This window comes from Tuber melanosporum (assembly GCF_000151645.1).
Source record: "Tuber melanosporum whole genome shotgun sequence assembly, scaffold_39, strain Mel28".
Lineage (NCBI taxonomy): Eukaryota > Fungi > Ascomycota > Pezizomycetes > Pezizales > Tuberaceae > Tuber > Tuber melanosporum.
Genome location: NW_003299074.1, coordinates 445322 through 516001, shown reverse-complemented (window position 1 = coordinate 516001; position 70680 = coordinate 445322). Strand labels below are relative to the sequence as shown.

The 70680-nt window shown below is 44.2% G+C and overlaps 6 protein-coding genes; 4 read left to right on the top strand and 2 right to left on the bottom strand.

Moving 5' to 3' along the window:
• Positions 1-48682: 48682 nt before the first annotated feature.
• GSTUM_00007746001 (uncharacterized protein) lies at positions 48683-54091 on the top strand. XM_002839639.2 has 7 exons: positions 48683-49840; positions 49869-49893; positions 50017-50039; positions 50069-50382; positions 50509-52727; positions 52780-52996; positions 53053-54091. Exons 1-7 carry the CDS (start codon positions 49740-49742, stop codon positions 53343-53345), a joined length of 3192 nt encoding a protein of 1063 aa, XP_002839685.1. The 5' UTR covers positions 48683-49739; the 3' UTR covers positions 53346-54091.
• A 22-nt stretch (positions 54092-54113) lies between these two features.
• Positions 54114-54362, bottom strand: GSTUM_00007745001 (uncharacterized protein; the record flags this gene model as incomplete). Its single annotated transcript, XM_002839638.1, has 1 exon — positions 54114-54362. The coding sequence occupies one exon, from the start codon at positions 54360-54362 to the stop codon at positions 54114-54116; it is 249 nt and encodes an 82-aa protein (XP_002839684.1).
• A 3-nt stretch (positions 54363-54365) lies between these two features.
• GSTUM_00007744001 (uncharacterized protein) lies at positions 54366-56010 on the top strand. XM_002839637.2 has 4 exons: positions 54366-54645; positions 54709-54911; positions 54966-55707; positions 55795-56010. Exons 1-4 carry the CDS (start codon positions 54616-54618, stop codon positions 55864-55866), a joined length of 1047 nt encoding a protein of 348 aa, XP_002839683.1. The 5' UTR covers positions 54366-54615; the 3' UTR covers positions 55867-56010.
• Positions 56011-56836: 826 nt separating this feature from the next.
• GSTUM_00007743001 (uncharacterized protein) lies at positions 56837-57590 on the top strand (the record flags this gene model as incomplete). XM_002839636.2 has 4 exons in its annotated part: positions 56837-57229; positions 57322-57366; positions 57392-57404; positions 57493-57590. Exons 1-4 carry the CDS (start codon positions 57008-57010, stop codon positions 57588-57590), a joined length of 378 nt encoding a protein of 125 aa, XP_002839682.1. The 5' UTR covers positions 56837-57007.
• Positions 57591-57592: 2 nt separating this feature from the next.
• GSTUM_00007742001 (uncharacterized protein) lies at positions 57593-59141 on the top strand (the record flags this gene model as incomplete). XM_002839635.2 has 3 exons in its annotated part: positions 57593-58436; positions 58487-58809; positions 58880-59141. The coding sequence occupies 3 exons, from the start codon at positions 57593-57595 to the stop codon at positions 58922-58924; spliced, it is 1212 nt and encodes a 403-aa protein (XP_002839681.1). The 3' UTR covers positions 58925-59141.
• A 1120-nt stretch (positions 59142-60261) lies between these two features.
• GSTUM_00007740001 (uncharacterized protein) lies at positions 60262-61179 on the bottom strand. XM_002839634.2 has 3 exons: positions 60883-61179; positions 60765-60830; positions 60262-60676 (listed from the first exon to the last, which is right to left on the bottom strand). Exons 1-3 carry the CDS (start codon positions 61042-61044, stop codon positions 60353-60355), a joined length of 552 nt encoding a protein of 183 aa, XP_002839680.1. The 5' UTR covers positions 61045-61179; the 3' UTR covers positions 60262-60352.
• Between the last annotated feature and the right edge of the window lie 9501 nt (positions 61180-70680).

The following is a 70680-nucleotide window of genomic DNA, read 5'->3' as shown; positions in this document are numbered from 1 at the left end:
AAGGCAAACTAAGGGGACAAAACAATTCAGGCAATAAGAGAGGCGTTGAAGGAAGGAAAAAAGGAGATGAAAGGAATTGCAGGGAGTTTATGCCACTGGGAGGATGGAAACATGTAGTACAATAGAAAATAATAGATTCCGGAAGAAAAAAGGATAAGAACAAACATCATACGACAACACCACGATATCTGAATGGCAGAACATGGAGGAATAGGAAAAACCACAGAATTCATTACGAGGTCATTCTATTGGCCAGGACTACGTGAAGATGTCCAAAGATATGTCAAGAATTGCAACAGATGCCAAAGGACAACAACGGCTAAACATGCACCATACAGATTACTGAAATCGAACGAAGTTCCCGAATGACCATGGGAAACAATTACGATGGATTTCATGGACATACCGCTATCTGAGAAATGCGATAGCATCCTGGTCATGGTGGATCATCTGATCAAAATAAGTCCTTTCATTGCGGTCAGAAAAGATATGGAAATGATGGAGTTTATGCAAACCTTCTTCCAAGAAGTCTTCCGACTTCATGGCCTCCCAAAGAATATCATTACCGACCGTAGAACAGTGTTCATATCAGGACTGTGGAAAAAAGTAACCAGAGAAATGAGGATCCAAAACAGGCTGAGCACAGTATTTCACCCACAAATGGAGGGACAAACAGAATGGGTAAATACAAGACCTGAACAATATTTACGGGCCTACGTCGATTACCAACAAGATGATTGGTACAAACTGATATCAATGGCCGAATTCACATACAATAATGGAAAACAAGAAACAATTGGCACGTCATCCTTCTTCGCGAATTACGGACAACATCCGCAAAGTTAAGACACATATCATGTGATTAACAGTATAATACAGGATAAAACAGAAATGGGAAAACTACATGAAACATTACAATATGTAATGAGTCAAGTACAACAACGGCAAAACGAACAATATGACAAACACCGAAGACCGGATCCAAACATATAACCAGAAGATATGTGATGGCTAATATCATGCAATATCTATATGATGCGACCATCAAAGAAATTGGACTACAAGAAAATCGGACCATTCAAGATACTGGAGAGAGTGGGCAACCGAGCTTATAAACTTGACCTTCCCCCATCAATGCGAATGTACAACATAGTTCACATCTCACTCCTCGAATTACAAAATGACAATAAGTTTCCCTTACAAAAAATTATTCCTCCCCGTCCGATTGAACTCCAGGGAGAACCAGAATAAGAACTCGACGAGAGAGTTGATTCTCGCTTTGCATAGGGAAATCTACAACACCGAGCCAAGTGGACTGGTTATTTACCAGAACACAATAAAACTTGGTACTCTGTACACAATTTTGAACACGCACAAGATGCCATCTCAATCTTCCACCAGCGATACCCAGGCAAGCCAGGCCCAGGTAACGATTACATTCAACTAAGGCAAAGGCGAGGGAAGGACTCCTGCACCATTGCAACCAGATGAAGGCTTGGGTGATAGCCTCCGCCAAACCACACCAACCAGCCCCAAATACTCATTTATGGGGCTGACTGACAAAGAACTCAGGGAAAGGAAAAAACAAGCACAGCATAACGCCATGTCATGGACGGTATGCTACGATGATGGATGTCCCACACACTATGGGGACAAGGAAGGCTTAGGGTGGTTCCTGAGAGAATACAAAAAGTTTGTTCCTTACTCGGACTATGCTGTAAAGCACTGAAAACAGTGCTTCAACAACATGTGCAAAATGTACAGGATGAAGAAAATCACTGCAGGATACTACCTGCAGAAGAATGGAAGAAAGAAAGAGTGGAATGGAAAGGATGCCACGATATGACAGAGTGCTAGGGCCTTGAAGATCAGGCCCAGGGAGGGGGGAGCCCAAAATTCATCTACAGAAACGGAACCGGATACCAGAAGCCTTTATAAGCAAATCTGAGGACTCTGAGAACAACAGGGCCAAGCCGAGGCCACAATTTCGGCAAACAATAAACAATCCTGAAGCTGAGGCCACTGAACAATACTTAGTGGCACACAATTGAGATGGCAAACCTCACCTTGGAAATGGTGAGGGTAACATGGCTGGAAGCAGACAACAAGCTCAATAGGTTCTGGAGGTGCATGCATTCGGCGGGATGGGAACTTTTGAAACTTGGGAATAAAACCTGATGGGACTCAGGCTTAGGGGGAGAGGAGCTAATGTCATGAATGTGGCTTGGCACAGAAAGGGTTTTCATATGACTCATAATTATGTATCATGGGTATGTTATTGTTTCATGGATATGACTCATTTGGGTCATATGACTTATTATGTAATGATTTTTTACGTTTCACGCATGATACAATTATGAGTCATGAAACGTGTGCCTGGCGAGTATGCCTTGCGAGTATGCCATGCAGGTATGCCTTACGTATATGATTTATGTTTTGCACATGACCTTGCTATGAGGTCATGGGTTTTGAACGTGTGATAACTTTGGTCACATGACTTGTTTGTGATGATTTGGTTTCGTACATGTGATCACTTTGAGTCACATGACTACGGGTGGGAAGAACTCTATATAAGGAGACCAATGCGGCCGAGGGCATAGGTTCTTCACGCTTTGTTCTAGGTACTTTTCCTCGTCCTTGCCGTCGCTTCGCCCCGCGCGTTTCTTTCGCCATCATGATGGGCCTTGACGCCTTGGATTCTGGGGGAGATATCTGAGTTCGCGCAGTAGTTTCTGGGGTCTTTGGTGTTGAGGTCTATTAGGTGTTGCGTGGCAGATAACTTGTTTGCGTCTCTTTTCATTGGGTTGGTTATCTCATGATACTAGCACTTCGAGCACTTCATCACGGTCGCATACGAGCCCCTTTCGGTAAAATGTCTACGTCTTCCTGTCTATCATCTACTCACAGGTTTCGTGTTTGATTGGCGGGATTGAACATTGTGTTTGGGAGGATCACCTGTGTGGTTCTTTGGGCCAACTCATGTCTTTGTTTGGTTTTAATGGAGTCCTCAGTTCTTGTGATACAAAACGCCCTTGGGTTAGACTGATGACCTTCCCAAGTATCAACTCGTCGTACTGGCCGTATCATTCCTCAGGTGGCAGGGCAGTACCCCCCTAGCCCCTCTTCATTACATTTTTGTTTCTACTGTCAGAATCCTACAATGTTGTTTATCGCCGTTCCCTTGGAGTTTTTGTCCTTGCGGCATTTACGGTGATTCAGTCAGGCGTCTCCTCCTCGCATTTGTGGAGATGGCTTTGACCCTGAAAAACTCTTACCCCCTGGTGTGGTTATTGTTGCCGCCTGGGGTGGTGTGGGACGATTGGCTGCTAGGCACTCACGTTGCCTGTGCGTCTGGGTGGTTCGGTTGTGGTCTGTGGTTGGCGGCTTCACTCATTGCAAGTGGGGCCTACCTTCTGTTTGTCTGCTTCTGTTCGTTCGCCTTCCCCCTTCTTTCACCTCAGTTGGGGGTGCCTCTTGCCCATCGTTTGGCCCATGCCTATTGCCAGACCTGTGAGGCTGGCTTCGGCTGGCTCTGCTTACTCTTTCCTGACTCGGTTGGATTTTGGTTCAGCTGGGTTGGATGGTGTGGCTGGTGCCAGTGCCTTCGAGTATTGGTGCTGCCTCCTTTGTGGCTCCTAGCTGTGGCTGGTGGGCCCCCCTTGGCCATGCGGTGCTGGGAGTTGGGGCTCTGTTTGTGTGGTCAAGACCAATGGCTGCCTGGTGGGGCTGGGTATAGCTGTCCAGTGGCTGTCGGATGGTTGATTAGTCTGAGGGGCTGCGGGGGCTGGATGGGCTCTGTGGCGTCTGGTGTGTGGGGCTTGGGGGGGCTGATTGAGGGGGGAGAGGCACCTGCGAGTACTGGTCGGACCTGCGTCAGGTTGGGCGAGGTCTAATTAAGTGTTTTCAGTCCGGCTTGGGCTGTTGGGCGATGCTGCTGAGTGCTGTAAGGCTCCCCGATGGACCGGTTGGCTGATGGCCACCTGTGCGGTTAGTCGCTTGCGACCACCTGGTTGGACTTGTTTGGGTTCTGCATCCTGGGTGTTGTGGAAGTTTGTTTGGTTTCTTGGATTTGGCAATGAGCATGGCTAGCAGGGGCAAGGCACCACGGGTGGGAGATAGGCCCCACTAGCCATTTAGGTCTGTCACTGCCTCTATGTATTTCCTTTGTTTATGAGTTTTGTTTTTTGGGGAACAGGCTTTGGGTACAGGTCCTCCTCACCATTACGCTCTTCGGAGGCACTTGGCAAAGTGGGTTCATAGGGTCGACGGCCTGGCATGCGGATACGAGAGGTGGACATGTTGGTCGCCTCCTCTCTGCCATTGTGTCACCTGTAGTTTATGTTGGTGGTTTTGTTGGTTTTCAACTGTGGAGGAGGTTTTGCGGGACGGTGTTCAGACTGGGCAGGAGTGATTTTATATTTTGTTGGACGAGGAACCTGGTTGCGTTGGTCTTTTGCTCGGATTCGGCTACGCTTAGTGCTGGTTGGCTTCATACCAGAGGGGCTACGGACTTGGACTGGGGCGGGCACTGGGTTGTTTGATGGTCTTGTAATTAGTTCTCGTGCGGGCATGACTTGGGGATGGCAGGTGCGGGGCCGTAGACTTAGTTAGCTTAGGATTAGTGGTATACCGGTTAGTGGTATCCCTGTGCCGGTGGGGGCTCGTCGTATGCCAGTGTTGGTGGTACGAGTTTAAATAAAATTAGATTGACTTCTAAGTACTTTTCCTACTTCTTGCACTCCGTGTCGGAAGTGAGCATAACCAATACTTTACCTTATTTTGCTCGCGATAAATACTTCATCTACTGTTACTTGTTTGTGTTTTTCGTTTCGGGTGGTCGGTTAGAAGTAGTTGTTCTCGCTTAGAAGTCACTTCGGTGTGAGATATCCGTGGCCTGGTCCCAGTAATCACTGAGTGAAGTTTAGGTGAGGATGGCGTCTTTGACAGCCTCCTCATCCATGGACTCTCCCCCCTTCAAGGATGTCGTCCCCTGTTCGGTTCGGCTCCAACCCTTCCTCCTCGCTTGAGACAGCCCGTGCGGCCTTGTCTCTTGCACCCGCTACCGAGGCTGACCGTGGCCTCATCCCCACAACTACATGGTCATATGTTGCATCCAAAGGAAACTTTAGTTTCCTACAGTTTCATCACTGTCACAGGTGCCAGAACGCGGTTAACCCGCAGTTTGATGATTTGGTTTGGCAAACGGTTGCTGACGCGACCGTTGCCACGATGAAAGAAGTGGAGGTTTTGGTGAGAGGTTTCCTGATCAGGAGAGGCTGTTCAGTCACGTGTGGCTTGAACAAAGATACTACCACAGGGCTCTTCGTTCGGTTCAATTCAGACCGTGGCTCGGAATACTCTCCAGCCCCCGCACCTTCCACTCCTAAAGATTCTCAAGCTGTAGTCTCTGAATCTTCCATCCCTCCCCACTAAGGACAACTCGACTGCCACCACGGTTGAGGCCAGCTCTTGGTCCGCTACTCCTCCCCTCGCTAGCGCTGTCCAAAGCAAGATGCCCAGCTTCCTCTGCCAGGCCCACAATGCCGGGACCGGCTCCTCGACTCCCTCCTTTCTGGCAGGAATGTCTTCAGGAGAAAGGGCTCTTTAGGAAACCCCGAAGTTCAAACTGGATGACCCTGATGACGAGGATTACAACCCTCCTGCCTCTGGAACACGCCGCCGGATACGGTCGGCATCTCCCATTAAGCGATTTGCTACTCCTCTCCTTTGTCCCCAATTTTTGAGGGCTATCAACGTTGATGAGGGACTGAAAAAACAGAATGTCCCCGCTATTCCTGGCCTACCCCTAGGTGTTCACCAGGGGCGCCTAGCCATCCCTCCACCTGTGGTGCTCCCATTGACAATTGAGGCCACACCCCTTTCTCTATCCCCGCTGATGACTGAGAATGTCCTGCCCACCTCGGGGGTGATGGCTAGAGACACCCCTATAGGCCTAGGCGATGGGTACAACTCAGAAGCCACTAGTTTGGGTAACAGCTTACACGCCCCTTCACCAGCTATGGGTTCATCACCTCCGCCTATTACTGGACGATGGGTGTCACCTCCCGGAGGCCAACTAGAGAGTCCCTCAGAAGCCCCAAGTGGCGATACAACTCCGTTGGAAGTTCAGCTCCCAGAAACCCAACTAGAGGATGCCGACGCTGTGGTAGCTCAGGCGGACTCGATCATGGCGGGTGTCTGTGAGATGCTGGATGCTGGTAAGACTCCCTCTCCTGGACGCCACTCAGGTAGTGTAATTGGGTCCATGTTGGAAGGTCTGGAAGACATCTGGTCTGGCAATACTCAGCCTCTCCTCTCCTTGGAGTCCGGGTCGATTGAAGAAGACACAGTACAGGACCTACAAACTTGGATGAACAGTGGCCCCACCTTTGACAACAAAGGTCTGAGAAATGGGATAAACTACTGGAGTCGAGTTCATGTCTTAGAATGGGCAGTCAAGGCACTGACTGACATTGTTGGCAGGCAAGTGGAGGAAATTGAAGCCCTTTGGGTAAAGTTATCCCCCCGCCGCTGCCCCCCCACTGCTGTACCACACAGCGCCTCTGCTGTCTCTTCGGAGCCAACCCTGCCACTCCCTACCCCTGAGAGAAAGGAGGCCTCTACGGAGGCTCCTACTACTAAAGCCTCTTTTACGGAGGTAGTAAAATGAATGGCATATGTGTCCAAGCTCCCGCTGGCCCACAGGAACAGGTACGTCCTGCCCAGCCCACATCAGCGGCCTTATCCCACCAGTCCAGTAGCGGTGGCAGCTCCTCCAGTGAAGGGGGGGTAGTCTTGTGAGTAGCCCGTGGAGGCAAAGGCAAGTCTGTTCACTGGGAAGAGGAGGAGGGGGAGGAGGAAGAAAAAAGGAAAGAACAAAGGAAACGTGGCAAACGCCTGAGTGGTGCTACTAGAAGGAGGAGAAAGGCTGCCAGAGGATCTGGTAAAGAAAGGGAGACGGTGACCCCGGCTAAGACTCAGGGGAAGGCTGATAAACAGGAATCGGCTTCGAAGTTTGTGACAACTGTTACTATGGTGGCTCAGTCCGGGCCAGCAGCCCTGGCCAGCGTCAAAATAGGCGTGGCTCAGACACGACCGGAATACCGACGAGTACCAATGGGACCCCCAGACCCACTGAACTCGGTACCGCCACCACTGCGCTCGTCGCCAACCCCGGATGCTAGTGGGAGGCACATCACCATGCGCTTCACCACGTGAAAGAAGGTTGCCCTGCCAGAGGGTGTCGATATCGAGGCGATCCGAAATCGGATTAATATGACCTTTTCCAATCAGGGAAAGATTTAGGGAAATGCTCCTTATATTCGCGCAGGACATGTCCGGCCAGAAATTGGATGCGTCTTCCTGACCTTGGTGGCACACTCCGTGACTGAGCTAGGTAACAGATTGGACAAGGCCAGGCTTGATCTGCTTAGGGAATTGTCACTCCAGGAGTTTGGATTCCAGAGGAACCTGGAAAAGGTGAAGATTTTTGTTTCTGGTGTTCCGCTTGCTGACACAGACAGGGATCGATTTGGAGGGTGGAAGGATGGACTGGAAGCGTGGCTTTTGATGGCCTTCGCACTGATCTGGAGCAATGCAATACTGGTGTAGCCACTGTTTCCCGGCCCGATATTATGGGATCCATACACGCCATGAGGCAGGCCAATACTACGAGTTGCGGCATCCACTTCTTGGTGGAAAATAATGAGGCCATCAAGGAAAGACTGGCGGAGGGAAAGATTTGGTTGTGAGGAGGAGCCCACAATGTCAGAGTTTTTGAAAAGCATCACCCCCTCAACAAATGTGGTAGGTGCCTGGAAACTGGCCACATCGAAGCGAGATATGGTCGCCCCCCTCAGTGCCGAGTCTGCTTCAGAGAACATTTCTCTCGAGAGCACATGTGCAGCAAGCTGACTTGTTCCAGAGGGGTGGTTTAGGCTTGTGGACATACCAGGAGACAGTGCAGGTTGTGCTACCGGATGGACCACTTCACAGGATATGAGCGATGCCCAGGTGTCAAATCGTCGTCTCCAACTCTACCTTCCTCGCCTGCTGGACAAGAAACGGCCACACCGACAAGACCCGCAAAGGAACCTGTCAGAAAACCGGAACAGCAGGGGAAGAAGGTAGAAGGGAATAGGAGGAGAAGAAACTGCAGCTGTGGAAGGTCCCCGACACCCAGGCTGATCGAAATCAACAGTGATGAGGAAGAGGAGACTCCCCGCCGTAAGTCGGAAAAGGCCAAGGGTAAGGAACCGGAACGGCCTTCCCCCTCCCCAGCACATGGAATTTTAAAAACGAAGGCCGGCGCCACCACCAGGCCACGTGATGAAGAAACGAGTTGGGTTGCCCGAGATCCGGACACCGGCTCCGCCTATGCCTCTGGCCCTTGTGGCCCAAGTGGATTAGTCGAGGCCCCCTTTTAATGCTTATTACGATATTGGCATTAAATGTGGGGAGGAGTAGTCGGAATCGGGCGCTGGCTTTTGATTTGTTTTCCTTTGTTGATTTGTTGTTTATTATTGAACCTCCTGTTGATCGGGAGGGACAACATGTACCAGTAGATGTTGATGGATAGGATTTGTTTTCTTTTGTTAAAGGGTCAGGTGTTGAGGTATTTGTTCGGTCCCACATTTGTGGGCTGTTTGAGGTGATGGGGCATGGGGAAGGCAGTGCTCGGATTGGGTATTGGGAGAAAGGGGCAAAGAAGGTACTCGCTGGAGTTTACTTTCGACCTGACTATACCAAGGACCAGTTTATCCGATGGTTAGATGAGCTAGTAGAACCTGACATTGCATTTGGAGATTTCAACGCCAGACATCAAGACTGGGACCCCAATGCAGACCATAACAATCCAGGAGGACGGTGGCTGAAATAGTGGTTTACAGCCCCGGCTCGTGATATGAATATGGTACCGCCGACAGTGCCAACCTTTCGAGATATTTCCAGAATCGACCTTTGCCTGCACAGGGCGCCTTATGTCCGACATCGATACATGGACGCCACTGGCTGTGAGCATAGTGCTCAATCCCTTAAGCTGAAGGTGGACCTTCCTGACAACATTATGTGATGAAGGCCAGCCTGGAAAAAAGCAGTCCGGGGAAAAGTTGGGAAGCAGCTGGAAGCCCTTAAAGAGGTAGGAGACAAGATGTTATGGGAAGGGGTGAGGCGTGTGGTGGACGCGCTCCTGCGGGTCTCCATTGGCAGAGGTCAGTGCGAGTGGTGGACACCGGAGCTGGAAACGATGAGGTTAGATGTGGCTCTGTTACGACGATACTCCAAGCGCAAGGTGGAGTGGATGGAGGACTACAAACTGGTCAGGAGTGTTTACCGGGCTTGCCTATTGAGGACCAGGTTCGAACACATCAGGATCAAGCTAGTTGAAAGTCAGGACCCTGACATTTTTCGGCTAGCACGAAAGTTGGAAGCCAAGCGAACGCTTCCCTCCATGGCCCAACCAAATGGGTCCTATGCCACGACGCATTCTGACATCAGCGACCTGATTGCACAGCAGCTATCCCCTGGCGATCCTGCTCCTTGGAAAGACTCCATAATTGATATGGACAGTGCTCAGGAAGTGGAGATCGCCCTGGCTAGGTCCCCTACGAACACTGGTCCAGGTGAGGATGATATCGGGTATCCTTTCATACGGTTCTGGAAGCGGAGGGATACAACAACTTTGAGACGTCTGGTCGACTACAGGCTACGTCACGATATTCCGGATTAGCATCGGGCAGAGGTAGTCCTCATAGCGATGATTGACAAACCCAGGTACGATGTCATCAAGTCGTGGAGAATGATACACCTCCTCCCGACACCTGCAAAGGTTGCAGAACGCGTGGTCCTGCTGAGACTGGCCATGTGTCTTAACCTAGGGGAGACACAGTTTGGTTCTCGCTGGAAGAGGGGGGTTCACGACGCCATGGCAGTGGTCTTTGAATTCCTACAGCATAATGAGGGCTATAAACGACTGATCTTGTCTATGGAGGTTGAAGGAGGATTCGATAACATTGATGATGACCTCCTATTAGACTTCCTGGTTGCCCGGGTGTGTCCGGCGAACCTGTGTCAGTGGGTACGAAGATGGACTTCCTGTCGGTCGATTCGCTTCCGTTTTAATGGATGCGTCTCTAAGGCCTACTATGTCAGCAAAGGGGTGCCTCAAGGCTCGCCTCTCTCTCCTTGTCTCTTCGGGGCCTACGTAGCAGATATATTCACGCCGCGAATGCGTTACTCCCCCAGGGTCCGACAATTAGTGATCTCATATGTCGATGACAGGGTCATCATAGTGGCTGCAGATTCTTATAACGCTGCCAGATACCATGCAGGAGAAACTTTTACAGACTGCGATCGTATAGTAAGGGCTAGGGGGATGGAGTTCAGTGCCCTTAAGACCCAGTAGATTGGGTTTGGGGACAGGATGTGGGGAGGAATGGAGTTGTTGGGAGAAATGGGTTTGCCTTCTGAGGATTTACGGGTTCTTGGGTATAGGTTTAATGTATTTTTTAACTTTTCTTCTCATGTACAGTATTGGTTGGAAAGGGGGTTGGGTGTTAGGAGGAGGATTTCGGTGTTGGGGAGGAGGTTTGTGAGTGTTAGTGGGCTTGGAGCGTGGGAGACTTACCGCTTGGTGCAGGCAGCCTACCTTCCGACCGTGTATTATGGGCTTGAATTTGTAACCGACCACAGGTCGTATGGGAAACAAATTCAGGTCCACGTCAACGACTGCCTCCGATCAGTCTTCCGGACCTCTATGAAGCTGGCAAACAATATACTGCTGGCTGAGTTTGGAACACCACCTGTTGCCATCCAAGGGAGGTATCTGCAGAGGAGATGCTACAGCCGATTTATTAACTACCAGTACTGTGGTCGACACCTGTGGTTTGGTGAGATACGGCTCGGTTGGAAGCAGGAGGGGATGGTGGCACATCGGCAGAACTCGGACAAGGAACTCACCTGTCGCCCCACGATTACGATTGGGAAAGGCAAGGCGGTAATGGCTGCACGCCACCGTTCGCTATATACAAATCTGTGCAAGTCCTCAGATGTGGTCATATACATGGACGGGTCCAAATCCTCTGAAGGGGCTGGTGTGGCATGGGTGGTATTTGAGAAAGGGGCTCTGACCTGTGTTGATGGGTGCTCGGTTCCCCCATCTTGGAGCTTTGTTGAGTGCGAGCTGTTTGCGGTTGTCTGTGCACTCCGGTATGCCTAAGGGATGGCCAAGAGGCCCCTGGTCCATGTGTTTCTGGACTGCGTTCCTGCCCTCACCCTGGTAGATGGTATGTTTTCGGAAGGAGATTCGGCTGAACTGTGGGAAGTTATGGCACCACTGCTTAATGCGTTTAGCCATGTCAGCCTTAGCTGGGCTCCGGGACACATGGGCATTAATGGCAATGAGATGGTAGACCAAAAAGCTAAGGCCTGCATGGGCCATCCATTGCGCCCTCTAAGTTAGGAAGGAGTTAGCTTTGGGATCGGGCATGCAGCCTTGGCCCGCGAGTTGCGGAAAGAAGAGTGGGGTTCCTGATACGACAAGGAGGGACACGGGTATTATGCTCGTAAACCTAGATCACCTCGGCATTTTCGTAGTCTTACCCGCATGGATTCCTACGTTTTACTGAGAATTCGCAGCGGGACGGGCTTGGTCAGGCATGACAACTGTGAAGGGAGGGATGGCAGATACCACTGGACTAAGTGCCCCCGCTATGCTATAGGATGCCCCATTGACGAGGACTTATACAAGGATTCGGCAATATTGCGGTGGAGGTCCTGGTGGGTGAGTTACAGGTGGTTAGGCCTAGGGATTCCCCAGCATGTTGAAACGGTGGATGGGGAGTTGGTAGTGGCAGGTAACCCCTTTGACGGCACACTGATGGTGGAAAGAAGTAGTCGGTTGGTGACAGTGGGGGATCCCACGACCTGTACCCGCTGCGAGAAAAGACACGATGGCAGTGGATGTGTTCTACAGGGATTGGTAACCATGCTGAAGAAATGGTTTTTCTTGCCCGACCAACAACGCTGCAACTGTCCCTGTTGTAGGACCGCGATTTCAGCGACGGCCACCCAGAAGCGAGTCACCTTCACCAAACACTTTGAGAAAAAACTCCGCTGTTTACGGACGTATCATGATTAGTTTTGGCATTCTCGGCACCAACAATGGGATGAGCTGGACCTAGCGACTCGGCTGTCATTGGTTTTGCGGTGGGCTAAGACAAAGGGGTTGTTAAAAGAAGAGTGCTATTCATTTTGTGGGATGGTTCTGGCCGAGGAGTACTTGGACCTGGGGCTATATTACAAGAGGACAGAAGGATGTTGGGATAGACTGTCTGTTTTCTTTGTAGAGTACGTGGGACAGATTATGTTGGAGGCGGATAGGGGTGAGGGTATGAGATAGTGGCTGGGTAGCGAGGTGGGAAGATGCGTTAAACCGGAACAGCACTAGTTGCTGTAAGCGCCCGGGAGCCCATTTAGGTAGTGATTTTTTTTGAATTTATATTTGGGAGGAGTGATTGCGAGGCGGAATGGTCGGCGGTAGTGTATTTTAGATAGTTTGTTTTATAGGGTATGGGGGAGACTGGTCGTATGCCGGTGTCGGCGGTACTAGTATAAATAAAATTAGATTGAATTCTATGTACTTTTCCTACTTATTATGTTAACAAAAATAAAACATATTTACAATCTTTATCTTTATTGCAACGTTATTGTTATGCCAAGGAAAGTTCTTCACGAAGAAGAGTCAGAGAAAGCTTACGATAGACATTCCTGATAGAAGACAGAGATCTTGGACTATCGGTAACATAAGCAGAGGCCTAGTGCTATCATAAGACTAAGGAAAGAAACAGAAGGAGAAGAGAAGTATCGTTCCCCGTCACTAAGAACTAACGATTGAAGGAAGGATTATTACTTTGCAAAGCCTTACCTAGTACAACACCAAACTATTCAAGACGGCATCCTTCAACCCAGACAGGGAAGGAGATATCGACATCGACAATCAAAACCTTAACTTAGGGGGATTCAGTGCCGCCCTAGATTATGTTTCAGTAGTGCCCTTGAGGGCAGCAAGCCCAGTAACCCCAGAGAAAGGATCACCAGTTGATAGCTCTCTTGCAGGAACTTCACGACCTGAGAGAATGTTGGAATCAGCAGTACCTGGGCCACTGGCCCCTCCTGCACCAGGCACTAGCATACTTGAAATGACTGAGAATCAGTTTCAGACATTTCTAGCAGCAATATGAAACACAGGACAAGGAAACATCCGAGAACTAAAAGCAAAAAAACCTGACACATACGAAGGAGCCGAAGATAAGCTACGAATATTCCTGATACAATGCAAAGGGTATTTTGCCATTAAGGGATATAGAGAACACCACGATAGGATCAAGATTCTATATGTGGAATCTCTACTAAGAGGACTTACAGGGCAATAGGTCATGTACTTCCAAGATGGAAGGAAGCAGAGGGAATGGGTCACGTACGAAGAGTTCAAGGCAACACTCTTTAAAAAATTTGGAGATCCCAATACTAAAGAGACAGTAAGACGAAAGCTGGAAAAACTCCAACAAGGAAAACAAACCTTCTCGGCATACTAGAACAAATGCCGACTATTGGAATACGAGGTCAAGTTTGATGATACTACCCTCTACATGATCCTGCTGAGAAACTGTAGTGAGAGACTCCGAGAAGTGTGGGGAATCTCCGACTCGCATTGCACTACAGCAGAACGATTTGCAAGATGGACTATCAATAAGGAAAGTAAGCTAAATATGGTTCGAAATAACTCAGAGAAGACTATAGCACACAGAGTGGCCCAATCATCCAGGAATGTGGACGGAACCTTCAAACTGCAAGCAGCTCAAGGTAAAAGTCGAGCATTACCACTAGGTGAGCCAATGGAGTTGGACAAATCAAGGGCAGGACCTCCTTGAAAACTGTCCAAGGCAGAATACGCCAGATGAATGAACGAGAAACTCTGCTAAAGGTACAGAAAAGCAGGACATCAGATATGAGAATGCAGAAGCCAACCCGACAGTGGATACCATGGCACCAGAGCTACTGGAAATAAGCGCTTCCAATACAAAAGAGGAGCAACATTTGCGAAATAATCGCAGAAGATAAACTGGTGGAAAACGACGAGGGTCCCCAGTAAATGGTAGTCTGGAAGACCCAAGATGTGGACCTGAAAAACCCATGAAAGTAGTGAACTATTACATGGCACTACACACGTAAAGAGGAGACGAAGACAGAGATGATGTAATGATCAATATGAGGATATACAACGAAAAAGACGAAGAAAGAACAATATATGCAATGCTCGACTCTGGAACTACCAGAGATTTCATCGAAAAGAAATTCTGCGACAAATATGGCTGCAATACCAAAGAAGTAAAGAAAGTGAGACAAGTCCACCTAGTGGATAGAAAGCCAAGTGCAATGGGTCCTATAACCCATATGGCAACAGTACCTACGGACATTGACAGCCATAGGGAAACGGCAACCTTTCAGGTAGAAGATCTCAAGAACTATGAGAGAGTCCTCGTAATGCCATGGTTGCGAAAACATAATCCAACAATCGATGGAAACGAGAACAAGATGACCTTTACAAGCGAACTATGTGCGACACGATGTCTCAGCAGTTCGCCTGTAGTCTACTCGACACTGGTATGGGAAGATGAAGAAGAAACTTTGTATGCAAAGTTTGCCGAGATGTGGCAAGATAAGAGAGTCCGGATACAAAAACTGTACCAAGAGGCAGAAGTGTCTACAAAGGGTTCCAAAGGGGCAGCAGGACATGACCTGTATGCTAACGAAGGAATCAAGATACCTGCCAAAGGGGAGGCAATGATAGCGACAGGAATAGCCATCGGACTACCAGAAGGCACCTATGGACGGATAGCACCCCACAGTAGTCAAGCATTCAAATATTGACTCATAACCATGGCAAGGGTGATCGGGGTCAACTATACAGGTAAACTCAAAGTGGTCCTGGCCAACCTGGCTCAAGAGGACTACGAAGTCCAAAAAGGAGATCGAATTGTACAGTTAATCATCGAGAAAATCAACAAAGAGGATCTGCACGAAGGAGATCAACTAGAGGAAACCACAAGAGGAGACAAGGGATTTAGAAGCACGGACCAAAACTAGCCCGATACAACAAAAAGAATCGAGATCAAAGAGATCACAGTACAAGCCTTTGGACGGTACTATCGAAGGGGAGATACAACAGGAATTCTCAAATGGACATACAAAGATGAAAAAGCGGTCCTAGCGTAAATCAACATCAGCATGGAATTAGCAATCCAAGACAAGAAATATCAAAGCAAAAAGGGATGGAAAGAATTGATTCCAAAGAAATATTATCAATTCATGAACCAATTCCAAGAAGAGGAAGCTACGGAGCTATCACCCTAAAGACCAGGAATCGATCAAGAAATTCAGCTGGACAAAGATGAGAAAATGGCGAAAACAAAAGAGATTCCCTACAAGAGGTTATACCCACTAGGAGAAGCAGAGTGCGAAGAACTTAGAAAGTACATCAAGCAAAACCTAAAGTCAGGATGGATCAGGGACTCCTTCACGTTAGGAGGATCCCTAATACTATTCGTCAAAAAGAAAGATGGAAAAATGAGACTCTGTGTGGACTATAGAGCCCTCAATTTGGTTACCAAGAAAGATCGATATCCACTACCCTTAATTGGAGAGATACTGGATAGACTACAGTCAGCAAAATACTTCACCAAACTTGACAACAAGGATGCATACTACAATATACACATCAAGGTAGGAGACGAATGGAAGACTACATTCGCCTCAAGATACAGAATATTTGAATACTTGGTTATGCCTTTTAGGCTAATCAATGCACCAGCTTCATTCCAAAGATAGATCTACAAAGTACACAATAAGTACCTCGACATATGTTGTATTGCATATATAGGTGATGTACTCATCTACTCGGAAAACATGCAACAACACCAGAAGGATATCAGCAATATCATGGCCGCAATAAAAGTATCAGGAATGAAGATCAAACCAACAATATGCGAATTCCATAAAGAAGAAACAGAATTCCTCAGATGTATCATCAATCAAAGCGGGGTCAAGACCAACTCAATCAAAACAGCAGCAATATGGGATTGGGCCAAACCAAACAACAAAATAGATGTTCAATGCTTTATGGGATTCTGCAACTTTTATCAAAGGTTCATAGAGGGAGTTAGCAGGCTTACAAAACTACTTTATAACCTAACAAAGAAAGACAAGAAATGGGAATTGGAAGAAATGGAAAAGAAAGCATATGATGCAGTACAAATGCATCTAACATCGGTACCAATATTGGTTCATTTCGACCCAAACCGAAGGACAATGATCAAAACAGACCCCTTGAAATATGTATGCTCAGGCATACTATCGCAACAATGCGAAGACGGAAAATGGAGGCCAGTATCTTACTGATTCAAGACAATGACCCCCACAGAGTGCAACTACGACATTGCAAACAAAGAACTATTAGCGATAGTCCAAGCATTAAAGGAATGGAGAAGATACATTCTGAACAACAACTATCCAGTCTGAGTTCTAACAGACCATAAGAATCTGGTCCCATTCATGACAACGAAAGAACTGAACGACCACCAGATAAGGTGAATGGAATACCTCAGCAAATACAACTTCAAAATTGAATACCAACCAGGCAAAGAGAGCGGAAAGCCAGATGCTCTCACAAGGATTGCAAGCGACAAATTACAAACAAAAGAAGATGAAAGAATGAAACAAAAAATACGAACACTATTACCAAAAACCTACTTCGAGGTAATGGAGGTTATCCAATTCACAACAAGGTAGGAAAGGGAAATTGAGAAGGCAAACGAAAGAGACAAAACAATTCAGGCAATAGGAGAAGCATTGAAGGAAGGAAAAAAGGAGATGAAAGGAATTCGTTAGGGTTTATGCCAATGGGAGGATGGAAACCTATGGTAAGACGGAAAACAATAGATTCCAGAAAAAGAAGAGATATGGACAGACATCATACAACAATACCAGGATATCCGAATGGCTGGACATGGAGGAACGGCTAAAACTACGGAATTCATCACGAGGTCATTCTATTGGCCAGGACTGCGCAAAGATGTCAAACAATATGTCAAAAACTGCGACAAATGCTAAAGGACGAAAACGGCTATACATGCACCATATTGATTACTGAAATCCAACCAAGTTCCCGAACAACCATGGAAAACAATTACTATGGATTTCATCACGGACCTACCGGCATCGGAAAATTGCGATAGCATCCTGGTCATGGTGGATCATCTAACCAAAATGAGTCATTTCATTCCAGTCAGAAATGATATCGATACACGTGATTTTATACAAATATTCTTCTAAGAAGTCTTCCAACTTCATCATCTTCCAAAGTATATCATTACCGACCGAGAAACACTAGTCACATCAGGACTATGGAAGAAAGTAACCGGAGAAATGGGGATACAAAATAGGTTAAGCACAGCATTTCACCCACAAATGAATGGACAAACAGAACGGGTAAACGCGATACTTGAATCATATTTATGGGCTTACGTCAATTACTAACAAGATGATTGGTACAAACTGCTATCAATGGCCGAATTCGTATACAATAATGGAAAGCAAGAAACGATCGGCACGACACTCTTCGCAAATTACGGACAACATCCACAAAGTCAGACCACGTATTATACCATTCCTAGTATAATACCAGACAAAACAAATATGGGATAACTACACTAGACATTAAAATACAAAATGAGTCAAGCACAACAAAGGCAAAAAGAACAATACGATAAGCACTGAAGACCGGATCCGAACATACAACCTGGAGATATGGTATAGCTAATAACATTCAATATCAATATGACGCGACCATCCAAGAAATTGGACTACAAGAAAATTGGACCATTCAGGATACTGGAAAGGGTGGGCAGCCGAACTGATAAACTCGACCTTCCACTGTCAATGGGAATACACAATACATTCCACATCTCACTCCTCGAATTACACATAGACAACAAGTTTCTCTTACAAACAATTATTCCTCCTCCTCCGATCGAACTCAACGGAGAACCAGAATACGAGCTTGACGAAAGAGTTGATTCTCGCATCTTCCATGGTCACCTCCAATACCAAGCTAAGTGGATGGGATATTCACCCGAACACTATAAAACTTGGTACTACCCACACACAACTTCGAACATGCACAAGATGCCATCTCAACCTTCCACCAGTGATACCCAGGCAGGCCCAGCACAGGTAATGATCATGTGCAACTAAGACAAAGGCAAGGGAAAGGCTCCTGTGCCATTACAATAACACAAGGGCTGGGGTGATAGCCTCCGCCAAACCACACTGACCAGCCCCAAATACTCATTTATGGGGCCGACCGACGAAGAACTCAGGGAGAGGGAAAAACAAGCACTGCATAACGCCATGTCATGGCCAGTATGCTATGACGATAGATGTCCCACACACTATGGGAATAAGGAAGGTTCGGGATGGTTTCTGAGAGAATACAAAAAGTTCGGTCCATGCCCGGACCATGCCCTAAAGTACTGGAAACGGTGCTACAACAACACGTGCAAGATGCACAGGATGAAGAAAAGCGCTGCAGGATACTATCAACAGAAGGATAGGGCAAAGAAAGAGTTGGAAGGAAAATATGCCATGGGATGGCAGAGAGCTAGGGCCTCGAGGATGAGGCCCAGGGAGGGGGGAGCCCAAAACTCATCCACAGAAATGTAACAGGATGCCAGGAGCCTACACCGGCAAATCTGTGGACTTCGGGAACACCTTAGTCAGGCCGTAGATACAATTTCGGCAAACTACGAAACGATTACGGAGCTACAACAGCTGAATGATATTCAGAGGCACACGATCAAGATGGCAAACCTCACTTTGGAAATGGTGAGGGTAAGATGGAGGGAAGTGGACGACAAGTTCAATAAGCTTCTGAAGTCCAAGCATTCCGCAGGACAGTAATTATTGAAGCTTGGGGAAAGAGCCTGATAGGACTCAGGCTTATGGGGAGTGGAGCTAATGTCACGAATGTGGCTTGGTGAGGAAAGTTTTTTCACGTAACATATGGTTATGAGTCATAGGTATGTTATTTTTTAACACATATGACTCATTTGAGTCATATGATTGGTTATGTGTGGGATTTGTGATGCTTTCACACATGGCTCAAATATGAGTTATGGGACGTGTACCTGACTAGTATGCCTTGCGAGTGTACCTTGTGGGTATGCCTTACACATATGATTTATGTTTCACACATGACCTCGTTATGAGGTCATGGACTTCACTCAAATGACTCAGTCGAGTCATATGATTTGTTTATTGTGTTAGGATTGGTTTATGAGTTTTTGCACATGACCTCGCTATGAGGTTATAAGTTTTAAGCGTATGACCATTTTGGTCACATGACTAATTTGTTATGATTTGGTTTTACACATGTGACCACTTTGGGTCACATCACTACGGGCGGGAAGAACACTATATATACAGGCCGATGCGGCTGTAGAGGATAGGTTCTTCATGCTTTGTTCTAAGTACTTTTCCTACTCCTTACTTTAACAAATATGAAAACCTTCACAATCTTTATCTTTATTGCAACATTATCATTACGCCAAGGAACGCTCTTTACAAAGAAGAGTTAGAGAAAGCTTACGATAGGCGTTCCCGGAAGAAGACAGAAGTCTTGTACTATAGATAATGTAGGCAGAGGTCTAGTGCTATTGTAAGACTAAGAAAAGAAACAGTAGAAGAGAAGTATTGTTCCCTGTCACCAAGAACTAACTATCCAAGGAGGGATTGTTACAATATATCATAATGTGACAAGTTATATGACTCAAATAAGTCATGTGTGAAAGCCTTAAGCTACCTATGACTCATAACTGTGAGTTATGTGAAAACCTTTTCCTTACTAAACCACATTCGAGATACCGTGCTTCAATTATGGAAACTATACTGCATGCCGAATTATTAAGTAAAACTTAAGCCAGATTATATATGAGAGTATTCCAAGATCTAATATTTATTAGTCAAAAAAAAACCCTGTATCGGAAGTGTCAACTGTCTGTCTATTAGGCAGAAATGATATGTATAGACTGAGAAGTGTCTAGGGCAGTAGAGATTAATTTCATAGACAGATATTTGTCTAGGAAGACTTAAAAGGGGTTACTTATTTCGTTTATAACTATAATGAGTAAAGTGGAGTAGGATAGGATTATTTAAACAATATTACTTTGCTAAGGTCTCTTCTCTGTTCCTTGATAATGTCTAAAATATTGGGAGGTACTTTGATATTTATATTCCAGATTTGAGTATTCACTAACTACATCTATTCGGCATACAAATTTTGTACCACTCTGATTATTACCTACAATGTTTGGTAGTCTCCAGAAGTGCTAATATTAGGATATGCTAAAAAACATCATTCACTTTTTAGAAATTACTATTTTTCTAATTGGAAAACAGTATTGTTGCTAATTGTAATTATTCTGTACCATTCAATGAAATTAAACCCATATATTCGCTACCTTATCCCTAGTACTTGACAAACTTAAAGCACCAGATAGCGGACTATAATGCCAGCGGCATGCTATGTTGGGGTCAGTCCCAGAAGCATGGAAAGATGCTGCAGAAAGGGAAGAACCAGAAGTAATCCCTGCCTTAAATAAGGGGAAGGATAGAGAAGGAGAACCCCACACTGCTTTAATACCTGTTGGCAACCTTGTTGATAAGAGTGATGATAGGGATAGCAATAGAAATGGAGGAAAGCATCAAGGAGGACCATGTAGATTTAAAGAGGGATTAACCTCTGAACAACATAGAACATCCAATGTGCTTAGAAAAGCATTAGACCAAACTGTTAAGCAACAGGCAGACCCACTCCCATTTTCAAAGCAAAGATCGGTCAATATGTCTACTATTAGTTAACTCAATGTGTGGATTATTTCGAATGCAATTCCAGGATGAGGAATGATGATTCGAAAGATATTATCTATGCTGCAGAGAAAACAAAAGGGGATCAGGACAGTCTGATTACAGTATAGTATTGGTGTGCAATAGATAGCCTCTGTAGAGAGGAACAAGACGCGGAATTGTCTTTATAGATTTACTTTGAAAATGAATTGACCAGTCACTATGCCTACCTCAAAGAAGGATGTAAAGCCATGCAGGATATAGAATTAGTTGAGTATAAAAACGACATTTAGATGTTTTTTGGAAAAATGTATAATCTGAATATCCAGGCTTGACTAACAGGACCAGCTTGATGTATGGCATGCAATAGAAGGTTTTCCTCAAATATTAGATAGCAACTTTCCCTGAATAAATATGATACTAACGGAGAATGGAAAAAGGTAGTATAGGAACTAGGAAGAGAAAAGGTTGAATAGCATGAACAGGACTATCTAGATCAGGATAAGTGAAAACCTGTAAAAACATTCTTAGACAAAAAACCTGCAGACAAGAATCAACGAAAGGTAAAAAGGGAGAAACACTTATAAAGAGAGGTGGACCCTCCAAAAAGAGGAAGTAGGAACCAGAACCCAAGAAACCAGCAAAGAGATCTACCAGGACTATGAAGTTGACATATACAAACTTCAAAACGGCTCATGGAGGAATACCCCAGTCCATAATTGATGAAAGAAAGTGGAAAGGTTATTGCCCTCGTTGCAGAAAGAAAAACTACCAGTACAAAACCTGCTGGGGACAAATTCAGGTGTCTTGAACAAGGGCAGACAACCACCCATTCAAGACACCATGGCCCAGAATGGCAACCATATTCTACCGATTCAGAAAGATTTCTACTGCTGCAATTCTGAGAGTCAACAAGCTGTGAGAACTAGGCAATGATGAAGAAATGACTTAGGTCATTTCTTTGGTACCAACAACGACGGTGTTCAGGTAGTCAAGGTAGACATACTATCTATGAGTCGAAATCAACTTCAAAAGAGAATGATGAAGTGAAGGAATTAAACTTGCAATGATGAGCTGACCGTGAGTATATACGTCCTTGCCACAAAGTCAAGAGGATTAATAATGAGCAATGTATGCATTGGCGGCGCCTCTATGCTTCCCAAGAGAGTATTGTAAACTTGTCCCTAATGACCTGGTGCATGTCCGCTCAGGTTGTCAGGTACGTAATTTGGAAACAGAAAGGTCTCCATTAAGAACCAAAACCTAGACAGGAAACAGACAACATTAAAGGTAATGGAGGAAGGGATAGTAGGGCTGAGATGAAGGATCTAGAAAAAAAGTGAAGCACATCTTTGATCTATACAACAAATAGGTACAAGAGCTTTAGACATAGCCTTAAGTTACTACTTCTTAGGTGCTGCGCTAGTACCGAATTGAACCTATTAAAGTGAGAACACTGTCTAAAATTAAGGGACGGTGGAGAATAAGCCCAGGAAGGTTATTGAAGAGACAGCCAACCAGTTCTATGCACTTGGCTTTTGTTTCCATGATATCTAGAGGATGGCAGAGACCCCCTAAATTGGTTCAAGAGGTAGTAAAAGTGGAAGGTATGGAAACCCATTGGCAGGTGGTAAAGACAGCTAGTATCATGCTGCCCAATATACACAAATAAAACAAGTTTGTCTGAGGAGAAATAAGTGCTCGAAACTGCGCAGACACAGTAACAACTATTCCAGTTGTTATCAGAACCTCAGACATATTAAAATAAGAGAATGATGACTCCATACCTAACTCCAAGAAACGTGCTTTTAGCTTATCAAAACCTATAAGATATAACTGTCCTGAGGGACATGCTTATATTCACATTATAAACTCAAATTGTCAGTGCTACAAAATACCAGTCCTTTTGGTTTCTGGATCCACCATGTTTCTAATCAATAAAGAACCCGTAAAAGAACCATATATCCTATTTACAGAGATACCAAATCTCGACAATATTCAAGGCTTTGATGGAGTATCAGCTCCATTGGGGGGAAAGTTTTACATACATCCTATTTGGTTAGAAATAGGACGAAAAAAAAAAATCTCTGCAGTTGCATGTGAAATCGCAGTGGTAGGAAATTACAGGATGATAATCTCTTTTAAGTGGTAGCATTCAGAACAACTGTTATCCAATATTGGAGAACATACAAAGTTGGAATTCAAAGATCCTAATTTTAAATCTTGTATGGTAGAAGAAAATGAAGGACTCACAGATATGTATGAATACGACGAAACAGTTGCTTGGAATGAAAATACTATCCAAGTAGGAAGAATTGGAAATATAGAAGATGATAACCAGATCAACTTCAATTCTCTCCCAAAATACTAGTGGAAATTCAAAAAGCTATTTCTCCTGTAAACGGTAACAAAACTGGCACCTAGGAGAATCTTTGTTCAGGAAATTAAATTAGTCAGCAGAACAAAACCCTCTTGGGGACCCAATTATTCTCTGTCTAATAAACGACTTGAGTTGTTACAGGAATACCTTGACGATACGCTATGACAAGGAAAGATCCCGGGAAGACAATATCCTTTTGGTACTTCAATCCTCTTTATACCAAAAGCAGATAGAAGACTATGACTAGTAGTGGACTACCAAAATCTAAACAAGATAACTATCCTGAATAAGTATTCACTACCACTAATGTCGGAATTACCTAATCAGGTCGCAGGAGCTAGCATCTTTTCTAATATTAATTTAAAAAATTGTTACAATCTCATCTGAATCAAGGAAGGGGATGAATGGAAAACAGCCTTCTGATCACATTATAGAAATTATGCATTTAAAGTAATGCCTTTCAGATAAGCCAATGCTCTAGCTATATTTCATGACCTGATGATTAAGTTCCTTCAGGCATTTCTAAACCAAGGAGTTGTATGTTATTTGGATGGCATTCTCATCTATTCTAAAAGTAAGAAGTAATATATAGAGCTAGTAATAAAAGTATTGTAAAAATTGTCAGATTTTCATCTTGCGATTTCAATAAAGAAATCCTTCTTCCACGTTAAAGAGGTGGAACTCTTAAGCTACATGATAGGCATCGATAGGGTATCTATGAGTACCCAAAAGGTGGATTCTGTATTAAACTGGAAATCACCTGTATTAGTCAAGGAGGTTCAAATATTCTAAGGATTTGCAAACTTCTACCCGCGTTTTATAGAAAACTTTTCAAAAACTTACGTTCCAATTACAGAAACATTGAAGGGTGATCTCATAAAGTTCTGGTAGGGCCCAGAACAGGAAAAGGCCTCTCTGGAGCTTAAGAGAAAGTTTACTGAGGCCGCAATTTTACACCACTTCTTCCCAGGAAGAGAAATACTGGTGGAAACAGATGCTAACGACTTCACTTTAGGCTGCATTCTCTCCCAATTTGTGGAGAAAAAACTACATCCTGTAGCTTGTCACTCCCATTAACTACAATCCAGGAAGCAGAATTAGAAAATCCATGACAAAGGACTGTTACCGATATTGGAAGTATTTAAACAATGGTGCCAATACCTGGATAGAACTGAACAACCAATAACTGTATACACCGATCACCAAAACCTTCAATATTTCCTTATCATGAAGGTCTGGAGTGGTTGCCAAATCTGTTAGGTACAGATATTAGTAAATTACAACTTCAAGATTGTTTACTACCTAGTTACAAGAGGAGGCAAACCTGATACACTTGGTTAATAGCCGGAGTACTATTCTGAGGAGGAAGCTGCATATCGTGAACAAGAGATATTGAAACCTGAACATTTCAAAATCAGTTCAGTAGCAAGAACTGTAGAAGGGAAAATTCAAATATGCCCGATAACAAGCAGCACAGCAGATAATATAAGCACAGGAAATATACTAGAAACAGTAAATTTGTAACCGGTACGGGTACTTGGTTATCGGTTTTGTTTTATGTTTTTGTTTTAAGTATCGCTTTGATACTTGGTTTGTTTTAAGTATCGTTTGATACTTGGTTTTGTTTTATGTTTTGTTTTAAGTATCGCTTTGATACTTGGTTTGTTTTAAGTATCGTTTGATACTTGGTTTTATTTTAAGTATCGCTTTGATACTTGGTTTTGTTTTAAGTATCGCTTTGATACTTGGTTTTATTTTAAGTATCGCTTTGATACTTGGTTTTGTTTTAAGTATCGCTTTGATACTTGGTTTTGTTTTATGTTTTGTTTTAAGTATCGCTTTGATACTTAAAGAGTTTTACCAAAGAGTATCAATTGATACCCTTGATTAGTTTCGTTCATGCTAGACATGAACAGAATTGTGTATTTAAAGACCGCCTGTTTCTACGATAGAAAAGGCAGACTTCGACAGACAGTATTTCAATATACTTGGTTGAACGGTTACTTCTTGGTTCCTCAGTACGCCCTCGAAGCCTCCTTTAGTTCTCAGCTCTCGCCTCCTCTCTGGAAGAGCAGGCCACCTGCCAACTATCGTATCCATTACCGTTAACGTGATTAGCACCTTGCGAACACGTTACATTTTTTTAACCTCAGCAAGTGGTTAAGAACCTGTCCCCGGATTTAGGCCTGATCAACCTATCGGTATCCACCTCAGAATGCTAGCGGAGAGAAGCGGCAGAATTTCAGTATATTCGGCTTCATCTCAAACCCAAGATAGAGTCTTTAACGACCAGAAGTGGGAAGCAAATCCCACGGCAAGACCTTACTAGGAAGAAACAACCCCGGCGCTCTGCTAAAGAGCCCGGCGATCCGGCAAACACGGAAGATACACAACCTCCAGGAGACTTCCCTTCTACTCCAGCAAAGAAGCCTTCCTTCGAACTCCCAAACGACCCCGAATCTAGTAGCGATTCAGATATGGCTAGCACAGGAGGAGGGCCTTCTGGAGGAGGGAAATCTCGGGCAAGACCTGAAGAAGAGGAGGTACCCGCAGCATTTGAACCCCCTAAGTTTAAACTTCACCTCCCAGCGAAATTCACAGGCGAAGGGAAAGACCTCAAACCTGAAGCTTTTGAACGATGGGCCACAGAACTCTCACACTTCCTACTCTTACAAGGAAAAGATGTGGAAGACCCTACAACCGGACTTATCATTGGATCATTCTGTGAAGGAAAGGGAACCGACGCATACCACCAATGCTATAAGGACTTCGGCGGGAATGTAAGATTAAGAGGATCTACAGTTCTCAATTACTTGAAAGGACGATTCCAATCCTCTATAACCAACGACCTCCTATACAACAAATTTAACCAGCTCCAGCAAGTTAACGGAACACATGTCAAGCGAATCACCGATGTGGCCACTGACCTAATAATGTATAAGGATCGAATGGAGAGAGGAAGTATCTCCAAATACATCCTGAAGCGACGATTCTACGACACTATGCACCCTACCCTCCGGCGAGAGGTAGAACCACTCGAGGAAGACGGCGATGATATTGCAGTAATAATTGCTAGAGCAGAACGAAAGGACGCCATTCTCCATGAGACCAAGGCCTACAAAACACAGACATCCTCTAATAGGAACAGCCAGCCACGACACAAAGCCTCCAGCAACTCTGAAGACGATACCCCTCGAGTTTTCAAGAAGAAGAAATCCTCCAAAGAATCGAGACGGCAAAAGGGAGAATGCTTTGAATGTGGAAAAACAGGACACATGGCAAAGAGCTGTCCTGCGAAGAAAGGAAAAGGAAAGGCTATAAAAAAGGAGGCGTCGGCCAACAATATTGAAAGCGATTACGCTCCATCCAGTGAATATGAAGAGATCCACATTGGGTACATCGATGTGGAATGCAACAGTGTTCGACCTCCAGCTACATTCAAAACACACACTGCTCTAGAAGGAAATATCCTGATCAACGGCAAAAAGGCTCAAGTCCTATTCGACACTGGTGCAATCGGAAGAGATATGATCAGTAATGCCTTTGTCTCTGTCCATGGACTCCCTACCCGAGACCTTAACCAACCCATACCAGTCAATATGGCAGTAAAAGGATCACGATCCACAAGCCATAAAACCTGTAGTGCGACCATTCGACTTGGTTCTGCAGTCCTACCCCCCCAGGAAATGCTGGTTTGAAATTTAGACAAATACGATGCCCTAATAGGCATGCCCTTCCTGAAACGTCACTGACTCGTCACAAAGCTATAATCAGGTGTGGGGAATCAACTATCGATTTCCCAGATCAGAAGGTCAGAGTCTCATGCAAGCCAACAAGCGGAGAATACCGAGCTGCAGTCTGTGAAACAACTGCCCTACGACTATTGGATGAGTATTCTGATGTTTTCCCTGACCAAATACCCGAAGAACTACCACCTATGAGAGAAGTGAATCACCACATCCGCCTCCGAGACCCTTCCAATCTCAAGAACCAACCCACCTACTCTATTCCTGATGCATACAAAAGCCCACTTTGTGATTGGATCAACCAACAACAAAGAAGAGGAGTCATCTACCGGGCAGAAGCCCCTGGTGCCGCTCCTATGTTTGTTCAACCCAAAGCAGATGGCAAAAGAATCCGCCCCTTGGTTGATCTCAAACTACGGAATGAAAATACGGTTATGGACAGCTCCGCTATCCCAAACCAAACCCAGATACTAAATGCAGTTGGACGGGCTAGATTCCGAAGTAAGATTGACCTAAGCGATACCTACTTCCAAACAAGGTTAGACCCAGAAAGCGAACGATACAACAGTTTCAAAACACCCTTCGGAAGTTTCATTAGCTGAGTTATGTTACAAGGTGATATGAATGCGCCTGCCACCTTTATGCGAATTATGGAAAACCTCCTAAGCGAATACCTCCACCATTTCGTTTGGGTCTACCATTGATGATATTCTCATTTTCTCGAACACCATAACAGAACACGCCTACTATATAGGTTTGGTTTGTACCAAACTTAGGGAAGCTAAATTTTATGCTAGCAGAAACAAATCAATCCTATTTGCCGATAAACTCGATATCCTAGGACATGTTATAGATAATGAAGGAATACACGCAGCCCCAGGAAAAATAGCCTGTTTAACGGAATGGTCAACACCCCAGAATCAAAAAGAACTCATGCGATTCCTAGGACTAGTCAACTACATTTCCCAGTTCCTCCCACACCACGCCACTGTGACAGCGCCGCTCACAGACCTTACCGGCAACGCAGAATTTGCCTGGACCCACACTCATGACCAAGCCTTTACCAACATCAAGGATTTGATTAAAAACGCCAACGTTATTCAACCTATCGACTATAGTAAACCAGAACCGATATGGTTGATTACTGATGCATCGGATGTTGGAGTTGGAGCATGGGTTGGGCAAGGGGCCTCCCATGAAACGGCAAGGCCGGCGGCATTACACAGCAGAAAGTTCACCAACTCACAGATGAACTATGGAACAACAGACAAGGAAGCCCTTGCTGTGATTGATGCTCTCGCCGCTTTCAATCACATCCTGATGGGCAATACCTTCACTATTGTTACCGACCACCAACCGCTCACTAATCTTAAAACAGAAAAGATACCGGGAAGAAGAAGAACAAGATGGATAGGCGAGATCAGCAAATACGATGCAAAAATCATCTATACCCCTGGAAGAACGAACTATTTAGCCGATGCTCTCTCTCGCCTATACGAGAATCAAGACCTTGCAAACCCTCCTCTTGTTCACGACCACACAAGACAAAGCGAGGACAGCCCTGACGACACCTCCTATGAACAAGAACCGTCAATGGCTACCGCCAGCTCTGCCGCTCCCTCCAATCATTTCTCTTACACCATGTACAGTGCTGCCGGAACAGAACGAGGAAAGGACATTAATGAAGAATGGAAAGACAATTGCACGCTCCGTAGCACACCTCCTCACGAACTTGAACAAAGCAGAACCCACTGGTCCCACTGTTATCACGACACCTGCCCTTTTCACCAAACTGAGATCAAGTTCGGCAACAGATACCAGCGACCGTACTATATGCCTGCTGATGATTCCAAAGACACCAGCTTCGATACCGCAGAAGGAGAAGAAGAAAGGATCGATGGAAATGAGCCAACCCAACACCCTCATGTCCTTAATCCTGCTCCAACGCGATACCAAGGCCTTGAAGAACTCGAACAAGCAGCAGCCTACGTGGATGCAATGTCGTATTTACAACCCCCACAGTCAGCCCCGCCATCCTCTCCTCCCATGATCGATTCACGACCACTATATGGTGGACCCTTACGGGTATACAACAATGAAACCATTGTCTCGGTCATACCCCCTACTATTCCCGAGCATCGGCGTCAACTCTACGAAACCTTTGAGGAACAGGAAGCCCCTATCGAACCAACAAGAGGATCCCTAATCGAGGATGAACGAGATGTTAGATCAACCACAGAAGAATTAACCTCCTCTTTCCGAAGCCAAATGATAGCAGGATACCGCCATGACCCGATTTACTTCAAAGCCATGGATGCCTCCAGGCATGGAGACCTCGCCCCCTACAACATATCCAATGGAATGGTCTTTACCAGCACCCGTTATGGAGAACATTGCCTATACGTACCAAAAGGCCATATGTTCAACGGAATGACGATTAGAGAATATGTCATATCCGAGATTCACAACAAAGGATACCATAGTGCAGATCGCAACCTCCAATATGCCTCAGAATATGTCTACTGGCCTGAAATGCGAAAGGACTTCCGCGATTTTGCCAGGCAATGCGAACTCTTCCAGGCAAATAAGGAGCGAACACAACTTCCTGAAGGGAAAGCTCAGACCCTCCAACTACCATGTGAAATATTTGAATCCTATGCCATCGATTTCGCAGGACCATTCAACAAGTCCGCCGGATATGACACCATATTGGTAGCTGTGGATCGATTCTCTGGATACACCTGGTTAATACCAATGAAAGTTACCGACTCTTCCAAAGACACCTGGAATAACCTACAACGACACTTATTTACCCCCCACGGGTTCCCCTTATCTATTGTCAGTGATGCTGATCCCCGCTTTACCGCCAGATTCTGGAAGCAAACCTCTAACCTCTCTCGGAATAAACCACATTCTGGCTGCCCCAGGACACCATGAGACTAATGGCCAAGTAGAACGAAAAATCCGCGAGGTCAAGACCGGGATTAGGAACATGATCAATGAACGACAAACCAACTGGGAACCAGCCCTATTTGAACTAGCCGCATATATCAATGCCGGATTTTCAGATACCCTGGGAATGTCACCATATAAGGCAGTCTTTGGCCGCCAATACCCTCTCCTACCTACAACTCTATTCAAGAACTCCTCAGTCCCTGCCTCCGATGACCATCTAAACCGCCACCAAGCAATTCGGAACGATGCCTTCCAAGCTGTTAAGGCTGCCCGATTCCGAAGCACCACTACTGCCCAGAAACGACGTCGCAAACATGTTCCCATCTCACCAGGAGACATGCTCATGGTACACGGTAACATGTTTATTACCAATGTCGGACGCAGCAAGAAACTACAACCCCGATGGCGAGGACCCTTCAAAGTCATATCCTTTGACGAGCATACAGAGAATTACACTGTCCAGATGGATGGACGCATGTACCGCCGCAATACTGCAGTCTTCCATGCCTCAGCTGTCAAACGATTCCATCCCAATGACGACTCCAAGTTTCCTGGAAGAACCCACTCTCGGCCTGCACCTATCATCATCAAGAAAAAGGATGAATGGGAAGTTGAAGAGATCAGAGACCATCGCCTTTGGCACGGAAATGATCAATTCCTAGTCAAATGGAAAGGATATCCGACGAGCGAAAACAGTTGGGAACCACTGGAAGGACTTGAGCACGCTATGGATATGGTAAACGGATGGTGGAAAGACAACATGCCAAATGAATCCCTCCCCCCAACAATCAATTATATCACCATGTGCTGGACACCTACAATACCAGAAACTGAGCGATGGCACGCAGAACTCGAAACTAGAGATGGATTTTGGGCACCACACTTTGAGTCAGAGTTCGAAAGTAGCGATGAGGAGAATCAAGCTATGGAGCAGGCTCTCGACAACTTTATCTAGTCACCAATCACCATCCGAATACCATAACGATGTCAAACTATGTGGAGCTCAATGTGAGGCAGCGACAACAGGTTGTTGGACTGTTGTTGAACCGCGATGCTATCCAACTTGAAGACTACTTCGAAATCCTCTGGATTGACTACTGTCCTGATTGTGATCATGCTTGGATTGACGTACAGCACGAATCTGGTATTCGTGACTACTGTGATTTAGATTTCTTCGAGTCTAAGTGTTTCCTTAGAGTTTCCTCTTGTCCTTGGTGTGATACCAATGATGAAGAGTTTTTGGCGGAAACTGAAGCGTTGAGTTTCTCGGAATCCGCCTTTGATGATTATTAGGTTTTGTTTGTTTAAACAGTTGTTTTGTTTTGGGGAATGTAACCGGTACGGGTACTTGGTTATTGGTTTTGTTTTATGTTTTGTTTTATGTTTTGTTTTAAGTATCGCTTTGGTACTTGGTTTGTTTTAAGTTTCGTTTGATACTTGGTTTTATTTTAAGTATCGCTTTGATACTTGGTTTTGTTTTAAGTTTCGCTTTGATTCTTGGTTTTATTTTAAGTATCGCTTTGATACTTGGTTTGTTTTAAGAATCGTTTGATACTTGGTTTTGTTTTATGTTTTGTTTTAAGTATCGCTTTGATACTTAAAGAGTTTTACCAAAGAGTATCAATGGATACCCTTGATTAGTTTCGTTCATGCTAGACATGAACAGAATTGTGTATTTAAAGACCGCCTGTTTCTACGATAGAAAAGGCAGACTTCGACAGACAGTATTTCAATATACTTGGTTGAACGGTTACTTCTTGGTTCCTCAGTACGCCCTCGAAGCCTCCTTTAGTTCTCAGCTCTCGCCTCCTCTCTGGAAGAGCAGGCCACCTGCCAACTATCGTATCCATTACCGTTAACGTGATTAGCACCTTGCGAACACGTTACAAAATTGGAATGACTCGAACTATGTGATTCGAGTAAAATGCTTATACATAAGAGCAAGGTTATCAACCAAAGGTTCAAGAATAGCAGTAAGCTTCAATGTTTACGCCATGTAGGAAGATATAAGCCCAGCACAGGGACAGTTAATTGTTGGAACTGGTATTACAATCTAGCTAGCAGTTAGAACTTATGAGGGAATTGCTCTGAGAAGCAGATTAGCAGTCAAAAGCTGTATCTCTACCAGCACCAGTGTAATCGATGCTGATTATACCCGAGAACTAAAGGTTTTACTATTCAACTAGTAAGACACGGATTATCACATTAAAGCCGGCGATCCAATTGTCTAGTTAGTGGTAGAAAAAATTAACACTGCGGATATGATGGAAATAGACAACCTAGAGATACTAAAAGTAGTACATTAAGATTCAGCAGTAAAGATATCGCAACAAGGTTACATACATCAATAAACCGGAACATACAGGGTATAATACAGCCCGAAATGCCTGAGCCAACCCTCATACCTAGCACTATAGTAGCCCACAAGAAATTGAAGAAATTTAATCTGAAATTCTTGGAGCAAATTCTAAAAGCCATTCCGGAGCACGGAGAATAGTTTAAAAGATAAAATGAGTTGAAAGAACTACAAGACAATGGCAAACTATTCTTGAAAGACGGACCCTATCTGATGAGTTGCTTTACTATAAGTAAAGACAATTTATACCAAAAAACCTGGACCTTTATACAATAATAAATAAAGAATGTCATGACACTAAAATAGCAGGACACTTCTGACAAGGAAAAACTCTGGAGATAATTATGAGAGACTTGGATTGGAAAGGCCAGATATATTGGGTAAACAATTACTAATGGTCGTGTGATAATTGTCAACACAATACATTCCAACAACACGTGATATATGGTTTGCTAGAACTGCTGTCAATACTGTATGCAGCATGGGCATCAATTTCTGTAGGCTTTATTATGCGGTTACCCCTAGGTCAAGGTTGCATGCAAATTATGGTAGTAGTTGACTGGTTTACAAAAATAGCTCACTTTGTTGGATTAGAAGGGACAGCCACCGCAAAGGACGTGGCTATACCTTTTATAAAGAAAATATGGAAGCTACATAGCTTACCAACAGAAATTGTCTCAGATATAAACTCAAAGTTTACTGGAGAATTTTAGAAATCCTTCTGCAAAACAGTAATCATAAAAAGGAGAATGTCTATAGCATACGACTCAGAAACAGATGGACAAATTGAGCAAATGAACCAAGTGCTTGAAGATTACTTTTGAGGTTTCATCAACTATAATCAAGATAACTGGTACCAATTACTATCCCTAGCTAAATATGTCTACAATAACTTGAAAACTAATGTACATGGATTGACAACTTTCTATACAAACTATAGATTTAATCCACAAAGTGCATATATGAAATAATGCAAGGCGCAAGATCCAGGAGCTATACCTCATACAAACTGGATAAAAACGATCCACGAGGAAGCAAGGTAGTTACTCCTACAAACATGTGAAGCCATGGCCAAATGCTATGATAGGAAGGCAAAGCAATAACCTGACTTCAAAATTGGCAACAAAGTAATGTTAAATGCAAAGAATATTTCTACACATTAGAAGTTAAAGAAACTCAGTCCAAAAGTATATGGACAATTCGTGATCTTGGAAATTGAGGAAATGGTACCTATAAACTCAATGTTTCAGATCAATGGAATATGCACCCAGTATTCTATGTGTCTCTGTTAGAACTGTACGGAGAGTCGATATACGTAGATCTACAACAACCTTCCAGAAAGCTCGAGGAATTGAAGGCAACTTACAAAGGAAGATAGAGAAAATTGTAAGAAGTGAGATATATTTTTATCAAAAGAGAATACACGATTGCTACCAGGAGGTATGTAAACTATAGTACTTTATCAAATAGCATGGTTGTTTCAAAGATGAGAAGACCTGGAAACCTGCCTCAGGCATGGATAATGCAAGGGAAATGGTAGCATAATTCCACTGTAATAATCAGGAAATGCCATAACAGGAAGAGGAAAAACGATGAAGTAAAGGTTTTCCTATTGTGGACAAGTAAACATGGAAGGTTTTTCACCCTAATCTCATCGGGTCCTAAAGGAGCTAATATTTGAAGTTTAATGATTGATAGTTTTAATTTAATTTTAAAACTTGTAATTTATTTTATATGTACGTAAAAGGCATTTGGAGTGAAGCCTTAAGAGGAGGGAGCTCATGTTAGGGATACTGGGATCTAATATCTATGAATCACCCTAAGTAGTATAATCCCACTTAGAATCGGATTCCCTAGTCTCCAACACCCCACTCTGACCTTGTAACGGGGCTTGCATGTCATCATACATATCAATCTCCATTGTGTCCTGTGACTATCATGCTACAAAATTGAAAATATCAGAATGACATAGTATAGGTTGCCACTGTTCATCCGATCGGATTCTGCGTACAGATTATATGTACAAGGACCCTTGGTAAGGTCTGGGAAGTGGAACGGAGTAAGTCATTTAACTACTCAGAGAGTTACTAGGCTTCAAAAATGTAAAGCTTTTGGAATAGGCTATAAGAAACACGACGTTTTCTTACTAAGAGATAGTATCGAATAATAAAGAATCTCAATGAGAGACCAATACATTAGCATCCACCCTACAATGATCAGAAGAGTCTAGAACTCTAAGGGACACTACCATAGAAGTCCATGGGCTTAACAAAGGGTTAGAACTAGGTTTCAAAACATGTTATAGCAGTAGTGATAATTCCCAAAACAACAACAGCTATTGGAACCCTGCTACCGAGAGCAATCAAGGGTTGCCAATCTAGGGATTATTTGTCAACCTTGTAGAATAGCTTCCTGTGAACTAGTACGAAGTCCTCTCGAAGATATCTATGGGTTAGATAAGGATTTATAAAGGTTTGAAGTCTTGCGACCAAGAAAGGTTGCAATTTCAACTACCTTTGCAGATACAACCCACAGATGAAACTGATTATTTCATCAATGACAAAGACAACTGTAGTCAACTCAGTTCAACTTGAGGACTAGGCCATAAGTCTAAAGACTCTAATGATCAGATAATTACTATTGAGAAGAGTATGGTTCCCAGTTAGTGATATCGTAATTACCAAAGAGGGTGTAGTAATTTTCATGGTCACTTAGTGTTTACATCTTTTAAGAATATGCAACATTGCCAGTTATAATCAGAGAGGTATAGGGTTGTATAATAAATAGGTGTAGTTTGCGAACACGTAGACATATATATATATATATATTGAAGTACCTCCCCTTCTTTAGACATCATCAAGCAATGGAGAAGAGAACTTAATAATATAATATTATCTTTAAGATTCATTCTAATTTACATATTTTACTTCACTCTTAGTAGTCACAAATGAAATAAGTGAAGTCCAAACCTTCCTAGTCAATCTTCCTCTAGAGAAATGAATTTTAGTTGGCCTAAACAATACTGAAAATTATCAGCTTATCTCCACCTAACACGAGGCCACAATTTTGGCAAACAAAAAAAAGATAGTAGAGCTGAAACAAATGAACAACAATCAGCGACACATGATCGAAATGGTAAACCTCAAACTCGAAACAGTGAGGATAAGATGGAGGACTGCAGACAACAAGTTCAATTGGCTGCGGAGATCCATACCCATGGCTGCACGGGAACTATTAAAGCTTGGAGAAATCGCCTGATGGCACACAGGCTTTGGAGAAGAAGAGGTAATATCAAGAATATGTTTTAGCAAGGAAAAGGTTTTCACCTGACTCATAAGTATCAGATATAGGTATGTTATTGTTTTTCACATATGAGTCATTTTGGTCATGACTTATTATGTTTTGTACATGACTTGCTTATAAGTCATAGGTTGCGCACTTGACAAGTGTGTCTTGCTGGTATGCCTTACGTGTATGATTTTTGTTTTGCACATAACCTCACTATGAGGTCATGGGTTTCATGTATGTGACCACTTGGAATCATATAACTTATTTATTGCGTTAGGATTAGTTTATAAGTTTTCGCATATGACCTTGCTACAAGGTCATGGGATTTGAGTATGTGACTACTTTAGTCAGATGACTAGTTTGTTATGATTTGGTTTAGCACATATGACCAATTTGTGTCACATGACTTGGTGTGGAAAGAGCACTAAATAAGAAGGCTGCTACGGCTGAGGAGGATTGGCTCTTCACACTTTATTCTAAGTACTTTCCTCGTCCTTGCCTTCACTCCGCCTCACTGGTAAGCTTTTGTACCCGTAATAATTCTTTTTGCCGTGCAGTTATCTCAGTTCATCCAGTATTCTGATGATCATGGATTGTTGTGTGGTTGAGGACTTGTCTACTTCATTCTGTCTTATTTCATTGCTTGATAATTATCTCATAATACTGTCACTTAGAGCACTTCGGCGTGGTTGCTAACCAGTCCCTCTCTGCAAAGTTTCTTCCACTTCCTGACAATCGTCTACTCACAGGTTTTACGTTCAATTAGAGGGAAAGAACATTGTCTTTGAGGGCATCACCCGTGGCGTTCTTTGAGCCAGCTCATATTTGTTGGATTTTAACGCAGTCCTTAGTTCTCACAATACAAAATACCCTTAGAATAGACTGATGACTTTCCTAAGTTTCATCACACATAGTACACATTGTACCGGCTGCATCATTTCTCAGGTAGCAGGGCAGTGCCAGCCCAGCCTCTCCTCATTACACTTTCATTTCTACGGTTGGAATTCTACAATGTTGTTTTTCACCGTTTCATTGGAGTTTTTGTTCTTATAGCATTTACAGTAATTCAGTCAGGTGTCTCCTCCTTGCCTTGATGGAGATGGCTTTGATCCTAAAATATTTTTACCCCCAGGTACAGCTTTTACAGTTGTCTGGAATGGTGTGGGACAACTGGCTACAAGATACTCATATTGTCTGTGTGTGTGCATAGTTCAGTTGTGGATTATGGTTGGCGACTTCACCCATTACAAGTGGTACCTACCTTCTGTTTGTCTACTTCTGTTCATTCACTCTTCCCCTTCCTATCACATTGGTTGGAGATGCCTCTTCCCCGCTATTTGATATGGGCTTTTTACTGGACCTGTAGCACTGTCCTTAGACAGTCTTGCATGACAGTTCCCAGCTCAGCTAGACTTCACTTCATCTGGATTGGATGTTGTGGCTGGTGCCGGTACCTTCGCGTATTGGTATTGTCCTCTTAGTAACTCTCAGCTGTCACTGGTTGGTCCCTCTCAGCTATATGGTATCAGGGGATGAGGCTCTGTTAGTGTGGCCAAGACCAGTAGCTGCCTAATGGAGTCAGGTATTAGCTGTCTTGTGGCTGTCAGATAGTTGATCTGTCCTAGAGGCTGAGGGGCCATGATGGGTCCTGTGGCGTCTGGTGTGTAGAGGTAGTGGGAGGCAGATTGGAAGAAGAGAGGTACCTGCAAGTACCGGTCAGGCTCATGTCAGGTTAGTCAGGGTCTAATTATGTATTTTCAACCCAGTTTGGGCAGTTAGGTAAAGCTGCTGAGTGCTGTAAAGCTTTTTGACAGACTGGCAGATTGATGACCAACTTTGCAGATAGTTGGTTGTAACCACCCTGTTGGACTTGTTTGGGTCTTGTATACTGGACTTTGTGTGGTTTGTTTTGTTTCTTTAGGTTGGTTATGGGTAAGGCAGAAGGAGGCAAGGTACCACAGGTGGGAGATAGGTCCTAAGTACACTTTCAGTCTGCTACTACCTTCCAGTATTTCTTTTGTTTATTTATGTTTGGTTTACAGGCAGCGGGTACAGGTACTCCTCACTGGTACACTCTTTAGAGATAACTGGCAAAGTGGATTCATAGTGTAGATGGCCTGGCATGCAGGCATGAGAGGTGGACATGTTACTCGCCTCCTTCCTGCCTTGGTACTGCCTGAGGGGATGAAGTTGTTGGTTGGTTTTCTACTGTAGAGGAAGGTTTTTATGGGATGGTATTTAAACTGGATAGTAGTAGTTTTATGTTTTTAGATGAGGAACCTGGTCAGGTTGGTCTTTTGGTCAACTTCAGCTACACTTAGTGGTGGTTAGCTTCCTACCAGAGAGAGTATGGACTTGGACTGGAGAGGGTACTAAATTGTTTGATTGTCTTGTAATTAGGTTCTGTGCTGGAATGATTCGGGAATGGTAGATACAGGACCATAGATTTAGTAAGTCTATAGTTAGTAGTATACCGATTAGTAGCATCTCTGTGCTGGCAGGGGCTCATCGTTTACGGGTGTTGGTAGTATAAGTTTAGATAAAATTAGATTGACTTCTACTTACTTTTCCTACTTATTACATTAACAAATATAAAACAACTTTATATTCTTTACTATTATTACAACCTTTATTATTAGTATGCTAAGAAAACTCTATACAAGATAGACTTAGAGAAAGATTATAATAGATATAACAGGTAGAAGACAGGGGTCTTATACTATCCGTAATATAGGCAGCGGCCTAAGAGCTATTATACAGCAGAAGATAGAGAAAATGAAAAGTAACGTTCCCCATCACTAAGAACTAACTATCCAAAGAGGGATCATTACATAATAATGACAAAGAGTATCTGCGCAATCAAGGTATCCAAGAGGTAAGATTATTACCTGTTGAAGAACTTACATATGGAATAGGATCATTATATTTACCTATGCAATGTGGAGAGCTGAAGTTCCTAGTCAGAGTAGAAGATGAAAGAAGAGAAAATACTTCTTTAAATATTCAAAAAAGAAGTAGAATATGGATTGTGTTGAACCTGCTGCTAGAGTAAAAGAGGAAGTTTAGTCAAATGATCACTAGATATTTTAATAGTTAAACTCAAGGTCTTGTTTTGTTTGAAATATAGCTTAGAATAATACTTCTAAAGTTTATCTTTCACTAAAGACCAATCATGTTCAATTGGATTGAGATCTACTGAATTGACAGGAATTTTTATAAGAGTAATTTCATACCTTCTGAGCCATCTCTTAAAGGGCAAGTAAGTCTTAGCATTATCAATAATAAAAAATACCAATTGTCCAACCCTCTTTCTGATATTCTCGCCTATTCTTAGAAGGTCATATTGATCATAGACATTAATAATTGACTTTCAAGTAACTCTGCTACATGTAGAAGTAGGATCTTATTAGGCAGTGGCTATCTGATAGATTTCTGAATTGTCTGGGCCAACCATGATTCATTTTGGTAGATGGAGATTGTCTAGGAAGGCTTAAATTCACTCGTTTCATTTATAACTACAAAGAGCGAAGTAAATTCAGTAAAGATAGAATCATAGAACAATATTATATTGTTAAGCTCTCTTCTTCATTGCTTGATGATATCTAAAGCTTGAGAGGCACTTCGATATTTATATTCCATATCTGAGTGTTCATGGACTGCATCTATTTATTATACAACTACATACCTCTCTGATTATAACTCATAACATCAGGTATTCTTGAAAGGTGTAAATACTGGGAGACCCTAAAAATCACCACACCCACTTTGGCAATTACGATATAACTAACTCGGAACCACACTGTTTTCCAATAGTCATTATCCAATTATTAGAGTCTTTTCCACTTGTGGTCTAGTTCTCAAGTCAAACTGAGTTGGCCCTAATTGTCTCTGTCATTGATGAAATGATCAGTTTCATTTGTATGGTACATCTGTTAAGGTAGTCGTAATCCCTACATTTTCAGGTCACTTGACTTTAAATCTTCATAACTGCTTATCCAACACCTAGATGTCTTCCGAAGGACTTCCAACTCATTCGCAGGAAGCTATTCCACCGGATTGATAAATATTTCCTCTGTTGGCAACCCTTGGTTGCTCTGGATAACAGGGTTTCAATTACTGTTGTGTTATCAGAAATTGTCCTTATAACTACAACATATTCTGAAACCTAGTTGCAATATTCCATAAAGTCCAATGGCTTTCATAGTGGTATCCCTCAGAGTTCTAAACTCTTCTGAATATTGTAGGATGGATGTGAATGTATTGGTCTCTTGCTGAGATTCTTTACCATTCGATAACATCTTTTTATGCAAAAACGTCCTGTTACATATGATTAATGCCAAAGATATCACATCTTTGAAGCCTATTAACCTTTTAAGTAGTTGACGGATTTACTCTATTCCACTTCTCTGACCTACCTGAAGGCCCCTTCTCATGTATTCTGCGAACAGGATCTGGTTGGATAGACTGCATTGACGTATATAGTGTTATTCCGATACCTTCAATTCTGTGGTATAATAGTCACGGGACGCAACTGAGATTGATATGTATAATGACATACAGGTCCAATAAGCGGGCCAGAGGGGGGTGTTGGAGACCTGTGATTTCAATTTCAGGTGAGGTTATCCTACTTAGGGTGACTCCTAGATATTGGATCCCAATATTCCTAACAGATCAGGAAAAATATGTAGAGTTCTGACAAGGAGGTTAAAAAGGCAATTGAGGAGGCTATTACTTATTGTTAGGAACTTCTTAATCAAAAAATCCTTAATTCTCTAGCAAGATCAATGGTAGATAGAAGAGAAGTAATTATCAAAGCAGATAGATGGTATACCAAATATTGATTTCTATAATGTATTTACACTTTTTTAAAAAATAATTTATCATTATGGTGGTTGGTTTAGTGAAGGGAGCACAGTTGTCAAGATAAAAGCTATTCATATTTATGAGTACATAGTTAATTTTGGCAATTAACAATACTTAACTAATAGTACCTTTATTTAGTAAACACATATCTACTACCATTCCTATTACAGAATTCTCTTAATACTAGTTTGTGTATAGGTTAGACCTTCTCGAAGGTTGTCATTCTTAAAGGTTATTATGATCACCTTTAATAAAAATATTTGATTCTTTTTTAGTTTTTTCTTTCATATTGATTTTTGATATTACATTTTAACTAGTTTATAATAAATCCACATCTAATAGTATTTTATATTCCAAATTCTATTCTGACTGTAAAAATCCCTCCTTGGATAGTTAGTTCTTAGCGATGGGGAATGATACTTTTCTTCTTCTTCTGTTTCTTTCCTTAGTCTTACGATATCACTAGGCCTCTGCCTACATTACCGATAGTACAAGACCTTTGTCTTCTATCGGGAACACCTATCGTAAGCTTTCTCTAACTCTTCTTCGTGAAGAACTTTCCTTGTCATAACAATAATGTTGCAATAAAAATAAAGATTATAAAGGTGGTTTTATATTCGTTAAAATAATAAGTAGGAAAAGTACTTAGAATTCAGTCTAATTTTATTTAAACTCGTACCGCCAACACTGGCATACGACGAGCCCCAGGAGCCGAGCCTATAGGTTGTCGCATCCCGGATACCACTAACTACAAACTAACTAAACCTCCAACCCCATACCTCAAACATGCCCATGCCATGCCCTAACACGAACACTAAATACAAAGTCATCAATGGTAAAGAAAATCCTCCTCAGCCCAGCCTACCCGCTAGCCAAGTTACCCATACAAAATTCAAAAATTTCACTACAGCCACCTAAATGTGACCCTACAAAAAACCTCCTCCACAGTAGAAACCCACCTGAGCGCTCCTACTCGATGATCTCGGGACACCCCACTGACCACCCCGGCACTCATCCCCATTCCAAACAAAAGAAACACACAAACTCAAGCGCGTAGACCCAAGGGAAAGCCGACTTACAGGGTGCAGGTTCCCTAGCGAAGGGGGTACGAACCATCGTAGAGAATCAGGGAGGAACCACACCGACAGCACAGCCCAAAAACCTCAATGGAAGTAGCCAGGATGATATAGTTCTCAAGCCGTCGGCACTTGACCAAACATGCTCAGATATTCAACTCCTCCTCCAACTCCTCAGCTCGCTCCACTGGCGGTGAACCCACCGCAGACTCTGTAGTGGCTGGTTTGCGGTAGCGAACCGGCGAAGGCAATGACCCTTCCGAGTCGGGGACAAGTGGCACAGGTGAGGTCTGGTCTTGTTTGACCCGGCACTTCTTGTTCTTCTTTCTCTTCTCACCCCCAGGTGCAGGTCTAGCAACAGGAGTGAACAGGCTACTCTCATCACCACCCACAGCCACAGGAGAGACACCACCAGAGGCGTTACCCTGACCAGCCACAGGCTCAGCCCCAGAGGACTCAGGCACCTTCCCTCCCGATGGGAGTGATACTGCCGTAGCTGGTGTCACCACACCAGGATCCACCCCACTCACACTAGGAGCAAGCGCCTCAACCGGTCTTGATGAATCAGGAACCAGTCCACCCACACCACCACCCTCAGCTGAAGCGGTAGGAGGGGCCGGGATAACTGGCGGTGCAATATTCCCACAAGGGAGCCCACCCCCCTCAATCGAGACCACTGTAGTAACCGAAGTGACCGAGGGAACAGGCGAAGAGAGGATAACCGTAGGAACTTCAGCCGCCAGAATTGTGACCAAACCGAGAACTGTATCGCGTTCAGAGCCCAGGACAGCCAACAAGGTGGATATCTCTTTCTCAGCTTAATGAAATCGCCGAGAAAGGACGGAGATGTGATGCCGAAGGCAAGAGACTTCGGCCTCTAGGGCGAAGTTCTTCTCGACAGCACGAGACAGAACCACCGACAAACATAGAGCGGACGTGGCAGAGGGGGCGGAGGTTCACTTAGCCATTGTGACCGTGAGGAGGTGACCATAGTAAACAACCGAAAGGATAAGTAAAAGGAAGAAATGACTTTCAGCAAACGTAGGAGGAGGTAAAACAACAAAGCCCGTGAAAGGTATTCGAAGTTAAAGACTTGAAGCATATCGTTAGATAGAAATCAAGGGCTCTGATTGGATCGACAGCGAACCTTCACTACCAACACAGGGTGAAAGAAGGAGGAAAAGTACTTAGAACAAAGTGTGAAGAACCTATCCTCCTCAGCCGCCTCGACCTCCTTATATAGTGTTCTTCATGTCCATAGTCATGTGACCAAAAGTAGTCACATGTGCAAAACCAAATCATAATAAACTAACTATGTGACCAAAGTGGTCACACGCTCAAAACCTATGACCTCATAGTAAGGTCATGTGCAAAAACTCATAAACCAATCATAACACAATAAACAAGTCATATGACTCAATTGAGTTATATGTGTGAGACTCATGACATCATAACGAGGTCATGTGTAAAACATAAATTATATGTACAAGGCATACCTGCAAGGTGTACTCATAAGGCATACTCGCCAGGTGCACATCCCATGACTCACATTCGAGTCATGTGTGAAACATAACAAATCATAACATACTAAATCATATCACCCAAATCGGTCATATGTGCAAAACAATAACATACCTATGACTCATAATCATGAGTCATGTGAAAACCTTTTCTGTGCCAAGCCACATTCATGACACTGACACAGCTCAGCCAGTAGAACTTTTCAGTAACTTATTACAAAGGTACTTCCTGTTTCTCCAAGTATTTGAATAGTTTTCTCCCATTTAAAATCTATGGTCTTAAAAGAAAAGAAAAAATATCCAGGTCCTCTATTGTAATATTATAGTATTATATTAGGTTTGTAAATACTACTCGACGTTGCACCTTAGCTTGCTATACATGGATCAATGATTGCTCTAGTAATTGAAGATAGCGTACATGTACAGTTGTGTCTGAAAAGTCTATATACCCCTGCTTGACAATATCACAACCAATGATTGCCTCAACATCACCCTCTACTATGGCACCACCATACTCCTAAACCCTCAGAGAAGACTAGAAAAGGAAAATCTATGCCCTCTATAAACATACTGATATGGGTTATGGTAAAATTTCAAAGCTTAAGAACCTCTCTAAGTCAATGGTTTTAATAGTAATCAAAAATGCGAAATCTAGAAATGGAAATACTCATGATACCACCAGATCTGGCAGACCAACCAAGATTACTGATGCTAAAAGGCAAGTAATTCTTGATATTATTGATGCTAAGCCTTATTTAGCCCTAAGAGACATTACTCAAAAAGCCAATATTAGACTTGGCAAAGATACTGTTAACAAGATAATCAAAGAAGCTAGATTTAAGCTCACAATACCTAGGAAAAGCCTTTTTAGAGAAAAGAACAGAAGGAGAAGAGAATGGAGTTTGCTAGAGTGAGGAGGAACTGGACAAGAGCTTAGAAATAGGTAGTTTTTGTAGATAAAGCTACAATTGAATATAATCCAAATCCTGTAGAAAGAAAGATCAAACTTAGACCAGGTGAAAGATTTAGAAGAAAAGAACTTAGAGCCTAGATTTAAGTCAGGGTACACCAACATATGTGTATATGCTGCAATGATGCATGGAGGGAGGACTGAGCTCATTCTTGGGAGGAAGAGGACTGAGGAGGAAAGGAGCAGTAAAAGAGACAAACTTGATCTCAATTCCCACCAATATGCAACTGAGATTTACCAACCCTACCTCATCTCCTTCATAGAAGCCATAGACGGAGCTCCTCAAATCATCTATATGGCTACTGATAATGCATCATAGCATAATGGAGCAGAAAACAAAAAATTACAAGAGGACTGTGGATATCAAAGATTGGCTTGGCCTCCCAAATTACCAGATCTCAATCCTATTGAGAATGCTTGTGTAACAATCCCTCTTTAGATGGTTCAGTTCTTGGCGATGGGGAACGATACTTATCGTCTCTGTCTCCTCCTTTCTTTGTCTTACGATAGCTCTAGGCCTCTGCCTATGTTACCGATAGTACAAGACCTTTGTCTTCTATCGGAAACACCTATCGTAAGCTTTCTCTAACTCGTCTTCGTAACGAGCACTTCTCAGCATAATGATAACGTTGCAATAAAGATAAAGATCATAAAGGTGTTTTATATTCGTTAAAGTAATAAGTAGGAAAAGTACTTAGAACAAAGCATGAAGAACCTATCCTCCTCGGCCGCATTGGCCTCCTTATATAGTATTCTTCCCGCCCGTAGTCATGTGACCTAAAGTGGTCACATGTGAGAAACCAAATCATAACAAACTAATCATATGACCCAAGTGATCACATGCTTAAAACCTATGACTCTATAGCGAGGTCATGTATAAAAACTCATAAACCAATCATAACACAATAAACCAGTCATATGACTCAACTGAGTCATATGTGCGAAACCCCTGACCTCATAATGAGGTCATGTGCAAAACATAAATCATATGCGCAAGGCTTACCCGCAAGACATACTCGCAAGGCATACTTGTCAGGCGCACATCCCATGACTCATACTTGAGCCATGTGCGAAAGCATCACAAATCCCACATATAACAAATCATATGACCCAAATGAGTCATATGTGTGAAACACTAACGTACCTGTGACTCATAACTATGCGTCATGTAAAAACCCTTTCCTTGCTAAGCCACGTTCGTGACAGCTTGGGCAATTCTCAAAAGAGCACTCAAAAAGCGATTCTCCAAGGTTGAGTGAAGGCCCCATAGTGCTGCTAAATTATTTCAGGCAGCAAAGGAAGAGTGGGACCTCATTCCCCATGGGACACTTGATGAATAAATTCAGAGGATGCCTGAGAGACTTCAGGCTGTATTAGATGCACATGGAAGCCATACAAAATGGTAGCATTGAGAAACTGTTTTTTTCTATTTCTACTATTATCTATTTTAAAATTGTACTCGTATCATTTTTTTGTTGTAGTCAATATCATTATTTGTAGTAGTAGTGCCATTGCCGTGAGGAGTACGTAGACTTTTCAGACACGACTGTACAGCAGTCAGGTCCATAAAGAAAGGGAAGCTGTCCTCTTGTCCCGAATTAATATAGTCAAGGTTGGATACAATGCCGATGATGGTACCATAGTTGAGATGAACCTCACACATAGTTCCCCAGCGTACTCTGCGAGTAAGACTCTCAGTTCACTTTCTACCGTACTCGTACTAGTACACCTGTAGCTTCCCGGGCCACACGCTATTCTCATTTTTTTCCAACGAATCCACCATCACTATAAATTGTTCACCACACTTTCCCCTCGTAACTCATCATCAAAGGGAGGGAGAGAGGAAAGGGGGAAACCACCAAAGTAACCTATAGCAATTCCGTCTCAAAGAGACTTCCGACCTGCCGTATCCAGTTGTCTTTCCCCTCCCTCTCCCCTTCCTCCATTCCTCACCTCACCTCCCGTACAAGTACAGAAGTATGAATAACAAATGCCGGTAAAACAAAACCGAAAAGGGAGGGAAAGTGTCCAAAAGTGGTCGGCAGCCTTCCATCGTTCCATCCACCTTCTAGACTCCCCGCCGAAAACCCGCTAGTGCGCTACAGCAAATTGTGATATCACACTATTTATATTACGACTACTGGATCATGGGCGGATCTGGGAGGAAGGAAGGGAAACGAGAGAGGAAGGAGGAAGGGAAGCAGGAAAGAAGGAGGGAGGAAGGAGGAGAGGAAGGAGGAACGAAGGAAGGAACAAAAGAAGGAACGAAGGGCGGGGGCATCGCGTATTGGTAGGATTAGCGTCCTGTGAGTACTCGTACCAGTACCGGCATTTGCCTACTGGGTTTGTTGTAGCCTGTAGAGTAGTTCTAAAACGATAACTTCGCACCAAGAGGCTCCTACTTGTAGACTCAAGCAATGTCTGCTAGCGAGATTCTTCTGTCATGCATCGCGCACACCACGTTGCAAAAGGGACGACAGGGTTTCGACAAGGGTGGCTTACTTGTATGGTTGCGGCAACCCTTCTCGTCGCGCGGGCTAAAAGTTCAGCGACTATGGTGCAGAGATAATGTAGCATTACCGAAAACATTCCTATGCTAGCCCAACAGCTTGATCTTTGTGGTCCTGATTCCGAGCATGGATTTGAGTGACCATACAATAGTCCCTATCCCCACTCCGCTTGGCTTTCAAACAATGTAAAATCTTCCAGTAGAACTTGAAAGGAGTATACACCGATGCCCAGACTCGAGAGATAAAGCGCACGATGGAGCAGAATCTCGCTATTCTACCCGAGGTGAAGTATTGTACGAGTAGGGTTCAAAGCTGTGGAATTGAGGAAAAATTGGGGGAGTTGGGCACCTATTACCTGTTCTCGCATCCAAGTATCATAATACTAGTACTTGCAGGTCCCGGTTGCATTACTCCGTAATTAACGGCAATACTGGTACTCCAGTCTTTTCCCAAGTCCGGCTTTATATAGTGTCAATTGCTGCGCTGTAAGGCGTCTGGCATTGCGCTCGGTCGAGTGGTGTCCAACCCCGTCTACGAACGATAATTTACCTCAGAAGAGGGGAGAGAGATCTCATCCTGAGCCCATTTAAATACCGTAGGGTATTCTCAGATACGGTATAGTTATGTCATTGGAAACCCCACCCCCGTTACGGACGGCAGCAGGCAGATGCTCATCCCAAACGGTCGTCGATTCGATGCCGCAGCGAAGCAGACGAGCAACGACAAAAGGAGAAAGGGGAAACGTGGTTTTTATTTTGGCCCTACTTCTAGGCACCATTGGATGTCAGTATCGGTAACACTAGAGTCACCAGTCCACCCCGGCTGACCAAACCGAAATCCTTATAAGCGCGGATATCTGCACAGAATGTACTCAATTCCCCCCTCATATGGAGAAGGCGGAGCGGGAAATTTTCCTTCAAACGAGAGTAAAAGAGGGATGACCGGGACGAACGAATGGGATAGAAAAGAGGGGAGAGGAAAATGGCTGCCCACGGTATTTTTCCACTCGGTAATGGTGGCTTTTGGGGTACCGGCACTTGTATTTGCTTTAGGAATTGGGGCGTCGCTTGGAAGGCTTTCGCTGGGTGAGGCCCGATACGTCTTGTGTCGTCCGTGCTGCTGGCGTGTTGAGCCGGAGCAGGGAAGATGGTTGAAGGTTTCGATGCGGAATCTGACCATTGTATCTTGGAATTTATACACATTTTCCCCCCCCTCCTCCCTTAGCTTATCGGGACCTTTCTGTCCTCTGATTGATTCTCTTCCCTCGGGTCCCTCCTATGTTTTTCTTTCATTCATCCATTCTAGTACGGAAGGATGAATGGAGGGATGGAAGGAGTGGAGCTGGTGGTGGGGTGATTGAATCTTGATAGAGAGATAGGGTACGGGTGCGGGAGTCACAGTACTGTACCAGTACGTACTGTACAGTACGAGAGAACGGGGTTTTCCCGCCGGGACTACCTGCGTAGGAAAAGGGAACGTATTATGTGGATGAATTCGATAGTTGTAATGGAAAAGTGGAGGTGGGTGTATGAATGGCAGGCGCTCGTTTTGTACCGTACTCGTAGATGAGGGCAATCGTGCTAACTAGATGGATTTCTGAGATGCAGGGGCAAGACGACTCTGGCGGGGCAAGTACAGTACCGGTACTGTACAGTACAAAGTATCATAGGTAAAAAAAAAAAAAAAAAAAACCTGTACTGCAGCAAACCCACCATTTTGAATTGGGGGCTTGAGGTCTGCGTTAGAAAGGAGAAGAGTATCAAAACCATAGCATCTGGAAGAACTGGCAAAAAAAAAGATATGATACATACATTACAGCCCTAGTGAGGTAGCAGTACTTTACGGTACGTTGACCGTTAAGGGTGAGGAGAGTGCGAACGCTCCCCCTCTTCTCTCACGAATCCACTCTTTTCCCGACGTTTGACCATAATTCTTCTCACGAATCCACCACCACCATCCTCCGTCGCCTTCCTCATAGTCCGCTCCTTCCTTCCTTGACCTCACCTCGTCTGTGCTTCTGCTTGCCCGCTTGCCCGCTTTCCCGCTTGGTCCATTGCTTTCGTTTTTTACACTCTCTTCGTAGTCTCTCTTCTGATTTGGGATTTTTTTCCTTCACATCCCTTTCCTCACCGGTACTGTACTGCTGGCTTGCTATTTCGCTGTGCAAGCACTGTACTTTTTTCTTTCTTTGTTTCTTTCCTTTTTTTTCTGCTGTACCTACATGTACGCGGTAGTCTAGAATCCTTGCTTCGAATTCATCATCTACGGAGGGAAGAGAAAGAAAAAAGAAAAGGAAAAAGAAAGAAAGAAAAGGGAGGAGGAGATAAAATTTACGAGAAGGAAGAAAAGCGATCAAGCGAACATACAGCAAAAAGAACAAACTCAAAAGGCTATCTCCGGAGCCGCCAGAGCTTGTTGCTGGGTCTGTCGGCTACCTGGTTACCAGGCTCATCTCTGTCTACCCTCTTCTCCCTCTCTCCCTACGGTCGCTCCTCTCCACGCGCACATCTTACAACCCCCCCCCTCCTTGCTCTTCCGTCGAAACTTCTGCTCCTTAGCGACCATTCGCGGCAACAGGAGCATCGTTGAACATCATTCCCGCAGCTTTCCTCTTGTTCACTTCGGGAACAACCCCCAAGTGTTCGACTGTTTTCGTTGCGGTTGAACATCCTCCGACTCTGCTACTCGCCTGTTCAACTAGATCTATTCTTTCTGGGTTCCTTAACCCCCTACATCCTTACGGGAACCAACAAACGTCGCTCCGCTTTTCTTCGGTGGGCTATCCCGGCTGACCTAGCGTCGTGATTTGTCTCTTTTCTGCCCGTTTTAACTTTCGGACGCTAAATCAATCTTCTCCCGCCTCATCTCTCTCCTGTAATGATTGCCACTGCAACCGCCCGACATTCCCCTCTCTTCTCACCAAACTCATCGCACGTTGATAGAAACGGACTGAGTAACGGGAGCTGGGGAAACGGGGCATCTGATAGTGGAGCTCGGGAGGGCAGGTCCAACAGCACATCGAACTCCTTCTCCCGAGAACGCTCTTCTTCCAACGTTAGAGAGTCATCAGCCATGCCCCAGAGGGTTATACGACAGGAAATTCAGGTACCCTCCAGAATGTATGTGCGCGCCTTATACAATTATGCTTCCGAAGACCCTACCAGTTTGAGCTTCAGTCAGGGAGACGTGATCCAAGTTATCACTCAGCTGGAAAGCGGGTGGTGGGATGGGATAGTGCATGACCAGAGAGGGTGGTTTCCAAGCAATTATTGTGCTTTGGTTTCTCCAGATGATTTGACTGGAAATGGAAATACTCAATCACCTTTAGATGATAGTGATGGAATTTACGAGGACGATTCTTATGACGAATATGATGATGACGATGATGACTCAGAACGAGATGGTTTGGCTTCGCCGGTATTACCGCTGGAAGGAACGGACGATAGGGCCGATGATGAGGCGGCATTCTGGATTCCTCAGGCGACGCCAGATGGGAGGTTGTATTACTTTAATATGATAACGGGGGTAACGAGGACTGAACTTCCGTTGGAAACGCCAACATCGACGACGGAGTCTGGCCCCCGAGATAGGTTGAATTTCTCGGCTCCTGAGCAGACACGTCCACCGCCAGAACTGATGGCTAGGGGTTATGAGAGAGAAGAACCGGCCTATCGTGACCTTGGAGATGACGATGTGGAGTCCGCGTCGGATAAAGAAGGAGAAATGTTGGTCTTGTCCATGCACAGTCCGTCAAGAGTAGGTTTTCCCCTCAGGCCGATGCCCAAATGGAATTATTATTATTTTACTAACGAGAGGTTCGCAGGACCTTGAAAGTCAGTGTTCGCTTGCTGTGTCTATACCCTATTAATGTTTGGCTATCAGTAAGCTGACAAGACTCTCGTAGACCGCGAATCGCAAGCTACCCTGGTAGATAGCGTCTCGACATCCATCGACGCCACCCGCGGCCCCAACGGCTCGTTCCAACCTGGCCATTCGCGGTCGCTCTCCGTGTCAACAACCGCCACTGCTGTTAATCTGAACGCTGGCTCCCCTACTATCAACACAAAATCCACTCCGAGCGCATATCACGACAACGGAATGCCTGTGCCATCATCTTGGGACGAGCTCATCGATAACACAAGGCTTGCTGTGGAGAGGTACCGACAGGCAGTCAATACCTTCGACCGTGCTCAATATGTCGCTCGAGCTGAAGATGTTTCTGACATGCTTCGATTGTTGATTGCGGCGGGCTCAGCAACCACCGACAACCACTCCGGACAGCCCTCGATAATAATTAGTAATAAGGCCCTCAATCCACATTACAGGCATTTCATGGCAGCATTTTCGAAGCTGGTTTTATCCTCACATGTTGCTGCTACAGACTGTCCACCAGCTGATGCAGAATCAAAGTGTTTGGGCGAGGCCGATGAAGTGATGATTGGGGTGTTTGGTTTTGCTGATGTTGCCAGGGCGCAGCGGGGTGAAAAACTCCCACGGTTAAAGCCTGGTTTTGTCTATGGGAGTCATGCTGGTGGAGGCTGGAAGGGCGTTGGCAAGGCAGTTGTTTCATCAAAGATATCGGGAGCTGCTGCACTCTCTCCTGCCGAGGATCCTTTGCTACCCCTCACACCAAATCTGATTGAAAGAATGGAGGAAGTTTATGGCATCGTCAAACCTGCTCTAAAGCGCTTAGAGAGTACCCTGGAGAATACCGAAACTGTTGTTTCTGAATATGAGCAGGAAATCATAGGCGCGCGTGTTATCAGTGCAGCTCAGGGCGCTTTTGATGCGATCAAGAGATACTTCAACTTAATTGAGAGCATAAATATGTCCCCATTGTCGGCAACTCCCCAGCATCCTACCTTGGTTGATTTCTCGACCCAAAAGCAGCGATTGCATGATTCCTTTGCCGAACTTTTCCTGTCCTGTCAAGCCGTGACAGCGCCATTGGCTGACGAGTGGGCTGCTCTACGTGGGGAGCCTTTGGAGGAAAGATTGAATTCGGTACGCATCTACGTTAAGGAAATAGAAAGTGGCATCAGTTCTCTCAACTTCTCAACTCAATTGCTTGTTGAAGAAAGGCAGGAGAGGGAACCAAATAAGGATATTCGAACAGAAGATCTTCGAAAACCAGATGCTTCGCCTATCGATCAAGCCAGTCGCACTCCAGGCCCATTGCATCAACGCACAGGTTCGCGTCAAACGTCTCGGGTTACATCGTCTATGGATCGTGGCATTAGGCCAGGTGGGGGAGGTGGATCAAAAGCTGCTCGAGTGTTTGGTGAAGAGCCGCCACCGGAGACTCCTTCGTATCTTAACTGTGATTACGACTCAGAAATTATCTATGGCGCAAGGAACAAGGTTAAGGGTGGAACACTAGTTGCTTTGGTTGAACGGGTTACTCGTCATGACATGCTTGATTCGAATTTCATCAGCACCTTTTTACTGACATATCGATCTTTCACAACTGCTTCCGAATTGTTCAAGCAGCTCGTCAGGAGATTTACCGTCCAGCCTCCCTCGGCCTTGAGCGGTTCTGAATTCGAGATATGGACTGAGAAGAAACAGAAACTTATCAGAGTCCGCGTGTTGAGTATTTTGAAGATGTGGTTGGAACAGAATTGGATGGAGGGTTTGGACGACAACGCAAAGGATCTCTTGAAGAAGATGTATCTATTTGCGAAGGATGTCATGCTTCCACAGCTTTCTGGCACAAGTCAAGTGCTGTCCTTGATTGAAACACGCCTTCGGGGACAAGAACCAGAGATGAAGCGGTTGATCCTTAATATGGTTGTCCAGCCACCTCCTCCGATCATGCCGAAACATATGAAGAAGCTCAAATTCTTAGACATTGATGCACTAGAGTTTGCGAGACAGCTCACAATCATTGAGTCTAAGTCTTATGGCAAGCTGAAGGCTGCCGAATGCCTCAGTAAGGGCTGGAGCAAGCAGCCTTCATCTGGCGGCCCTGACCCAGCCGAAAACATTCGCGCGATCATTATGCAATCGAATCGCCTGACAAACTGGGTTGCGGAGATGATTCTCACCCAGACTGAGGTTCGGAAGCGGGTGGTCGTCATTAAACATTTCATTGCTGTCGCTGAGGTAGGTATCTGCGGAAGCAGAGTCACTCATTGCAAAAACTAACTTGTCATAGAAATGCCGGCTTTTGAATAACTTTTCGACGCTCACTGCCATTCTTGCTGCGCTGCAAACATCCTCTATACATCGTTTGAAGCGGACGTGGGAACATGTTCCCTCTAGAACCAACCAGACGTTGGAGGGGATGAATACTCTCATGGGTGCAACTATGAATTTTGCAGAATATCGAGAGATGCTGCACATAGTCAACCCTCCATGTGTCCCATTCCTCGGTTTGTTTCGTCTAATCTACGTGCTCGATAGCATTTCGCTTACTTTGGGTCTATAGGTGTCTATCTCAAAGATCTTACCTTTGTTGCAGATGGCAACGACGATTTCATCAAAGGGGATCAGAAGCTTATCAACTTCGACAAGCGAGTTAAGACGGCGAACATCATCCGAGAGATCCAACAATATCAATCGGTCCCGTACCCCTTGCAACCTGTCCCAGAGCTCCAGGATTATATCATTTCAAACATGCAGTCAGCTAGAGATGTCAATGATATGTATAACCTGTCTCTAAGCCTCGAGCCTAGAGAGCGTGAGGATGAGAAGATTGCGAGGTACTTCGATTTCCTATAATCCCTCCCCTGATATTTCCTTACCCTTTTGCATCATGTCTTCCTCTCCTTTGTTCCTTCACCGGCTCCCTCTTTTTGGTTATGATAAAAGCCAAGTTACAGGAAGTCCTAAAACTTCAAGGGAGATTAGAGTCGGTGGGGGAACGAGCACACTCTAGAACTATAAATGGGGGAATTTAGGTTCTGACGTAAGACGATCTATTTCTACAGGCTGTTACAAGAGTCAGGATTCTTATAAACGCAATGGTCTGGGTCTTTCATCTTTTATTTTTCTGGTACTTCCGGCTATGGCATTTCAATTGGTTTGGTGGGTCGGTGCTATTTTTTTATTTTTTATTTTTTTTCAATTCTCAGTTTCCTTCGGTCTCATTATCGCCGGGGCTTATTCTTGCGAGTTTGGGGCGACGGGGTTTGTTTCGATCACCTTCCATAGCTAGTTACCACTTCATTTGATACATTGTTGGTTTGGTTCTTTTTCCTTTTCTTTTCCTTTCCTTTCTTTCCGCCCGTTTCTTGGTGAAAAGAGTTGTTTTTTGACCCAATATTTTAACGTCTTCTCTTGGTGGGGTTATCTTATTTCGCGGTACTTTTTCTCAGATTTTTTTTTAATTCTTTTTGAAAAAGGAAAAACCATCAGTCCTGACGGTTGTTGTATAAGTTGCAAATGGGCAAACTTGCAAGGCTCATGAGAAGCCAGGAGTCTTGTTTAATAAACAAAAAAAAAAAAGAGGGATCTTAATCGCCAAATGTTGTGGCATCATAGGAATGTTCAAGAAAGGTGGGGTGTTAAAAGTGTACTGTACGAGTACACTCGATATGATGCGGAGAAGTATGATATCAGTATAATAGAGACGTTTATACAATATAGTAGTATCCTACCATACGAGATATTAAAATTCTCGATTACTATCTTGCAGTCCCGCTGTGCTGTGGGTGGAGTACTATACGAGTACCAGCATTTCCCAGCAATGGGGGAGCCCGGCTGTAAAATCCCACCATCATATATACAGTTTTCCATCGACCATACTATGGTACAAAGATACTAGACCCAAGTGTCTAGTGCATCTCCCAAACTATTCAGAGGCATCCATCTCATGCACGGCGGGGTAGGGTCCGGGAAGAACCACATGACCATCCAGCCCCGTCTCCGCATTCTCAGTGCAAACAAACGGACACTCAACTACTCCCGACCCACCCTATTCTCGTTTATATCACTATCACACCGTTTCCACAAAACAAAACAACCCATCGATATAACATAGGATTACAAAATGGCTCCAATCGGGATTGCTATTCTGGGGGTGAGCATTTTGTTCACTACCTGTCGATCGGGTGGGGGCTTGCTTATTTTGCTTGTTGAATAGTGCGGAATCTTTGTCCAGGAGGAGCATCTTCCAGCAGTAGAAGCCTGTTCAGATGTAGTTCTGAAGGCTGTTTACTCCCGTTCGGAAGCCTCTGCGAAAAAGCTTTTGCAGGCGAAGTCAGGAGTGGATATCTACTCTGACGATTCCGAGAATGGCCTGGGCGTACTATTGGCGCGCTCCGATATCCAGGCCGTGATCATCGCGTAAACATCTCCCCCCATGAATTAACCCGGTACTGATGAAACCCCCCGAACCAGTCTCCCTATTACCATCCAACCCGAAGTAATCAAAAAAGCCCTCGGAGCCGGCAAACATGTGCTGAGCGAGAAGCCCGTTGCGAAAGACCTAGCACAAGCCCGCGAGCTAATATCCTACAAACAGTCCTATCCGGACCTAAACTGGAGCGTGGCGGAGAACTTCCGCTTCCAGGAAGCCTGGCGACATGCCCACCGGGAGATAACCGCCCTCGGCCGGGTCATCAACTTCCGCTCGCGGGTCTGCTGGCTCGTCACCCCAGGCTGGAAATACTACGAAACTTCCTGGCGCAAGACGCCAGACTACCAAGGTGGCTTCCTCCTCGACGCCGGAGTGCACTACGCTGCAAGCATGCGCATTCTACTATCTGACGAAAAGATAGTGAAAGTCTCTGCTTTCACCGCCTCAAATTTCGAGCACTTGCCCCCCGTGGACACCATCTCTGCTATCTTCAAGACAGATAAAGGCGTTGTGGGGAGCTTCGAGGTCAGCGTCGGAACGACCTTCGAAGGATGGGAGTTTGCGGTTGCGTGTGAGAATGGGAGTGTCACAGTGCGGCCTGTCAGCGAGGTTGTTATTCTCAGGAGGAAACCTGGGGGAGGGTTCGAGGATGAGATTGTCAAGAAGTTCCCTGATGATAAGAAAGGGGTTGGGCCGGAGGTTGCGGCGTTCGCAAAGGCTGTCATTGCGGGTGCCCCGGATGAAAGGCAGACACCGGAACTTGCGGTGGGGGATTTGGAGATGGTGCGTTATTTATCGCCCCATGATATCATACTTCCTCCTCACGTCTGCAAGGTGGGTACGGGCTGACAGTGCAATGTTATGTAATAGATTGAGAAGATGCTGCGATCTGGAGAGAATGATGGGGCTGTCATGGAGATTAATGGTGGCTTGACGGCATAAGTATTACTGGGGATAATCGTAAATTACGCCGTATTAGTGTAACGAGCGGTATCAGTTGTTAGAGGTGTTAGAAAACATTAGGAATTGGGATCGGAAGTGTGGACTTTGGAATATCATAATATTATATTGGGTGTGAGGATTCAACATCGCCGTCTTGACCCCCGTTTTAAATGGCCGCATTTCTCTCCTTTCCCGTTTTTACTCCTAGAGATTCCAATTAATCATCATCTTCATCTCATCAAATCTAGCTCCTGTGACGTCTATCTCAATATCAGTGATAATCGGACATTCGAGCTATTAACAACGAGGAAGAACTTGGAGTAGGAGCCCTGCGACCCTAGCAGATGGCGTTATTGTTAGAGTGATATTTCAATTCCACATCTCATCATCTCATCTACTTACCAGGAGCCCATGGCCACACAAGCACTGGAACGCACGAGTGACCGCCAATGAATGTATGCGAAGCTATCATACTCATACCTTTATCCAGTGGCCCAATAGCAAAAGAGATTCCCGTACAGCATCAAAATTCCGAGAGACCGTATTCGCAACACCATCTCCCAGTTACGAGTGTTCCCCCCGACCTATTGTACCTCCTCCCAAAAATAGGAACAATGTTCTTCCGATCCCATCGCCCAACGGTCCCCATTCAGGTGTTTTTTCTGCGGAGTATTTGGGTTACATTTTCCCATAGCTGAGACAAGACACAATGTCTCTGCTCCCCATCCAAGACCCAGTTCAAAAATCACCGCACCGGTGTCCAATAAGCACAATCCAGCAAGTAAAACATGTCCACGGCAGGGCAAGTATCATCTACAGTACTTGAGTACCGGTATTGGCCCACGACTACCGTATTCCCTGGAAGCCCCCAGAACCCGGATAATTCCGAGCAGCGGCCCGCATACCTCTAAAAGTTATGTGGGGGGGAGAAAGAAAAAAAAATACAAGTTGCGAAAAATACAAACCCCCCGGCTTCAATTCCTTGCCTTTTCCTCATCACCTTCTCCAAAAGACTTGTTGCCAACGGACAGCTCTATTTTCACTTTTCTCTGAAGAAGAGGACTGTGAGGCTAGAAAAAAAAACAAAATAAATCTGGGGACTAAGTATTGTTGAATTGATCTATCGAGTCACACCCAGACTATGATGAACGCTACCTTGCGTATTGCTGCCCGAGGAATTCGGTTGCATGTGAGGGGCTCAGGAGCGAGAACAGGAGAGGCAAGAGGACAACAACCCGCGGTTATTGCGTCTGCCCGAGTGGGAGTTTGCAGTCTATTGAATGTTTGCGACAAAACCACTCCTTTCATCAGCATCACAAGTCCGCGATTCCTAAGACAGTTTTCAACGCGCTCGTCCACTATGGTTTGTTTCTCTCTTTCTTTCGTTCTTGCTAGTGTTTGGGAGCGAGCTAACCCCTTTTTTGTTTTTTTCTTGCTTGAACGTTTGGTTTGCAGGTAGATAATTTCAGAATCGAGAGAGATGCCTTTGGCGAGATCAAGGTTGAAGCAGACAAGTACTGGGGAGCACAGACTGAACGGTTTGTTTTATCCCATCACCTTATACACTCGCTGTTATTGACAAAAGAAGCTACTGGAAGCTAATAAAGATAATGATGATTTCTCTAGTTCCCTCACAAACTTCAAGATCAACCAACCATTCGACCGCATGCCTCCGGCAATCATTAAAGCTTTCGGCATCCTCAAGCGTGCAGCGGCAACGGTGAACATGAGTCATGGCCTACCCGAGGACATTGGCAGGGCCATCCAACAAGCAGCAGATGAAGTCATTTCCCTAAAACTCCTTCAGCACTTCCCACTTGTGGTCTGGCAAACCGGCAGCGGCACTCAGTCAAACATGAATGCGAACGAGGTCATCAGCAATAGAGCTATTGAGATCCTTGGAGGGGAAATGGGCAGTAAGAGCCCGGTCCATCCGAACGATCATGTCAACATGAGTGCTTCTTCCAATGATACGTTCCCCACAGTAATGCACATCGCGGCCGTCGTAGAGATTGAGACGAAGCTGCTGCCTAGCCTGAAGGCTTTGTTGGCAGCGTTCCAGGAGAAGGTTGAGGCCTTTGAAAATATCATCAAGATCGGGAGAACGCATCTTCAGGATGCTACCCCCTTGACATTGGGGCAGGAGTTTTCGGGGTATGCCACTCAGTTGGCATTCGGGGTTGAGAGAATTGAGGCCACCCTTCCTCGACTTAAGCTTTTGGCGCAGGGGGGGACTGCTGTTGGTACTGGACTCAATACCAAGAAGGGTTTCGACGTTGCAGTCGCCGCAGAAGTGTCCAGGTTGACTGGAACTGAGTTCAAGACTGCGCCCAATAAGTTCGAAGCATTGGCAGCCCATGACGCCATTGTCGAGGCGAGTGGAGCGCTTAATACCCTCGCCTGCTCCTTGATGAAAATCGCCAACGACATTAGGTATTTGGGATCTGGTCCCCGCTGCGGTCTTGGTGAGCTAAGCCTTCCAGAGAATGAACCTGGTAGCTCCATCATGCCCGGAAAAGTCAACCCAACCCAGTGCGAAGCCATCACTATGGTTTGTGCACAAGTAATCGGTGCCTTCTCCTGTTCCTTTCTCCTTCCTCTACCAACTAATTCCCTCCAGGAAACAACACAACAATAACTGTGGCCGGCTCACAAGGACAGTTTGAACTCAATGTCTTCAAACCCGTCCTTATCAAGAACCTCCTACATTCTATTACCCTCCTAGCCGACGGTATGACTAGTTTCAAAGATAACTGCGTTGTGGGAATCCAAGCGAATGAGGACAAGATTGAAAAGCTCTTGCATGAGAGCTTGATGCTGGTCACCTGTCTGAATTCAAAGATCGGGTACGACACGGCGAGTAAAGTTGCCAAGAACGCGCACCGTAAAGGGATAACACTGAAGCAATCGGCGCTGGAGCTAGGGGCTTTGACTAATGAAGAGGTACGCATTTCCCCTACTCCCCCACGAGCGGGTGGTTCGGGAGGATGAGTGGGTGCTGACGGGGTTCTAGTTTGATCAACTTGTTCGTCCGGAGCTTATGATCGCTCCTAAATAAACAATTGGACAAATAAATTGTTGGGTAGCTACTCAGATATGGTGAAAGAACGGGAAAGTGTTCACTCGCTCGTTCTAGTACAGTGATTTTGTGCGGGCATGATTTCATTTTCTAATTTTTAACCACCATTTTCAAGTGCAAGCTGTGTTTGGGAAAACGAGGAAAGGCCTCGTAGAGCAAAATCCCCCCTCTTAAATGATAGAATAGAAGTCATAAATTTTACAAAATGTCGCGAAAGTAGCGAAGTTGTTGGTCTCCTTGCATGACACCTGCAGCGATGGTTGACAAGTCACATGGCCGACAGTGATCCAACGAGTAGAACAGAATAAAATAGAAATAGAGGAGCATCATACAAGATATTGTAAGTGAATGAACATCTTTATTTATGGATGGATACTAACCAGCATTCGAGTAAAAGAGAAAATGGAAAAAGAATGGACGTACTGGGAATCGAACCCAGGACCATCTCAAATTTTTATGACTCCTCAGAAGAATCATTGCAAATGAGATATTATACCCCTAAACCATGCGCCCTTAGATGTATTTCCTGCAAATCAAATACATATTACGACGTGTGTGGTTGGCGAGATAGTGAAAGGGATTATCGCGGGGTATAAACACAGCATCCCGTATATAATTGTCCATTTGTTTGTTCGTTCATCCGTGATGAGATAGATGGTAATGTAGCGTACAAATAAGTTACGGGAAAGGTGTAGTGGGGTGGGGGGATTGAGCGGTGTGTCGGTCGGATCGAAAGTGGTGAGATGGCACGAATTTGGGTGGGGGGAGGTGAGTGAGTATGGTGCGATTTGTAGGCTGTGATTATGGGTTCGGGTGGAGGTGTGTGTGTGTGTTGCGGCCGGGTATCATACAAATTGGTAAGTGAGTTAAGCAAGGGGAGTGTTGGTGGTTTCTGGAATTGGATCGGAAAGTGAATTTGTGCGTGTCTTTGGGAGATCAGCTCTGGTGTGGTGGGTCTTTGTGATTGGGTTTGGCGATACTCGAGTATTTGGGTGGGCGGGCAGTGCTGGTTGTTGCTGGTGTGAATTACGGTATCATACTCTGCACCTTTTCGGCTGTGGTATTTGTCTCGTTTGGATGGTGGGTGTGCGGATGGTTATTTGGTAGTCCAAGTATGATAAGAGTTCAGAATTAGCTTGGTTGGACGGCGCACAGTGAATGAATGTTAGTCCACCAAACAACCACTTTGACAGACTTGAATCTAGTAAGTGCAGAGTGGTATGACAAGTCGTCCCAGAACTTGACCTCCCGCACATTTTCACAAAATCTGGCTCAACACCATCCCCTCCCCACTTGGAAACACTTGGAAAAACAGATTTGAATCCCAATACGAATCGATATTAACCATTACAAAAAAGTACATTTAAAAACACGTCTAGCCCATCCTAACATTATTGTCCATCACACTCATCCCAAGAACCACACGAGCGACCCAAGCACCACCACAGCGAGCACGCTTCCACCATTCCTATCCGCGGCACCACTGGAAGAGGTGGTCGCAGGCTTGGAAGAAGAAGCGGGAGATACCGAACCGTCACCGCTTGTACCCGAGCCGGAACCGCCAGTAGGTGAGCTAACGGTACCAGACTTCTCCTCTCCGGAACCACCAGCAGTATCGCCCGTCTTGGAAGCAACAGCCGGTCCAGTGGAATTTCCCGACGGGATGCTGAGGCCAGTCGTGAGGCCGGCTGATCTGCTGGTGGTGTTCGTCGTGGCGGAGGGAATGCTCGGCTGAATCAATTAATCAGTTAATAAACTATCAAACCCCCCGCGTGTACCTTTCAGAAAGGGCGGAAGAGGATCAAGGGAATTGACTTACTCCACTAGGAGTTACTGGAGTTACTGGAGTTACTGGAGCTACCGGAGAACTCGGAGGACCCGTTGGCTATGCCCCCAGTTAGTAAGGAGTGTCAGGGAGGGTAGACTTTTTAACATACAGTCGACGGCCTCGGGGGGGTAAGAGTAGTAGGAGAGGTCCCGGCCCCGGCCCCGGTCCCGGTCGTAGTTGGGGGAGGAACAATGGAGAAGGTTTGGGCTGCAACAATTCCAACGATCGAAGCGAGCGCAAGTAGCTTCGCGAGAATATTTGAGGAGCGCATGCTTATTTTATTTCGTCTCTTTTATCCTTTTGTAGGGAACGTGAGCAACCTCAATTGATCGACCAATCAAGCAATCCTGCAGCCGTGGGGAGAAAGAAAAAAAATTGAGAGTACTGGAGTAGTAGGAGCGAGAGTGGTACTGAGAGGAGGTAGAAACTCGCGTCGAAGGATCGGAGGTACGGGCTTTTATGTTACTTGCCTTCGCTTGTCGAGCGAGTGTCAGCTTTCGTATTTTCATGTTCTTTTTTTCGTCCCCCCCCCCTATCTTGCTTTTTTGCTTTTGATATTACAAGTAACCCAGTGGTTGGTTTCTTGGCATGGCTTCTTTGTGCGAGGGTGGCGGGGAAGGACTACGAGTACTCGTAGAACTTGGCCAGTGTAAGTGTAGGATGGAGACCGAATGTGCTTTTTCGTGCGGGTTTTTGCCGTGGAAAGTTGTGATATTCGGGTGGTGGCCTGGGGGTGGTTCACTGGGGGAGATTGCTGAGGGGACGTTAGGGCGCTGCTGCATGGTGGTGTTGTGTTGATTTCAGCAACCGCGATCGACATTAATGAAATGGCAATGTGGGATCCAATGTTGCTGTTATTAAACTCTTGTTAATTTACCGGTTAAGCCATCTTTTGTTGACAATCCAAATACAAAATAGTAGAAAGCTCCGTTCACAGTACTGTACTCGAGTACATGATGATACTAAATAATGGCAGCAAAAATACGCTACGGTAACATCTCCAAAAAGCTCTCCGCTGACTACGATCGTGATGCCTCAGGTACTCGAGTACTCGAGTACTCGTAAGCGTATCCTACCTTATCATGCATACCCCGCAACCCAATCCCTCTCACATTTGGCCCTCAGAAAAACCTCCCCCCCACCCATTCGTCCGGCCAGTTTGCATCGATCAGCAGGCTGATCCAAATACGGGGTATTCCTACACTTGACAAAAGGCTCTTCAGTTATATAAATAAGTAAATAAGACCTCGCCTCCCCCAATTGCGTACGTCCGGAAACCAATGCGCGGCAATTTGCGGCTGGCTGTCTCAAAGGGGTTCTCCATTCGCCTAGGCTTGTACGCCCTTGGCTTGCACAGGGTCTCACTCGAATTACCACATCATACAAGAGCTGCATGTTGTCGTTTCACTGGCAGCCTTCCGTTCCCAACCCAGGAGGTGGTGTGTGGGGCTCCCGGGTGCGAAGGTAATTAATACTAAAGGTACGGCAAGAAATGGGATATGTGCCGTAGTTACTTGAGGTTAAACCAGCCAAATGAATCCTCTATCTGTTCCGGTTAATGGGTCCATACACTGATTGATGGACGAGCGCTGTGCGTACTGTAAAAGTGGGAAAAAGGGACCATACCTAGGAAGGGTCGAGTAGCGAGGTGCCCAACGAAAAAACGGGAAAAGGAAGAGAAAGGTTAAAAATACCTTGAGAACTGGAAAACCTGAGAATCCCAATAATTGGACCGTGCGCCATGGCGTTCGAATTGCTCCCACTCTGGTAAGGTATGGTAGTTGTTTTTATTTTGTCACTCGGAGGGGCTGAACAAGGCTTGAGATTGCCAAGTTGCTGTTCATCGAGATGTCGGGCGCGATCATCTAGGGGGGGGAACGAGTTTCGGATTTCTGCAAAGCTGCTGATCCAGCTCTCTCTTGCTGATTCCGTGATTGACTCCGTGAAGATGGAAGGAGGAGCAGTGACTTGGCATTTATGACTAGAATTGCCGTATCCACCGGTACTCTATTCAGCTTTCTGCTCGAGTACCGGTAGACGACCTACTACGGTATATCCCGCCCTATCCCACCAGGAAAGACTTTCCCTTGGTAAGGTACGGGAATAAATCCGTATGGTGAGGGAGCTCCGTACCGTGAACACCCGTACCTTGAACACTGAGCGGGGTGATGGAAGGTGGGGGTCGGGACCTAATGGTATATCGACATCAATACATTTGAGGAAAAATAAAATAACTGCATCTGGTGATAGAATACCATTCTAGCTTCAAACTAACGGGGGGAGGGAATGGAAAGATCCTTCGTTTTGGTGGGGTTATCAAAACATAAAGGAGAGCGGATTTTGGGTGGGAGTAGACAAATATCGGAGGCACATTTGAAGGAAAAATACGCAAACGAGTGATATCATATGACCCCATAATATAGTAAGCGGGCATGTTTGCCTCGCAGTGATTTGAGATTGTCCCAAATTGAACTCATGATTTGCAAATTTCACACCTCCAACGTTTTCAAATTCCCAAATCATAATTTGAGGTTAACTCTAGGTAGTTGAGGAACGAAGTTTGACAAATCAACTGCCTCTCTTCTAAACTGTATACCGGAGACTCAGGTCATACGGAGACGGTAGTCGAGCTGGCGTTGTACAAGATTGACATTTAACTGCTATGATAATAGGCTGCAATAAGAGAGGACTGTCAACCATATAACATAGAAAATGAAAGAGGAGTAGTACAAGAGTAATACAAGAAGTTGCCAAGTCCACAAGAGATGGATAATGAGGATTCTGATATATACTAATAATATATTATTATAATATTGTGAAGAAGATTTGAATATTATATAAGGTATGGTATAGTACTAATTTAATATAGTAGTTGGAGAGAATATAACTCTATAATAACTTCACTGAGTTTTTGTAATGCTATTTTGTAATTCAGCTAAACTATTAGCATCTCATTCATAATATGCTCTTATTCTCTAACTATGAGCTCAAAACTGTTAGTTCATTTAAGATAGAACAAAATTTGAAAATTTAAGTATTTTGTATAGCAATTTAAGGGTATTGTAACGTTTCAAAGTTCTTGTTAATATATAGCAACAGGAAATATTACCTTATCTTGATATATAAATATATCTTCTTTCTTTGATAGTTCTTAGACCCTTTGGCCTATGTTAACTATACTTACTTAGATAACACCTACTGTTGTGATGTATAGAAATATTGCCCTTACACTGGTGAGAAATATAAAGGATAAAGAGTGTAAAGATGTTTTATTTATTTAAAGTAATAAGTAAGGAAATTACTTAGAACAAAGTGTAAAGAGCCAATCCTCCTCAGCTGTACCAGCTTCCTTATATAGTGCTCTTATTACCAACGCTAATCCTGATAACTGATAACTTTAAGTTATGTAAAGTCCTCGTAAATAAGACATATGCGCAAAACCCCGGACTCATAAGCGAGTTATGTGTGAAATATAACAAATCATAACATAAACAAGTCATATGACTTGAGTAAGTCATGCGTGAAACCAGTTAGGCAGAGACAACCTGTATAGACTTAGAGTTATTTAGGCCAATTAAGATTCATTTCTGTAGACAGAGATTGTCTAGAAAGGCTGGAACTATACTCTTTACGTTTATGACTACTAAGGATAAGGTAAAGTGGATGAAATAGAATAGAATAGTAAGTATAATATTATATTGTTAAGGTCTGTTAGGAATACCAGGATCCGATACGTAGGAACCATCATAAGTAGAGTAACCTCTCTCAGAATCGCAACCCACTGGTTCTGACACCACCTTCTGGCCCCCTTATGGGGCCCTCACGTCACCATACATTTGAACCTTAGTTGCGTCCTGTGACTATAATACCACACGATTGGAAGTGTGAGAATAGCACCATATATGTTGTGTGTAACCGGTACGGGTACTTGGTTATTGGTTTTATTTTATGTTTTGTTTTAAGTATCGTTTGATACTTGGTTTTGTTTTATGTTTTGTTTTAAGTATCGCTTTGATACTTAAGGAGTTTTACCAAAGCGTATCGATTGATACCTTTGATTAGTTTTGTTCATGCTAGACATGAACAGATTTGTGTATTTAAAGACTGCCTGTTTCTACGATAGAAAAGGCAGATTTCGACAGACAGTATTTCAATATACTTGGTTGAACGGTTACTTCTTTGTTCCCCAGTACACCTTCGAAGCCTCCTTTAGTTCTCAGCTCTCGCCTCCTCTCTGGAAGAGCAGGCCACCTGCCAACTATCGTATCTATTACTGATAAGGTGATTAGCACCTTGCCAACACGTTACATTGTGGCCGTCTGTCTGACAGGTTTTTGTTCAAGGAATTTATGAGTGGGGACCTTCAGCTAGCTCTGGGAAGTAGAATAGAGTGGATCCATGAAATACCTAGGATGTTACAAGGCTTTAAAGATGTGACATCATGGGCATAGGCCATAGGTAAAAGGTTGTTTTTGCACGAAAAGATGATATTGAATGATAAAGGATCTCAATGAGAAATTATTAGTAATACCAGAACCTGATACCTAGGAACCACCCTAAGTAGAGTAACCCCACTCAGAATCGGAATCTCTGGTCTCCAACACCCCCCTCCGGCTCCCTTACGGGGCCCGCACGTCATCATATATATTAATCTCAGTTGCGTCCTGTGACTATATTACAACAGAATTGAAGGTGTTAGAATAACACCATATACGTCGTCGCCGTCTGTCCGACTGGATCCTGTTCGTAGGATATATGAGAGAGGACCTTCGGCTAGGTCTGGGAAGTGGAACTGAGTAATTCCGTTAACTACTCAGAGAGTTACCTGGCTTCAAGGACATGACACCTTTGGCATAGGCCATAAGTAACGGGACGATTTCGCACAAAGAGATGGTATCAAATGGTAAAGGATCTCTACTAGAGACCAATACATTTACATCTACCAGAAGAGTCTAGAACTCTAAAAGACACTACCAAAGAAGCCAACGAACTTCACGGAGTGTTGCAACTGGGTTTCGGAACATGTTGTAGTCATGGGGTGATTCCCAAAACTATTATAGTTACTGAAACCTACTACCCAGAGAGCAACCAAGGGTTGCCGACCAAGGGATTAATTACCAATCTGGTAGAATAGCTTCCTGCGAGTTAATAGAAAGTTATCCAGAGAAAATCTATTAGTTGGGTATGGAGTTACAAAGGATCAGAGTCAGACGACCTATGATGGTTGTAATGACGACCACCTTTGCAGATATAGCCGTGGATAAAACAGATCATTTTATCAATGGCGAAGACAATTGGGGCCAACTCAGTTCGACTTAAGAACTAGGCTATAAGTCTAAGGACTCTGCTAATCGGGATATTACTATTAGGAACAGCACGTTTCCTAAGAAGAAATATCGTAATTACTGAAGAGGGTGTGATAGTTTTCAGAGTCCACAGGTGTTCACACCTTGGAAGAAAATTCGATGTCGCAAATTATGATTGAAGAAGTACATAATTGTATGATAAATAGATGTAGTCTGTGAATACTCAGACGTGGAATATAAATATCGAAGTGCCTCCCAAGCTTTAGACATCATCAAGCAACGGAGAAGAGACCTTAACAATATAATAATGTTTTTACAATTCTACCCTACTTTACCTATTTTACTTCGCTTCTAGTAGTTATAAACGAAACGCGTAAAGTTCAAGCCTTTCTAGACAATCTCCATCTACAAAAACGAATCTCGATTAGCCTAGACAACCTTGAAGTCTATCAAGTTGTCTCCGCCTAACAGAAACTAATACATTCACACACACCCTACAATATACAAAAGAATCTAGAACTCTGAAGAACACTACAATAGAAGTCAATGGACTTTACAGAGTATTACAACCAGGTTTTGAACTACTTGTAGCTGAGGGGAGGACTCCCAATATCAGAATAGCAATTGGAACCATGTTAACCAGAGCAATCAAGCATTGCTGACACAGGGATTATCTGTCAATTTGGTGGAATAGCTTCCTGTGAATTAGTAGGGAGTCCTCCGGAAGATATCTATTAGTTGAGTCAGAAGTTATGAAGATTTGAAGTCAGGAACCAGGAAAGGTCGCGATTACGACTACCTGAGTAGATACAACCCACAGATGCAACTGCTCTTCTCATTAATGATGCAGACAATTGAGGCTAACTAAGGTCGACTTGAGAACTAGGCCATATGTCTAAAGACTCTGATATTTGGATAATTACTCTTGGAAATAGCATGATTTCCAGTTAGCAATATTGCAATTACGGAACAGAGTGTGGTAATTTTTAGGGTCTCTGGATGTTCGCACAATGGAGAATACCTGATGTTGCGAGTTATAATCAGAGAAGTATATAGTGGTATAATAGATAGATACAGTCCGTGAATATTCAGGTGTGGAATATAAATATCGTAGTACTTCTCAAGCCTTGAGACATCATTGAGTAACAGAGAAGAAACCTTAATAATATGATATTGTTTTTACAATTCTATCTTACCTTATGTATTTTACTTTGCTCTTAGTAGTCATAAACGAAATGAGTCAATTCAAGCCTTTCTAGACAATCACCATCTACAGAAACGAATCATGGATGGCCTAGACAACTCTGAAGTCTATCAGGTTATTTCTACCGAACAGTATATTGTTAGATCTCATTGTTACCAAGGCTCTCTACCTATCTACCTACCTCCTCCTACACATGATGAAGCCAGGACACCAAGTGTCTCGCCACATATTCTATACAAAGAGAAACTTGCGAAACCCGGACTTCTTAGTTCTCTACGAGAAAAAAGAAGAAGCTTGCAAACGAGCAAAGGAGATAGCACAACCTCCGAAAGCAGATTACTCTGGAGGAACCAATGGATACTATGGGAGATAATCACCCCACAAGTTTTAGTCATTCCTTCTCTCTCCCTCCAGCTCTCTGGAAACCATTCACAGGACTCTCAGGTAAAGCTCCCAGTATCCCTCCGTCCTTAAGAGCTCCCTCTCTCATTTCAAGATCCTCTACACCACACCTGAATACCCATGCAGCAGACCTCGCACGACTTGCTACCAGGGTAGGAATAGTCATAGGTCAAATCTGGCAGAACATCTTAATTAGTATTGATACTGCCAATATTGCCTTTAATACTCTGTCAGTTGACCCACTAGCGAACGTATGAGGGCTGATAGAAGTTCAGTAATGATTTCTGGAAGAACAAGACATACATGAAAGTGACATTACTGTTATATTACATCAGTATACTGTGGTGGAAGCAGACATCTGAGAGATCTAAGAAAAGTTTAACAGGGAAATTGCCTCCCAATTGGCAGCACAAAATGTACGACAAGAGTAGCATGAGAGAGTAACCACCCAACTGCAGTGAGAAGCTCTTGAATGCAACCTGCCTCTGGAACCAGCTTTTCAGGAGTTCAGAGCACAACAAACCCAACAGAACCAAGTATTGTAAACTCTAGTATCAAAGATAACGGCCCGACAAGAACAGGAGGAAGACAACTATGATCAATTTACCTGTACCAATCAAAGGGATAAAACCCACATATCTGATATCTTAGTGCTAGTACTTGACTCAATTAAAGTACAAGGCAGCAGACATCTGAGTTGTCAGCAGGCTATATTGGAGTCAGTCCTAGAAGAATGGGACGATGCTGCAGATAGAGAAGAATCAGAGGAAATCCCTGCCTGAGATAAGGGGAATCAAAGGGAGGGAGAACCTCCAACCACAATAATACCGGGTGGTTACCCAGATGATAGAGGCGATGATGGAGATGACGATGGAAATGAAGAAAAGCATGGAAGAGGACCATTTAGGATTAAATGAGGGCTAACTCCTGAACAACATAGAACAGCTAATATGCTTGGAGAAGAATTGGCCCAAACTGTTAAACAAGTGGCAGACCTGCCCTCATATTTCGAAGCAAAGGCCAGTCAATATGTCTACTATTAGTTAACCCAATTTGTAGATTACTTTAAATAGAACTTTAGGATTTGGGATGATAATCAGGAATGTATCATCTACGTCCTAGGTACAATAAAAGGAAGTCAAGTCAGTTCAATAGCAGTCTGGTATTGACTTGCAATGGATGGCCTCTGAGGAGAATAACAAGACCAGGAACTAAGCTCATGGACTCATTTTGAATATGAATTTACTAGTTGGTACACTTCTCTTGAAGAAAGACATAAAGCCATACAAGACATGAAATTAGTTGAGCATAAAAATAATAGTCAGATATTCATGGGGAAGATGCATAACCTAAATCTCCATGCTCAACTAACAGGACCAGCCTGGCATATAGTGTGTGACAGAAAATTGCCCTCCAAGATTAGATGGCAACTTTCCTTGAACAAATACGATAGCGACACAGAATGAGAAAAGCCAGTAGGGGAAGCATGGAGGGATGAGGAAGAACAGCCAGAATAGGACCACCTAGATAGAGATAAACCAAAACCTGTAAAAACATTCCGAGACAAAAAACCTGTGGACAAGAACCAACGAAAGGTAAAAAGAGAAAAACTCTTTATAAAGGGAGGTGGACCCTTCAAAAAAGCGAAAGTAGGAACTGAATCTTGAGAAACTGGTAAAGAGGTCTACTGAGACTACGAAGTTGACACATACAAACTTCAGAAAAGCTCACACAGGAATCCTACAGTCAACAATTGACAAAAGAAAGTGGGAATACTGTTGCACTCATTGCGGAAAGAAAAACCTATGAGTATAAAAACTGCAGGGAACAAATTCAGGTACCTAGAACATGGGCAGATGACCACTCATTCAAGATTCCAAGGTCCAGAATAGTGGCGGTAGTTCACGGTCTCAGAAAGACCTCTACCGCTCAAGTCCTAAGAGGCAATACATTCTGGGAACTGGGTCTAGATGAAGAAATGACTTAGTTCATTTCATGGGTAGCGACAACGATAGTGTTCAGGTGGTCTAGAAGAAATATACTGTCTAGGAATTGAAATTAATGGCAAAAGAGGATGTTGAAGCAAAGGAATCAACCATGTAATTATGACCTGAGTGGGAGTACAGATGTCCTTCTTACCACAAGGTCAAGGGATCAATAAAGAATAATATATACATTGGCAGTACCTTTATTCTTTCAAAGGGAGTATTATAAGATTGTCCCTAATGACCTGGCGCCTATTCACTGGGGTAGTCAGGTACAAGATCTCATAGCTGAACAGTCTCCCACAAGGACCAAAACCAAGACATGAAACTGACAGCATCAAGAGTACTGAACAGAGAGCATTGGTTAGAAATACTGGGATCCAATACCTAGAAATCACCAGAGGTAGGGTAACCCTACTTGGAGTTGGAATCTTGGGTCTCCAACACCCTCCTGAAGCCCCCTTATGGGGCCCATACCTTATTATACATATCAATCTCTGTTGTAACCTGTGACTATGCTGCCACAGAATTGAAAATGTCAAAATAATACTGTATACATCGTGGTGTCCATCTGAGCGGATCCTGTTCACAGGATATATGTGAGAGGAGCTTTGAGTATGTCTGGGAAGTAGAACAGAGTAAATCAGTCAGCTACCCAGAGGGTGACTAGGCTTTAAAGATATGACATCTTTGGCACGGGGCAATAGGTCACATAACGTTTTTATATAAAGAGACGGTATCGAATAGTAAAGGATCTTAACAAGAATCTAATATATTTGCATCAACCCTATAATAATTACAATAGTTTAGAACTCCGAGGAACACTACCACATAAGTCAATAGACTTCACTGAGTATTACAACTAGGTGCAGGGATGCATAGTGGTTTTGGGAATAATTCCCAATACTAGAACAGTGATTAGAACACTAGCCCACAAATCAACCCAAGGTTGCCGACAGAGGGATTATCTACCAATCTCGGCTACATTTTCACCATATCCTTAGCTTCGA

Excerpts from the sequence above, each read along its gene's own strand:
- GSTUM_00007746001 (XM_002839639.2), top strand. The coding sequence starts at position 49,740 with ATGTATGTGCGCGCCTTATACAATTATGCTTCCGAAGACCCTACCAGT. Across the intron at positions 49,841-49,868 it reads ATCACTCAGCTGGAAAGCGG|AGAGGGTGGTTTCCAAGCAA; the intron begins GTGGTGGGATGG and ends GTGCATGACCAG. Across the intron at positions 52,997-53,052 it reads TCCATGTGTCCCATTCCTCG|GTGTCTATCTCAAAGATCTT; the intron begins GTTTGTTTCGTC and ends TTGGGTCTATAG.
- GSTUM_00007744001 (XM_002839637.2), top strand. The coding sequence starts at position 54,616 with ATGGCTCCAATCGGGATTGCTATTCTGGGG. Across the intron at positions 54,912-54,965 it reads ATCCAGGCCGTGATCATCGC|TCTCCCTATTACCATCCAAC; the intron begins GTAAACATCTCC and ends CCCCCGAACCAG. Across the intron at positions 55,708-55,794 it reads CGGTGGGGGATTTGGAGATG|ATTGAGAAGATGCTGCGATC; the intron begins GTGCGTTATTTA and ends GTTATGTAATAG.
- GSTUM_00007740001 (XM_002839634.2), bottom strand. The coding sequence starts at position 61,044 with ATGCGCTCCTCAAATATTCTCGCGAAGCTACTTGCGCTCGCTTCGATC. Across the intron at positions 60,831-60,882 it reads CCCCCCCGAGGCCGTCGACT|CCAACGGGTCCTCCGAGTTC; the intron begins GTATGTTAAAAA and ends CTGGGGGCATAG. Across the intron at positions 60,677-60,764 it reads CTCCAGTAACTCCTAGTGGA|CCGAGCATTCCCTCCGCCAC; the intron begins GTAAGTCAATTC and ends TAATTGATTCAG.